This window comes from Phragmites australis, chromosome 24, assembly GCF_958298935.1.
Source record: "Phragmites australis chromosome 24, lpPhrAust1.1, whole genome shotgun sequence".
NCBI lineage: Eukaryota > Viridiplantae > Streptophyta > Magnoliopsida > Poales > Poaceae > Phragmites > Phragmites australis.
The window spans coordinates 7,485,686-7,556,086 of NC_084944.1; the positions used below are offsets into that span (position 1 = coordinate 7,485,686).

The following is a 70,401-nucleotide window of genomic DNA, read 5'->3' on the forward strand; positions in this document are numbered from 1 at the left end:
ACTACTTCAAGAATGAAGCTTTGTTCGACACTTGGAACCATGAGGCCTACAGTTTCAAGATTTATGGTTCTTTTACGAAGGAACCTGGGTCCAATTGTGTGTTCATCCCTGATACTGATAAGATGAAGTAGAAGAAGGGACGGTGTTGGACTACGAGGATCCATAATGACATGGATGAAGCAGAAGTTGGGCATCATGTGAAGTTGTGTAGCAAGTGCAACAGAACAGGACACACTTATAAGAAATGCATCATTGGTGTACCAAGTGTGAACCCCACGGAAACAGGTCCTTTCAGGTCTAGTGTAGATGTCAGACGTCCTCAGGGTCATCGATCGATAGCTTCGTTGGCTCATTTAGATCAATTAATGTTGTAATTCATGGTGTGATGAATATTCATGTGCACAACATTGTACTTTACTGTTTTATTATGTGCGAGGTTGTAACGTATTAGGTTGTGATTTTGTTCACATATTTATTAAGATTTGAACAATCTATTATACCATGTTATATGTTGGATATTTACTTGTTTAGTTCTCATAAATAAAAACCAGTTTAGACTAGGTCTAGAGTGGTCGACACTTCTTACTATGTGTTTATTTTGTATATACAAATGTAAATAACTTGTGAACATGCAGGTATGGTGCATTTGAAGCTGCTTGACCCTGAGGTCGACGTTAGGAACCATTCATACCGCACAGCGGTGCAGGCTAAGGAGCTCCTGGTACTATGACCTCGTGTGTCAGATAAGCTCATGAGGATTGATGAGAGCTGGATTTCGAGGTTTGTCCATTTTACATTTAATGTTCATACCGATTTTTATCATTATTCATCGCTAATTGTATTATGTTTGCAAGTTGCGTGCTGCTGGCCTACTTACGTTGTGCCAGCTGATGGAGGTGGACACGTTGGCGGGGGTCTCGAAGTGGCGACGCGTTCAGCTATGATGACGACGTGAAGGTGACAGATATATTCTTAAATGTGTGGTTCTATGCACGGGTCAATCCAGTACTGGAAACCACAATCATCCGTCTGAAAAAAAATATGAGATAAGTAAATGGTGTTGCGAAAATAGGAAAGAAGGTGAGTATTATTTTTTTCATAGTCTGAAAAGTGAGCAACGGAAGAATCGACGTCGTGCATCACTGAAATGCTCATAAACTTAGACTACATCATCATCTCCATGTCGACATGGCCGCCAAAACGAGTAAGGAAGAGTATTGTGGTTTTCGTAAAAATCTCTACCATTGACGTCTATATAGGGGTGTGGAGGTGGTGGATCGATTGAGCCATCGAGAGGATGAGGATACGCCATTCTCTATATTCAATTCAAGGTCAGGAGATGTGTGAGTAGAGAATTGATTGGGTTATGTTTATATACAAGACGTCCCGGTGGTATTGGACAAATGCAGCAACACATGTTCTTTCTTTACATTGTTTTGCAAAATAGATGCAATCAGATGTATACTCAACTTTTTGTAAATATCATTTATCATTGAGTAAAAAGGCATCGCCGTCAAAGTCTCCAAACAAGAACATGGTGCTTAGACATGAAGTGACCACACGTCTCATCTTTTAGCATGAAATGACAACACATTGCTGCAGCATAGCATCTCTGTCATGACTCACACTTTAGACACGAAGTGACCACACTACTCATCTTTAACTAAGAAATGACAACACATCTATCACGACTCAGGTTTTACACACGAAGTGACCACACAACAGAGCTTTAAACATCATATCCTATAACTTGGACACATCCTGACTACACGCAGTAAAATGATGAGGAAACACTCGTCCTTGACCTTATCCCTTCTTCTATAGTATCATGCATCTTTCTCTCTCTGTCGGTGGATGCTTTTGACATCCGCGCTAAAGGAATCCCTAAGATCCACCCTGGCATCACAATAACTCTCCCTCTAACACACTCAACAGTTCCTGGTAGTATACCCCTTTGTGTATATAAGGGTAATCCATCCATGGCTACTTCTTCTCCAATACAGTCCAACACAATCCCTTCTATGGCTTCCGAGTCCGACTCCGGGTCCGATAAGGGTAAGGACAAGACGGGCCCTTATGAGCTATGACGTGACATCCTTGACAAATGCAAGCATGAGGATGAAGAGCGAAGAAGAAATGAAGATCAAAAGCAGAAGAAGAGGGAGCTGGAGTTGGAGGCACACATGCCACGGTACGACTATGGTATAATAGCAAGCCTGAAATCATTCCCGCTTACCACGATTGCTTGGTTCTGTTGTGGGTTAAGTATGCATGACATCCTATTGTCCTATGAATTTTATCTAATTCATATGCTTCCCTCCAACAGTATGACAAGTCCAGGTGCAAGTACGAATGGTATGCGGACGAAGAAGAGTATGCGAACATCAACTACAGCTACGATGAGGCTGGAGCAATGAGGCACGCGGATGTTGAACGACCGAAGATGAGGCTACAGGAGCTCAATGAAGAGTGGTGGGATAAGTACCTCAATACATACGGTAACATGCAGGTTCCTTCACAATACGTATGCGGCATACCAACTGTGACAGGGCCTGTGGCACATGAAATGATACAAGGGTACATATGCAGCAAACCCTACCTCTATGGATGCAACTTCAAAGAGATCCATTGTGAATATCTGGATGAGAAGCCTCTATCTTTTCCACCTACCCAGTAGATATTTTTTTTGCACCTGACAATCTACCTTTCCATAAGGCATGCTTCATTTAGCGATGGAGTAGTACATGCTATTGTAACCTGTCATAGAATGTGTACAAGTCGATGCATATTGCCTTATGTACTGTACCCATAGACAGACAATGAATGCTTACGATGACCCTTATTTATGATGTACTTTACTTTCTTCGATAAAATGGCTAGGTTTTTATCATTGCACCAATATGTTTTTTTAAGCTCAATGCTTCATAGGATTCTCTGCCTTCCAAACAGAGGCAACAATAACTCCTTGCTGAACTTTTGAAGAAGATCACACTAAGCAACAAATTTCACAAGGAATCTCTGTCAAACATCAATGCCATGACTTCTTTAGCTTTAACAGCGAATCCTATGCTTCAACCCCCATGCAAGTCTATGCACTCAGCCCATGCACTAGCCCCCACCACTATAAATAACCCCACCCTCATCCATTGACACACCACTCATTCCTCAACTCTCTCAACTGCAATGTCTTCCTCAGCTCCACCAAGCCCACCCAAGAAATATTGGAGGATTTTCATCCCCTAGAGGGTCGAACTGCCGATGTGCTTCTATGGCGACCCTTATAGGCTTCGCGAGTCTCAGGACATCTCCTACACATATAGCCTACGCTTCTTCATGTGTGCCAACTACTAGTACGACAAGCCTCGACATGGACCGTACGAGTATCCATTGGTATAGCGATATAAATCACTCATCTGACACTTTCCATATGATTTCATGTATTGTTTTACTAATCTCCCATCTTCTTTTATTTGTCTAGTCTTCTCCACCTATCTCTAACTTTATGGAATGGCTCGACATAAAGCAAAATGAACACCAAGAGTGTTGGGTCAACATGAGCATACGATGGAAGAGGAAAGCGTACGAACGCCGGGAGTATGAGCAACAGCAGAAAAAACTACAACGAAAGTGTCAGAAGGAGTGACTTATGAGGAAGACAGTGAAAGAGCGTGCCGCAGTTGAAGCACGTGAATCAGAGAGGGAGAAGAAGCGGGAGAGAGCCCGTCGCGCTAAGGCACAGGGCCCCGAAACCCTACAAAAGGGCAAATATCCTAAATGCACTCAGTAGAGAGCATCTATTATAATTCGGTATTTTTTATTCCCTAAGGTATGTTAGTATTAGCAGCAACACACTATCATATTAGTCTTTAGGCGTACCATACACGCCAACGTTTGTTGTCATCATCTCTTTATAATTAGGGTCCTTTCGCACAACAACGATAAACCCCATGTCCCAATGTAATATTTTTCAGTGTATGTAACATTCGTGTCGGGTTCTACGCTAATAGTTCTTTATAACTACAATTGTTCAGAAAATAGATTTTGTATCCTCTCAATATCACTTCACTAAAAAAATAACTCATACAATTTTACATCAAATAAATAAACAAATGTCAATAAATTTATATCGAACCAAAATTTTCAAAACAATAACCACTATGACAACTATTTGCATAACTAATATTTCTCGCCGAATGAATGTGAACTATTTTTCAAATTACCGTATATAAAAGTTAAATTAAAAAAATAAAATTCTATATATGCACATATCGCCCGTTCAATGGACGAGTACAACATGTCGCCCACTGAACAAGCAACATGAAGGTCTCGCCCGTTCAATGGGTGAGAACTTGATCTTGCCCGTTCAACGGGCGAGATCTTCATCTCTCCGATTATTTAATTCGCTAATCATCCGGGTCCACAAGATCCCGTCCGTTGAACGAACGACGATAGGTTAGACCTACGATTTGTTAAAACGGCAGCCTATTTTTGAAAGTATTAAAGAAATAAAATATATATAAAAAAAATCCTCCAACGTCCTGTGCACAGCGCCCGAAACGAAACGCGAGCCGCAACATATAATAGCCACGTCTAGAAGTAGGATCATTCATACCCACACGAGTTCTAGCCGCATATATACTCCTACTCCTACTGTCCTACTAATAAGTGAACATGCATTACAACGAAAACATAAATATTAGACGTGATAACATCAATCATAAACTCGAAGGTACGAAGAAGTGGATGCATCATGAGAGCACCGTCTAACAAATACATCAGGAGCGACGTTGTAGTTTGATTTCAGATGAGATCCAAAAAACAGGAGATTATTTACTAATTTTCTTTCAAATTTTTTATTTATTTTTATTAGTAAAACGAGTCTCATATCCGTAACCGGTAACAGATGAGGAGACTAGAGGATAAAAGTGGATGAAAAAATAGATACATTATTTGAATTTTATGAGTTTTCATTAGATGGATGAAGAGTAATAAAATACATAATGTAAGAAACAACTCATATTTTATATAGTAAAAACTCGTAGCACAAGCTATCCCTAATCTATACCTATATTCCCGGCCAACTTCTCAGCCGGCAAGCCGGTACACGTCGCTCCGTTTCTCTTCGCCGTCGGATCGCTCCATCGTCCGGCTCTCGATGCCCGTCCCGCGCGGTTAGGTGCCCGCTTCGTTTTTCCTTCGCGCGAGCTCGGTGCGGGACAGATGGCACGCAGGCCTCCTAGTGCGCTACAGGTGTCTGCTCTTGGTTCGAAGCGAGCGAAAATATCGCCCCCACGACGCGTTCCTCTTCGTCCTCGCCTTCCCATCCTCTCGGCCTAAAAAAAAACATCGCGGTCTCTCCTCTCGTTCTACCCACCGTTGCGGCTCCTCCCGTGTTCCGCGCCGTCACCGGCTCCATCTGCTGCCACATCGGCCCGCCGCCTCCCCTCCACAAGATCCGGGCGTTGCTGCTAGGGAGGCGGCCGAACAGGGGTGGTGCCGGTGGCCACTACGGCGCAAGGGAGACGCGGAGAGCTGGAGGAGAAGGGCGCGCGACGTGCAGACTGGTGAGGAGAGGCTGCGGGGCAGGCCGGTCGGCCGGATCTGGTGGACGGGAGGCGACCTTCTTCTCCGCCGTTCACCACGCCCCCAGATGCCTCGCACCTCGATGCTGCTTCCGTCCCCTCCATTGGCTCGCCTCGACTCCCTCCAGCTGTGTGGGTTGCCTCCCTTCCCCCTCTCCTGACCCTGGTGCTGTGGTGGGCTGGTGGAGATAGGTGTTGCCGGTGAGAAAAGAGGAGGCGTGGGGAAGGAGGATGTAGTGGTGCGCGGATCCACTGCTGAAAGTTGCTTCACGGGGATGGCGATGGCTGCTGGTCCGGCGGTTCGGCATGTCCGGAAGAGACGCGAACGAAGAGGCCTGCAGGCACCGCGTCGGGTCGTCGTCGTACGGAGGCCATGGGCGTTCTCGCCGTTGACATCGCACCTCACCTCGAGCTTGTCCTCCAGCCGCTCCTCGGTCCACCGCCTGCTGCCGTGGTGCTGCTCCTCCCTCCGACAACGGATTTATCCGGTCATCCAGACGTGAGTTGATTTCTTCCTTTGTGTGGTGAGTAATCCTAGCATGTTCGAATGGATTGTTTTAGTGCTCTAATTTGTGTGCTCCTTGGTGCGACAATGATACCATCCATCCATGGTTTGATTAGGCTGTTGTTCAACGCACAAGAATGCATGATCAATCTACCCAAGGTGTGGGAACAGTTCAATTCCCAAGAGGTTTGGGGGTTCAGGTCCAACTGAACTCACTTGCCGCATGTTGGTTCAGCTCAAGAGACGCATGAGGAGGTGCTTGGGTATCATCGGCTTGCAGAATGTGGCAGCTACTTGAGTATGTGTAGTTATTTAGTTGGTTAACTTGAGACATCTGTCAATATGAGATGTAAGTTTTTCTTCCAAATTTCTAAACCAATTCTGGCCACTGTTATTGATGCAAATAGGGATGATTAACAAGGAAAAGGAGGACGACTGGTGACTATGCTGGGTTTGGATCTTAGGCCGGCTGGAGGTGGAGCACGCCCTGCTGCGCCCATGAACCATCTTTCTCTTTTCCTATAAGAGTAGTGTGCTAGTGTATTGTCTAAAAATCTGACATAGCAGCTTGCCAGTGTGTTAAGTTATCTGCACATTTTCATCTCAACAACGTGCTTTGAGAATTGGAATAATTCAGAAATTCCAGTTGATTACCATATTCTACTTGGTCTCTTAAATGTAATTACCAAATATCCCTATGTCGCCTTGGATTGGCAATTCATTGGAGCCATTGAAGGTGTTGACTTCGTCAGTGTGCATTTGGTAATGCAATTTAAGAAAGATTTTGTTTTGTTAAGGACGGTGGACCTAAATTTGTATGGCTAGCAGGGTAAAATTCTAAATGCACCTCTCTTTGTGCATTTTAAGCTTGTCAATCGCACATGCATATCTTTCTATATGCTGCTTCCTCTTGTTGTAAATCCATTCACAGTTTTAAATTTTCTGTTCCACTTCCTTCAGCGATCATTTTTGGCAAACATTGGTTGTACTAAAGATGTTCTTATGTAGCAGTTTCATGCAACCTTTTTTTTCTTAACTTTGTATGGCTCTTTTGAGGAAGGCGTATGATGGATGGCAGTGATGTAGATAGCAATAGCTCCAACATTGATGCTAGCTGTGACTCTAAATATGAAAGACTGAAGCCTCTTACGCAGGTAAGCTTTTTCGTTGATTCATTAAAGAGAAAACAAGATGACTTCTAGTGTATGATGCAAGCTGTGTACAAAAGAATGTAGGTGGTTTGTTAGAAACTATGCCTGGCAGTAGAATCTATAGCTTTTTATGCATGTTATTAGTCTGTATCCATCTGATATGTTCATTTCTTGTCAGCCGTAGAAAGAACAATACAAATTAATGTTTATTCTTGGTGTGAGTACAACTTTGGTTGCCCTGTACACAAATTACTCTGATGGAAGGTGATTTTTTCAGGTAGCTTCATAACGATGATAGGTTCCTGGCCTCTAGACCAGCAATTCGGTTATTTGCCTCCTCCATTTGGCAATTCAGGTGCTCTTCCCAGCTAGGTGCTTACTATAACGTCCAACTCAGATCGTAATTGCATCTCCTCCTGATTTTAGCAGTTTCCTTACCTTTTTTTACATGTAGATAAAGATTGGAAATAAATATTCACTAGGCATTGATGTTGTATACCATCTGCAAGGACCTCGCCTCCAATGTCCTTATTTTACAAGGTGGGAGCAGCAAGGGATGCTATGGTATGAAAAGGTGAGCATTCTTGTTGTGAAGCATCTGATCCTGCTATGCATCCGCGCCTATGCAAGAGCAGATATTCTTGAATTGTTAATAATGCTCTAGCTATTGGTTCAAATGCAGAAAAGATCTTTCATGTAGTGAACACACTTCAGTTCAATATGCAGTGCCGCCTCTGCATTGTTTCATGGGAAGGTTCTTAAGGAAGCCAAATTTGGCAAGGAGGTAACTTACATACTGTTGGTAGGCTATCCTGTACTACTAAAATGTTTACCATATACTACTAAATCACCTTAAGCTGTTGTTTCTTTGCGATTGAGCTGTGCCTTGTCGAATATGAGGTACTCAAGTTCTCAAAGTCTATATATGTTGGCTGCTGCTGACATATGCATTGCTTGTTGCACCATTAGTGGGTCCAGGATCTGGAACAGATGTTGTGAGCTACATACAGAATATTCTGAATAGCAGCTGATATAGTTTGCATCCTTAGTGTACACTGGATTGATAGACACTGTGTATGGGAACAACAGGGCTACATGACCTGTGCTCACATTGGGGTACCATTGCAATGGGTTTGATGCTCTTTTAGGGTACCATGAAATGTAATATAGGCCTTTGGAGAAATTCTAAGTTCCACTAATATGACAAGTAAGATGTGTTAGAATGTACTGATTTGCACATTCATTTATTGTTAAAGTGAAAAGTGATCTTATCCTGACATCCAATTTATATGCCCCGCTATTATATACCTGAGACTTTTAGTTCTAGGCTTACTGTAGCTAAAGTAGTTAAGTATTAGATTGATAGTTGGAAAATGTATTTTTTTGTATAAATCCAGGATGGACCTTTGCTACCTGCTTAGCCAGAAGACATTGTTTTCGGTAGCAACTGAAAAGTACGATGTTAATAAATGAATCAATAGTTCCGCACATGTATTGGAACTGCAGTTTTAGGACGTTGATAAAATGTTTTGGAAAATCCCGTATTAGTTCTAATAATTGCTCGAATATAATCAGTTTGGTTTTTATTAGAAGAGCCTTGTGATTAATCTATTTGGTAATTTCCTCTATTGTTGTTGGTTGTACTTGACTACTAAGCTCTCTTATGTATCAAATGCTACTGTTCTCCCAAATTTGTTTCATACTTCGAACTTTTTACATGATCCCTTCTAGCAAACGGCGCACGAGTATATGTCAATACAAGATATTTAGGCGATTTCGCTTCACTTCTATGTTTGCTTGCTGCCATTTTTTGTACTTTGATCTCTAATATAATTTCGTGCTATCTCACAATGTGGCGAAAAATTTCTTTGGTTAATTCCCGTCCTGAAACCAGGGAAGGTATGGCTCGATAGATTATCTATTTATTTCTGTTTATTTTTATTCAAAGTATGCAAGCTGTAGTAGATTCTAAATATGTGTTGTACTTATTCATTTTTCTTGGGTAAACAGGTCTATCCATGGTCGTACCAAGTTAATAATGTTGTTTGTTCTTATGCAAGGCAACCTTCCATCTGAATCATCATTAAGATTGTAATTTGATGCTGGATTTACTAACTGCAGTGGTTGGAAGGTTAAGAGTTTTGAATGTGGTTGGCCTTTGCATGGTTTCCAGAAACATACGAGGTCAACATTTGGTTATACTTCTCAAGCTAACCACTATGAAAAAAAATCGAACATGGTTATGCTACGAGGTGAGCTCATTTTCTATCTGAACATCTATTCAGACTTTATAGAATGTATGGATCCAAATCAAGTTCATGCGTGCCCCAATTCATGGCCTTTAATCGAGTGTTTGTGTATGTAATTATTTCACTACAATTCATCTAATCAATTTTCTAACAATGATTCTTACACTTCCAATGCAGCTGTGCATTTTTCTTGAACAACGATAAATGCTGCAGCTTTTTAGAGTTGTACTTCCCGACTCAGTTACGGTGAGTTCTCCGGTTATGAGCCAACAATTCTCTCATTTTTCTGGGAAATGGTTAACCTTGGTTCAGGTATGCTCTGTGAGCCATTTGATTTTTTGCACTCGTTCCATCCTACTTTATTCAATCTATAAATATGTAGATAGCTGAGTACAGTATGGAATGTAAAACTTGAGCTCAGTTTGTAATGATTAGTTGTGGGAGACCGTATGTATCTGAAACTATTTGAGGCTTTGAACTGATGGTGAGCAATGCTCACTGCTGCTAGCTTGCATAGTTTTTTTCCTCCGCAAAAATGTCTCTTACGATGATTTTGGTACATAATGTTGAATTTTGATGGAGTCAATTTGGAATTGCTGTCTTCTTTTTTCGTAGCATAAGAAGTGTCCTTGCACACTAATGCCACTTTTGTTTCGGTTGTGGAGTATCCCAGCAGAGCCATTTGCTGAGTACATTTGTTATGGAAATAAAGTGTTTATGCTTCACTCTGAACTTCGTGACAGAATTTGTTAGTGTGCCAACAAAACCTTTTATGATTATTGCCATCTCAAGAAGCCACTACCTAGATTGCCGATTTAGAATGCCATGCCTCTTTGCCTCCAAAGAGTTCATGATGTTCTGCCAAGGTGGATATTCAGCTCCTACTCTAAAATTCCGCTAGGCCTGTAGCTGTAGTTGGACGTATAAAATGACGTTTATATTTATAACTTTGCATCTTCCACGAGTGTTGAATTTCTTCATCATGTTTTCAATTGCAGCCATCCTTTTGGTTGATGCTCTTTTAATTGTAAAGCCTTTTAAATTGTAGCCATAATGTTATTTATATGTTTTCGGTTTTGTGGACAATATGATGGCCTATTTCCCTTACTGTGCACATGTAATAATTTTCTATGGGCATCTGAACATTGGTATCTTAAGAACGTGATAGTTCTTCTAAGTAGCAAAATTACGACTTGCTTGATTCTCTACTATTGAATCGCTTGGTTTTGTAATTATGTTCCTGAATAACCTTTTAGATTTCCTTTCATTGATCTACAAATTTCCTTCTCTTGCCTCCTGTTTTGCCATGATTATGTTCAAATTTCAGCATCCTCAGATGTGTTTTTTTATGAAATTAGTATTATCAAATGAGCTAAAAACATCCCTTTTTTCCTCTCTGATCTGTTGCAGAACGGCAAAAATTAGCTGACTGATGTTTTCTTTACACCCAATTCGGCAAGCCGCTGGTACTCAAAACATGAGAGAAGGTGCATCAAGATTGTCTAAAGAATATCCGAAGCATCGAGTTGGGTAAGTGCTTCTCCCTGCCGTTTGTGTTGTTATTCACTTTTGTCCCAATACAAAGTTATAGGATTTTTATGGGCGTCCTGGTAGGGAGTCAATGCAAATTTACAAGACATTGGAATGATAGTTTTTATCATTTATAGTATGAGTTTTTTCCCTGCTACTTACGTTTCTGTAGTTGTGTGTTACAATTTTTGATCCATAAATAATTATTATTCTATATGGGTATCATTTGGTTGCTAGACTCTTAAATCTAAGCTACACTTCATTTCTCAGTTCTTCCTTGGCCATGTGAAGTGGGTATTGTGAATGTACAATTTTTATGATTTCTTCAGGTTGTTGACTCCTTTGGTACTGGGGACTAAGAGCATATTGAAATGCAGGTAGGTCGTGTCTATTGAGAGTGATCTCAACGATGGTAACTAGGCTATTTGGCTTACCATGCTATGTCATAGTGCCACTGCTAGCATTGATGTAATATGTTTATCTCTCATATGTTCTTTGTATCAACGTGTATTAAATATTTGTGTTGTAGAACTCATTTAAGTTTCTGGCTTTTTTCAGCTGCTCCTTTTATTATTTAGGTGTTGCTGTAGGTTTAATTGGTAAGATACACATGCATTGCGTATATATTTTTAAAACTCCCTCTGCAGTCGGCGCGCGTTTCTGAAAGGTCACTCAAGTATCAAGAGCATCGGCGTACCCTGTCTCCCGGAGGGGGCACCATGCCCCTCCCCTGTCATGTCCCGGAAAACATTACAAATACCATAGACTCGACAACAACATCTAGCCGATCGGCCGATCGAACTTAACATATCATTCCTCTTCCTCCAGCATTTCTTAAACTGCAACAGTATCACTAACAACGATACTAATCCAGATCCCCTGGGCACAAAGCCGCTTCGACTGAAAGATTCCGGGACAGCTCATGTGCGTCTGAATCCAACGGATTGGTTCCTTCTCGCAAGTTGTTCGTCGCCAACTGCACTGCATGTGTCGTCAATGGGAGAAGTGGGTGTTGCTGCTGAAAGTTTCAATGCTGTGCTGCTAGTCTACTAGGCTATAAACATCTCTGATGCGCCAAAAAAGTGAACTGTGGTATCGACAGATCACTTTGACCGCTGCTTTTCTTGAATCTCTGAAAGTGATTGTTTTAGTCAGTGTGATAAATAACTGCTCAGTCGCAAATTTTGATTCAGTTGAGTTTTGACTAATTGCTGATAAGGGATTACATTATCTATATATCACGGGCCATGAGTCTGAGTCTGAACGGCAATTTTCTGAACATAAGTTTCAGTGCAAAAGAGCTGCAGGAACGCCAAAAGATCCAATAATCAAAGGAGCTAGGTAGGCTACCAGAAATTTATTGGCAGAAAGCTAGAATTTGTTGTCAGCAATAGCCAATAATACTGGCAGTACACTGATTGCTATTGCAACCCTTTTGTTTTATATCTGATTGTATTTAGTTTTCTAATTATTTTCACGCAAGGCAGCTGCCCTCCTGAGAATCTCACTGCCTCAATGAAAAGAACATCTCTTGACAGTCACAGCGACTAATCATTGTACGAGAAGTTGATGCCTGCAAGTTTCGTCGATAAACAAGTGGCTGCATTCACGTTCACATGCGAACCATGACATGTCGGTGTCTTAGTTTATGTGAAAATTCAAAAAAATAATAATGTTTTATCACGCATAGATTATTTCTCCCAACTTGTATATCTTAGTTAACACTCCTACAAAGCTGACTACAAAACACATAGGCTATATATGTTCTCGGGAGTTTGTGTGAGAGAGAAGGACAAGCTTTGGATGTCGCCGTATTACCGCAAATCTACATGGACGACACACAATGATTTTTTAATCTTCTCGAGCATAATTCTACGAGTCCTGCCACAAGCTTTTTATTCAAAGATGAATCTATTCCTACAGATCTGAGTACAAAATGCAATATATAATGATACGACATATTACCTGCAATCTTACACACTGTCATATGGATATCTATCGGATTAAGGAAGACAACAAGAGAGAAGTGAATAGTAGTCTCATCAAATTCTTGAATGTCCTATCTTAATCTTTCACTAAACACATCTCAAATCAAAAATAGAAGTAAGAAATCGAGAGAAACAAAAATACATCAGACACCTCTGAAAAGATTGTTTTGATTGTAGCTACAATGGATATATCCGAACCATAGGTTCCATATAAACCATTCCAAGTGAGAAAGCTGATAAAATCTTATAACTCGATGAGGAAACACTCAAATTCAAAGAACTAACCACCGGGGTGAGGAAACTCTCCAAATTAATGAATTTAGAGGTAAGGGATGGTTCACAAGCAACTTATAGATGATTCTTATCTCCCTAGAAAAAAAAAATAACTTCAACATAATACAAAATTTTAGTTCTCCAATAAAAAAGAAAAACACGACAAAACTAAAAAACTTGCAATTATGCAAGGGAGTCAAGAGAGGGAAACTAGAAGAAGATGGACACACGGTAAGATGCAACACAATATTCATTACTTGCAGAAGAACATCTTATTTTCAGCTAATTACAAAGTGGTTTTAGATACACAACGATCACCTAAACCATAACCTAAGCACTCATCTCTTTCTCTTCTAAAACCCTAGAATTTAACTCTCAAATGGATGCCTCAAGGAGTCTCTCACAGCGCTTCCCTTATATTTATAGGCCTTGGAAGCTTTTTTGCATCACATATTTCCTAGTTTTCTTGCATCTCATATTTCCTAGATCTCTTGTATCACAAGTTTCATATATTGCTTGCATCCCAAGTAACATTCATGATGATAACACATGTACTCTATCTTGTGACCTCAACCGCCAACAAGTCTCTCTCGCTCCCGATCCCTTGGGCCGCCATGTCACTTGCACTGGTATCCCTTTCATTTGACTTTCAACATGCTCTCTTCATCCACCTTCTCAAGTTTTACTTGTTCTCCACGTGTATAGCTAGGATCATCCTTGACTCTATCCGGCCTCCTTGATCATCCTGCGTCAAGCACCCCATTTAGCCCTAATCATCTCACCATCGAGCGCCAAGTTGCATCCACCATCTACACATCATAGGACAAGCACACACGTTTCTCTAATTCCATTTCTCTCCATCTTCGGTTAGTCATAATTATAGTCATGCATTGTAATATATAGATGTCACGTTCCGAAACCATAATCACGTAATTAAGTATAATCATGGTTCTAAGCATTATATTTGATTTGGAGTAATTTTGTTTTGGAGCATTAGAACACTTGGTTTTAAGTCCATTGGATGAGATAAAGAAATTCGGGATAGAAAAGAAATGAACTCGCAGTTAAAACGAGCTTCTTTCTCTAGCATATGGGGCCCACATGGGTGGTCAACCACTCCCTGTCTCCCTGGGCAGCAGCCCCACCTGCTCCCTCTCTCTCCCTCACTCCCACTCAAGCTCTCTCACCTCTCCAACTGGCCAAGCCAAAGGAGCCCCTCCTTCTCTCAAGCACTCTCTCCTTCTTCCCAAAATCTCACCTCAAGAGAAAGGAATTGAGGTATGCATATATTACTAATGTGATCCTTAGCTCCTAAACTCCTTATCCATCCAATTCATTTGCCTTTTCCCGAAGGATTCGAGCCGTTCTTGACTCATTTTGGTGTTCTTGGTTGAAGCACGAGAAGCACCAGCATTCTTCCCCTTTCTGAGCTTTTCCACCTTCCCTCGACAGTCACCAACCTCGGCAAAGCATCTTGGGTGAGTCTATTAGGCTCCCAAAGCAAGGATGCGTGTTTTAGTTGGATAAATTTCGAGTTTGGAGCTTTGATGACGAAGTTGCAATGCTTTTCGTGTTCTTGATGCTTAGGAGCGATTTTGAGGCTTTGGGTGAGTTTAAGTCATGTAATTGAGTCGCCATGTTGGTAGATAAAGTTTAAAGTCCATAAACTAGTGCAAAACCTTTTCTCTTTGAATCGAGGAAGCTTGCAAATTAAATCGGTCATTTCTCCCCCATGAAGAAATGCTCTCTGCAGCAACCTGGATAGTCCGGGTAGGACCCGAAGGTTCCGGGTAGCCTAGTGAAACCCCTGTTGAATTGTCCTCGAAAATTGTTGGGGTTTAAGGTGCATTTTGGATCTAGAAACCTTTGTATAGTGTATATCCATGTCTATGTAGGATACATTCAGCATGAGAGTCGAATCGGCCGTGGAAAACCATCAAGAAGTTCAAGTCTTCCCAACTCGGATATTTTGGGTTAAACCCGGAGGGTCCGGGTAATTCATGGGATTTTAATCGAGCAACCTCACTCGGAGCCCCATCTGGACATTCTGGCCTAACCCGGAGGTTCCAGCCTCCACCCAGACCTTCTGAGTTAATTCAAAAATGGCTAACCGAACCTCCGTCTGGAGTACAACCCAAATGTTCTGGAACTCGGATGTTCCGAGTTCAACCCAGAGTCTCTGACCTCCTGTTAGCTTTTCGAAGTCGTTTAGATCGCAAAGTTTGTTATTATTTCGCATGTCTTATACTTTTAGCTTGTTGTTATGCATATTGTAGCATATATTATTGCACTCCATTCACACTCATCATTGCACGCGTTCTTCTTTAGTTAACGAGGAACCGAAGCATGACACGGGTGTGTTTGAAGGTGACACCAAGCCACATGATTCTGTGTGGGTGTCATCAGATAGCCACCTGAGAAGCAAAGTAAGCATCTAAGCATATTTCTCTCATTAATTTGGATCATATATATCTAATATGATATCATATGCTTTATGTATGTTTGTATGTTATCGATTCGACGTCAGGCTTTGGTATGGGTAAAACATATATTGATGTATTACATTCCCTATCTTGAGATATAGATGATCCATATCCTTGTAACCGGGATTTAACTTGATGTTGTCTACTCAAAGGTTAACTGGATCGCTTAGCCATGCTTAGGTTCTTCAGTAGAAGTCGAGTGGTGAAATGAATTCATCATTCATAGGCTTTAATTACTATCACAATGATAACAATATTGGATTTATGATGTTGGTTGGATGAGTAGTGAGGATGAGGTGAGATATGAGCGGTGTTAGGGGTGTTTTCTCCTACCCTGATGTGGTGTTACCCGGGGTAGATCAGGAGAGGAACCCAGATGCTATAGGCTGCTTGCTTCGTTTAAGGATAGTTCATCGGTGTCGTTGGCTTTAGCACTTTCCGCGCTCACCACATGCCGATTTAATGATAAGATAAGCCGAATATCATACGTCGTGCTAAGGCTTGTCATGCATCCCTATGACGCATAAGAGAAAAAAAAATAGGAGAAGCAAAGTGGCGGGGAGCTGGAGGTGTCCGGGTCATGCTCGCGGTAACCCCGGTGCCATAGGTGTATGTGCAAGTGGATAGTTTCGGGTATGAGAAATGTTCACATGAGTACCCATTGGTGTGGACCTATGTGATCACATCAGCTGTATGGTCATCAAGTCTGTGACTAAAGGAGTATCTCCTGCAGGGTGTAAAATTAATTCGAATTATCGCACTCTCGGTCATGAGCTTGCTTTCATCCATCTGCATTGTTGGTAGAGTTTCAAATTTGGAATAATGTGATTGGTATGTAAAGATGGTTCTATTCACACCTATGTACATTATGGTTTCAATTGTATCTGTGTTTATGTTGGTGGTTATTGTTTAGAATGATACTTTTGGTATAGTATAGTTGCTCACATGTTTATGTCAAATTGCGCTTTGCATCAATTTACTTAACCATGTGATCGTATTCTTGCTAATGTCTAAATGCATACTTCTTAGAGTTGGATTAAAGTACCCATTATAGATTAAGTCTTGCGAGTACCTTCGTACCCACTTTGCTCTTTTAGGTGCTACCAGTGAGGAGGAGTTGGTCTTTGGCTACTTCACACTTGCCGAGGATGATGGCGGGTATGAGTAGACAACTACTCGGAGATTGTGCTTTTGCAATGGAGCCTAAGGGCATATGACTACATCCTTCTTTTTTTATAGCTTTAGCTTCCACTGTATAGTTTCTCTTTGTCTAGGAGTTAATTGGTTTTAGTATCCTCTTAACTCTTTTGCTGTAAATTATGAGAATTTGAAAATTCTTAAGAACTTATAATATAAGCTTAATTACTTGCTCTTTATTAAGTTGCGTTGTGATGTTAAATGTTGGTAAGGCATGCGTTACGATCTTAACCACAAAACACGTGCCGGGACTACCGGGATGATATTCTGGCTAATCGTTAAAGTCATGATTATGTAAATGATCGACTTGGTAATTAATTACAATATTATTTGGACAGTTCCTCACAGTGTGATATCAAAATTTGGTTTAATGAAGTAACCTAAAAATGCTTAGGATGTGAGTTAATGAAATATGTCAACTTCACTAAGATAACCCACTAAAACTTCTTTTTGTACCTCCTCTTGCTAATATATATGAACTTGCTATACTATATCCCTAAGTGTAAGGTATCGTTGGTTGCTACACTTGAATTGTTGTTCTGCATCGTGTTGTGCTTTTCATGATATCATTTATGAATCATGTTGCATCAATGCATTCCGATAGCGGTAAATATCGGAGGCTCAACCAGTGCGAGATAGGGGCTTGGTGTGTCCTATACAATGATGGTACGGGAAGTGAATACATTAGCAATAATATATCAATATCCATCATACGATGGTAGTTATGGTCGTCTACCCATGTGGCGAATACATAGGGTGTTCCGTAAGGTGATGGTACAGGAAGTGAATATGTTGGCAACAATGTATTGTGCAACGTGATGCACAAGCACCGTTCGAGTGAGTGTGCACGAAGGATAATGAATGTGATTGTGATGCTTTTTGGGAAGGGAGACACTACAGAAAGAAATATGTAGATAAGATTTGAGCATACTTTCATTTTCTGATTCTAATTTTGTACCATACCTTTGAACATGTATTTTCCTTGATGTATGATGCCTTAGTGTGCATCACTTATTTAGATCCAACTGATGCTATTTTTTCTATATCGGAATTTGACCTTTCCCCTCTCTTTCATCTTATCGTCACAATAGGATGAGGACCTATGACAGTTTGGGAGATCTTCCTAAGGGTTCTAATGAGAACAACCCTCTACCACTTTCACCATCGAGTATGGCAGATGTCCTTATGCAAATTGAGCAAAACCATCAAGCTTAGACGATGCTCCTCGAAGCTCTCTTGCGCAACACAACCCCTCATGGAGGAGGTAGGGCCGAACGCCATGATGACTTCGCAGATTTTCTTCGGACTCAGCCACCCACCTTCACGTGGGCTGAGGATCTCTCGATGCCGACCATTGGCTTTGCAACATCGAGCAAAAGCCCGCTCTCCTTCGATGCAAAGACCACGAGAATGCTTGTTTGCCACGCATTAACTCCAAGATGTGGTTGGTGCATGGTGGACCAACTATCTTTCCATGAACGCTACCAATCATCATGTATCTTGGGCGGAGTTCTGCCAAGCCTTCCGTGATTATCATCTTTCCAAGGGGATCATAGAGATCAAAAGGCGGGAATTCTTAGACCTCTTGCAGAGGGGCAAGTCTGTAATAGAGTACGTGCAACTGTTCAACCACCTGGCACAATACGTGCCAGAAGAGGTCAACACCGATGAGAAGAAACAATACCGTTTTGTCAGCGGCCTCACCTCCAAGCTGCAAGACCGGCTATCGGCTCATGAATTTGCCAATTTCAACAAGTTAGTGAGCACCTCCCTCACAATTGAATTCAAGATGCAGAACCACCAGGAGGAGAAGAAACGTAAGAGGGTCTTGTTGCCTTATATGGGCTGGAGCTCTCAATATCCGCGTACGGAGAGTCAACCCCCTTCATCTCACATGACGACTTTGGCTGCTCCACGGCCCGTGTGGGTGGTGCGACGTCCATCTTTCTCCTCTTCACAAGGATAGTCTCCATGACCCGTAGGATCTCAAGCAAATGTGATAGGTGGCCCTAGCGACCCTTGTTACAATTGTGGACGTGTCGAGTATTTCGCACGGGAATGCCCCTTCCTGAAGTCTGAAGCCGTGGTGACTGCTCTAAGGCCACAAATCCCCACGCAATCATCTCATCAATGCTCTCCTTGTAGGGAGTAAGTGCAAAGATAGCGTCTCTCAGGAACTGGCCTACTGATCACTTTAGAATCGCTTATAGGGGCTTTCCACTTAATCTTAGGAGCTCTCCTAGGTTATGTTTGTGGAAGCTCTCTATATAGGTTGTGGCATGTGATTTTTCTTTTCTAGCACAAGTTGTGTGGCATTGATCTTAGATTTTTCAGTCTCAAGGGTATTAGATGTTGTGAACACAGTCTTGCCAAGCTTGTTGCAGGCCACTATGTCAAAACCCAAACCTAGAGCTAATCATGTCTTATCCGCACACATCTTGGTCAAGGCCAAAATCAAATCCATCTTGCCCTTGCTTTCTAAGTACTTCTCCACAAGAAAATGAGGTACTAATTTTCAGCCATGCGCTTCTAAACTTGCTCTCTTACCCAGCTGAATCTGTCCTTAAAAATGATGCTAGTGGAACAATTCAGCTGCACATCCTTAGAACACCCAATATTCTCCAATTTAGACTCTAACTCCATAATATACTTGACTTTTATTTCAACATCCTTTGTGAGTAAAGGACAATTTTTACAAACATCTAAAATAGTGGATCTAGACTCTTCCTCACATAGGTTCTTCTTAGCAATGTCAAGCCGATTGACAACTTGAGCATACAAAATTTGAAGTTCGGTAAGCTTAGTCATGATTACGACACAACTTTCACACTCTTCTTCCTCATCCTTAGCCCTAGACCTAAACAACTCAAACTTAGACACCAAACACTCTAGCTTATACTTGACTTCCTTAACCTCTCTAGCCGCACTACGAACCAACCTATCTTAACTAATAAGCGCACTAGTTAAACGATCAACCTTAATAGAAAGTTGATCATAAGATTGTTGTACCTCATGTGAATCAGGATCGAGGTCGTTGTTCTCACCTCGCAACCATGACATCTAAAAACTCTCCGGGATCTTGCACAAACATCTGATACTCCTGATTGTAAGTACTCTGACGCCTAGTCTTAATCTGGTTTGTGCCCTCATAAAAAACACTAGCCTTAATCTTTCTAGCAGTGCGAAGGTGTTGAACTCTGTCAAAAGTCGCTACGACTCAGACTAGTTAACAAGATATTTCTAGCCTTGTTGTTGACCTCATATTGATCAGTCTAGGCCAAAAAACGTACGAGCAGTAGGGATTTTATAGCTAAAGTCAACAATATCTCATATTGCACTTCCTTGCCTTAAGAGATAAGCCTCCATGCACACCTTCCAATATGAATAGTCACGATCCTCAAAGAATGGTATTTTTCCATTTCTCTCCACTGTTACATACGGATCAAAAAGCCAATAAAGATCAACTAGTGATCAAACTCAACTCTGATACCAATTGTATGACCGAGTAAAGTGACTAGAGAAGGGGTGAATAGGAGCATTACCAAATTCTTGGATATCCTATCCTAATCTTTCACCCAACGAGCCTCAAATAAAAAGCGGAAGTAAAAAACCGAAAGAAACAAAAATACACTGGACATCTCTGAAAAGATTATTTTTATTGTAGCTCCAATAGATGGATCTGAATCATAGGTTCCATATAAACCATTTCAAGTGACATAGCTGACAAAATATTGTAACTTGATGAGAAAATACTCAAATCCAAAGAACTAATCACTATAGTGAAGAAACTCTTCAAGTTAATGAATCTAGAGGTAAGAGATGGTTCATGACTAACTTATAGATAATTTTTTATCCCTATAGCAACAAGAAGAATAATTTTAACATAATGCAAAAATTCAGCTCTCCAACAAAAACAAAAAGCATAGCAAAACCGAAAAACTTGCAATTATGCAAGGGAGCCAAGAGAGGAAAACTAAACGGAGATGAACACACAGATAATATGCAACACTATATTCATTACTTACATAAGAATGCGCTATTTTCGGTTGATTACAAAGTGGTTTTATATACACAGCCATCACCTAAACCATAGGCTAAGCATTCTTCTCTTTCTCTTTTAAAACTATAGAACTCAACTCTTTCGTCATATTTATAGGCCTTGGGAGCTTTCTTGCATCCAAGTAACCTAGATTTCTTGCATCCTAAGTAATCTTCCTGATGATAACATGTGTACTCTGCCTTGCAATTTTGACCGCCGGTAAGTCTCTCCCGCTCTCGATCCCTTGGACCACCTTGTCACTTGCCCCGACATCCCTTTCACTTGACTTTGTTAACACACTGTCTCTATCCAACTTCTCAAGTTTTGCTTCCTCTCCACATGTACAGCTAGGATCACCTTTGACTCCGTCCGACCTCCTTGATCGTCCGACACCAAACACGCTGCTTAGCCCTAATCATCATGCCATCGAACGCCAAGTTACATTCATCACCTACACATCATAAGATAAGCACATAAGTTTCTCCAACTCTATTTCTCTCCATCTTCGACCAGTCATAATCATAATCATGTATTATAATACATAGACATGCTCATGCAAACCAAATTCAACTCAACTTAATCTTTGTTAATGACTCTCTCTCTCTCACACACACACATATCCACTTGGTTTCTCACTATCCTATATCCCAATGTCCATCGGAATAATATATATACAGATCTACAACATCCTAGAATGGTGAATAGCCAATTTGGTCCAATGGGTTTCCCAGATGCTTGCGTTCAACCCTTGTTTTATGCCTGGTGAAGTGTTCAGTCAAATTTGATTTTTTGTAGATGAGTCATCTAATCTACAAGGGAAGGAAGTAGAACTAAGAGAACGGTAATTGTTTTTAGGAGCTACGAGAAAATTGAAACAAAGGCCATCAATTAAGTAAGTTATGATTGTTTCTCTTTATTTTCTTTCCCGTCAATTTGTCTCGTTGCACAACTAATTTTTTTTAAAATTTGTATGGTTTATATTGGACAAGTCTATAGAGCGTGTGCCAAAATGAATAAAACATTTCAATAAACCAGTGATATTCCACCAACATGACATAATTCTTCTTCCTTGGTCCACTATATGTGGTGGAACTTGCCCTTACTCTCTCCACTTCCTCACCCCCCTCGCTAGAAACACCCATCAAAGCCTCCCTTTGGATTGGTGGCACCTAGTCGCAACTACTAAGATGATGAGGTGATTGTTATATTTCAGCCGATTGGACTATCATCCAGTGCTCCAATCCAAGCGAACCCCACTAAAACCCACTCAACAATGAGAACGAGGTAGTCAATCGACCCTTTCTAATTGCACCAATTGTGGAGTCTTTAGTGACCACGGGGTGCACGATGGAAACCAAAAGGGGCGCGATAAGGAATTAAGCATGGAAGGAGCATGGACAACGCTGATATACAAGTCGTGTATAGCTACTTTTGGTTCCAAGTAAGGTTTAACTATCTACATTTTCACCTCAACCTTGGATTTTCATCATGTTTTAGAATAGAGACTTATTGTTAATGATTGTTCAATATTGAAGCACAGTTGTAAAAGGCATTTTGCGAGGTGTCACCTAGCATCTAGGCCATTGCCTAAGTGGTCGAAGGTCCTGGGGAAAAGAAAGTGGAGGGCCAAAGAAGAACAAGTAGGAGAAGACAAAGGAGGTGCGAGAGGATAAGAGAAGGAAGACTATCTGGACCTTGGGACATATAGTAGACTTGACACACTCAGCCTATGATTAACAAATTGAAGAAAACCCTCTTCCTTTGTCTGGCCATAGCCGCCACTCCTCCATCGCTGATGTCGCTACCTTTTGCCTCTATTCATTGCCCCCACATAGGCATAGGTCTCATTGTTGTCGATGTTGTCCAACGAATCAAAGTTGATAGCCAATGTAAAGATTAACCCTATTGTCTCGGTGGCAGTAAAGGCTAACTCAGACTTGCACGGGTCACCTAACAAGCTTCCTATCCGGCTAGTGAGGCGTCTAGTCACTTACTTCACTAGTTTAGGCATGTTTAAAATGCACAATTTCTATAAGATTCCTAATATTTGTAGTTAACATGAAATTCATGGATTCCAAACAACCCCTTAGCCAAAATCAGTGGCTGATGCAGAATAACCAGGTAGGGGCTCATTCGGATCACGATCCTCTGACTTCACCCTTTTGAAATCACTGTGACTTTGCTTCAAACCGGAGAATATTACATAACTAACCGGAAAATTTGAACTAGTTACGAAACCGAAAAATATTGCATAACTAACTGAAAAATATTAAACTTAAGTGAAGTTGAGATTCAATAGTAGACATTGATCATTGTGTGACTTCAAAGATGTGAAGGATTCTGATCCAGGCTCATTTACCTCCATCTTCCTCTCCCTCTTATTCTCCCTCACTCTTCTTTTTTTCTCTCCCTTATCCATAAACAAAAAGTTAGGAGATTAGAGGCTCCATTAGCTGCCTAGCGGGAAGGGTTTTCAGCCCCCTGGATCCTGTAACTTCACATCTTTGTTTTAGTCCGCTAAGTTTGTTGCTCCGTCGCTAACCTCAATTCATTGTCTCCCCTCCCTCGTCCCACATGACCTCTTCCTCTCCATCTTTAACTCCTGTACCCATCGCTTGTCCACAATTCTTTGTCGCAGTATTTAAACCAAAGCAAGTACTGTAAGAACCAACCAAACAGAAAGAGACGGGGGAGGAGGAACCCAAGAAGCTGAAGCCGAGGCAGCAGGTAGTGGACGAGCGGAAACCAATCAACCCTCCTCTCCATTGACCTGTTAGCCCGTCCCTCCCTACCCAACCCCATCCTTCTTGATTTCTTCTCGGGGCAGATTCCGATCTCGCGGCGAGCAACCGCGTCTTCCACATGCGGAGGCGCAGCTAGGCCCATCCCATGCCACCTGGTGAGCGATCGAAACTTGTTTTTTTCTTCTTGCGTGTGTGTGTTCTTGGGTGGGAACCGGGGACGGGATTCGTTCGTCGGGTTGGGTGCGAAAAAAAATGATTTGGGTGGGGTGGGATCGGATAACGCCATTGACAACGATGCGTGGATGTTGAAGGTTGGTTGGTTGAGAGGTTTGGGAGGGGGGAAAGCTTTGAAATGTTTGCCAGGGCGTGCCGTGGGTGGTTTCTTGTCGCCCTGTCCTGCCATTCTCGTTCGTAAGATTTGGTGAGTGCTGCTTTGAATTTGATTGGTAATCGGTTTCGTTTTTGTTTGGAAAGGGTTAATCTTTTGTTTGTTTCGAAAACTTAGCTTTCGGCCAATCAAGAACTTAGCTTTTCTTTTGCCAAAATGGAGAGGTCTAGCCTTGTTCTTTTGATCCACTTTTGGGCTTCTTTTAGGATTATTTCCCTTTTTTTTGGTGTCGATGGTTCATCTTTCGTTCTTCGCCTTGCGATTGCGTAATGAGTAGAAAAGTTGCAACTTTTGCCTTGTGTTAGCAATTTCTGATTCGGATTTTTTTCAGAGTTCTTGCTTGGTGCCATTGGCTCATTGCTATCATTCGAACAGAGTGAAAGATCGGCGTCTTAATATTTGTCACCATGATGCTGTTGCAGAGCAGGGGCGACGTCTCCGGGGAGCAGAAGCGCCATGCCGTGCTTTCGGTTCGCGAGCTGGGAGCGGGAACGGGAGCGGGAGCGAGAAGAACGGCGTGGGACGGCGACGGCGCGGTCCCTGTCCGCGCGGTCCACAAGCAGCACGACGTCCACGGACCGCGAGGTGCGGCGGTCGGGGTCCGAGTGCTCCCTCAACGCGTCGGAGCTCAGCAGCGCCGGGTCGTTCAGCCGGTGCCGGCAGCTGTCGCTGTCGCAGCGGCCGACCAACAGCCTCCGCATCTTCACCTTCCAGGAGCTCAAGAGCGCCACCCGCGGGTTCAGCCGCGCGCTCATGCTCGGCGAGGGCGGCTTCGGCTGCGTCTACCGCGGCATCATCCGGAGCGCGCTCGACCCGCGCAGGAGCCTCGACGTCGCCATCAAGCAGCTCGGCCGCAAGGGGCTGCAGGGGCACAAGGAGTGGATGACCGAGGTGAACGTGCTCGGGGTAGTGGATCACGCGAACCTGGTGAAGCTCATCGGCTACTGCGCCGAGGACGACGAGAGGGGGATGCAGCTGCTGCTCGTGTACGAGTTCATGCCCAACGGGAGCCTGGCGGACCATCTGTCGGCGAGATCGTCGCGGCCGGCCTCGTGGGCGATGAGGCTGAGGGTGGCGCTTGATACCGCTCGAGGGTTGAAGTATCTCCATGAAGAATCTGAATTCAAGGTACGCTTCGTTCACCTCTTCAAATGGTCTTCGATGTCAAGTATTCTTGATTGCTAGATTTCTCCAGACTCTCAGAGGCTGCTTAGAGGCTGATTGGTTAGCCGTACATGTGAATCTTAGCTTGCGGATGCATATAATTTTAAGAAAAAGCTTTTTTTTTTCTCACATGCACTGTTTCGATCTATGCAAGGATGTATTTGGTCTTTCGAATGATGTTTTATATAGCTGCATCGTATAGTCTGACTACTGAGCGAAAATAAGTTAAGCGCGGAGTCATTTGTTGAGAAGAAGAATGTTTGATTAGTTGTATTTAGATAGGCTGAGCTGAGTATCTATTTAATTAACTGAATCTAAAGCCGTATGAATAGATACAAGAGTTGAGATTATGATTATTTGCTCGCATGAAAATAATTTTATAACACTGACAACTTGCATCATTGTAATGCTCTTTTCAGATCATATTTCGTGATCTGAAGCCTTCGAACATTCTTCTCGACCAGAACTGGAACGCGAAACTGTCAGACTTTGGCTTGGCGAGATTGGGACCGCAAGAAGGAAGCCATGTTTCCACAGCGGTATGCAACAAACAATTAACCAAGAGCTTTACCTTCTTTGTACAATGTACATAATTTGATGCTGGCAATGTTCTTAGTTTCTTGCTGCAAAATGTTGGCACATTCATTGATCTCAAAGGCAGCTTCCCATGTTCCTCCAGTACCTGGAAACCAAGTAGCAAACCCAGGAGCGGTTAGAACAAAGAATCATTCAACCATTCTGATCTGGTCAAGGAACTGCCTTCACATGCTCGAAAACTTAGCAGCAACTACTTTTCAAATATTGGTGGCCTTGCTAAAACTAGGAGCTGACCATATCATATCTTCTATGCAACCAAAAAAAGGAGAAAACGTAACACAAATGTAGGCAGCCAGGCACTTTCGGTTAGTCTGCACGCTAGTGCCGAAGGACCGGTCAGGAAAGTCACCTAACCTTTCTGGTCAGTTAAAATCAGCTGGCTTTTCTGGGTGCTTCCAGTTCCAATATGTTACAACATGTGATTCCAAAATTCTGCAACCCCTAGGGTATCTATACTCATAGATACTGACATCTTTGAAAGCTTCTAATCATCAACATTATTCTTGTTTTGTATGACAACCAAAACAGGTGGTGGGGACTATAGGATATGCAGCTCCTGAATATATCCACACAGGACGCCTCAGCACCAAGAATGACATATGGAGCTATGGCGTGGTGCTTTATGAGCTCCTTACAGGCCGGCGACCTCTGGACCGGAACAGGCCACGAGGCGAGCATAATCTTGTGGACTGGGTGAAGCCCTACTCTTCCGATGTTAAGAAGCTTGAGACTGTAATCGATCCGAGGCTTGAAGGGAATTACTGCATAAAGTCAGCAGCCAAGCTTGCATCAGTGGCAAACAAGTGCCTGGTTCGCCATGCCAGGTACCGACCGAAGATGAGTGAGGTACTGGAGATGGTGCAGAAGATCGTTGAGAGCAGTGAGCTTGGAACACTGGAGCATCCCCTGATCAGCAATTCAAAAGAATTAGTAAGTGATGAAAAGAAAAGAAAATGCCTCGACTTGAAGAGAAGAGTTGCAGATATTAAAGCTGGGGAAGGGAGATGGTTTGCATGGCAAAGGTGGACGCCCAAGCTTCTGAGAACACAATGATTCACAGTATCAACAGATGAGGTGTTTCGTGCATGATTTGACTTGCATATAGTTTAGCAAAAGCAGCAACTGAAATGTCACCTGAAGTTGTCATTTACCATATAAGTCAGAGAGCATGACAATTGTAAACAAACTGTTTGGTGCAGCCCAGTGCGGCCACCACTAAATAATGGATAGGTTTACATTTTCTGGGATCACACATAGGCAGTCTTCTCCACCACTTGAGGTTCCATGTTTTTTTATCATAGCTTAATCAAAGATCAAGTAGTCCTTTTTTAGAGTAGAAGTCTTATTATACAGTTTAAGTTGGTTTCGTGGAGTGACTTTTGAGTTGTATTAAGTGTCAAATAAGAGCATTCAGGTAGTGCCTGTAGCTCATTGCTTCCTGAGTTTGCCGGTGTTGTGCTTTGTGCGCACTGCGCATGTACCTGTAGAATTTCTGTTTCTCTATAATTGGCACAGCTGATATGCATGAAAAGAATGATCAAGAATCTGTACCGAAGCTATGTAGAGCAGAATTTGCATATGCACTTCCATATAAATTGCTTGAACATGCTCCTGGGCTCCTGGCACATGGCAAAATTGCTCCATACACAGTTTCGACACATGCATGTGACTGATGAAACACTGTGATATGGTTTTCACCTTATTGTTAAATCTTCCATATAAGTAGAAGCTCCAGGTGAAGCAATTCTGTAGAAAGCTTATCCGGACATTTCATACTGTCTGCCTGCTATTTGAGTGATGCGCATGCAGTAATCACGGTCTGTCATCAATTTCTCTCTTCTGTTTTACTGAATTCTCAAAGCAGCTCAGCCAATCTCAAGACCACTTCTGCACTCCATCTTTCTACAGCTCTTCTTTCAGTGGAGAATTTGTAACAAATGTGTTGCTTCTTATCTGCAAATAGCTGTCTCTTGATGGATCTGCTCACAACTAGGTTGTACCTGGCAGCTTGAATTCCACTTAGCCTAAATGATACTTTGAATAGTGCTTCAGTGGTCAGAAGTCAGAGCTGAGAGCGACAAATACTATGTCCAGATTCACTCCGGAAGTATGATCAAACTGCTTCATGGAAATTGTTTTTTGACAGATCCACAGGTGCAACCATCTTCCTAGCAGTGTGCACAGAGGTAATCTGGAATAGTAGCATCATCCTTCATTTTCATCTCCATTGCTATTAGATTCAGCAAGGCATAAATCTCTGTCGATCCCGGATGAGTCTTATCCTGGGCAATGAACCTGCATAGCCCTCCACCAACATCAATCTCACTAAATCCAGGTACCTTCTTTACACCCCTCTCCTCCATCACCTTTCTCACTTTCTTTGCCTCTTGCCACCGCCTAGCAACAGCGTAGATATTGGACAAGCCAATGTACCTGCCATCATGGTCTGGCTGCAATTGGACAAGCTGCCTGCCGACTACCTTCCCCAGCTCCACCCATCCGTGCAAATGGCAGGCGTTCAGGAGAGCACCAAGCACAGAAACACTGGGTTTCATTGGCATACCTCTAATAACACCGTATGCTTCCTCCAAGCGGCCTGCTCGACCAAGCACATCTATCAGGCAGGCGTAATGCTCGACATGCGGTCTGAGCCCTTGCGCTTCAAGCGAGCGAAAGAACCTCCAAGCCTCATCCACCAGACCACCGTGCACACAAGCGCTCAACAAACAAAGGTAAGTGATCTCGTCCGGTGCAACTCCAGCACGCTGCATCTCCCCGAACATCTCCACGGACTCCCAGCCCATGCCATGCACTGCCAGCCCGCCGATCACAGCGTTCCATATCAGAACATCGGTGCTCTCTGCTGGCACAGCCCAGAACACCCCGAGCGCCTCGCCAATCGCCCCGCACTTGGCGTACATGTCGACGAGCGAGGTCGCGAGCTTGAGGTTGAGTGGGAAGCCGCGCTCCCTCAGGCACCGGTGCACCCACCTCCCCCGCTCGAGGTCCCCCAGGTGCGCGCACGCGCCGAGCACACTGACCATCGTGACGTCGTTCGCCCTCACCCCGCCGCCGTCCTCCGCCGTCGCGGCATTCTCCATCATCTCGAACACGGCAAGCGCCGCGCGGTGCTCCCCGCACTTGACGCACCCGTCGATCATGGCGCTCCAGGAGATGACGTCCCGCCGCGGCATCCGCGCGAACACCTGCTGCGCGGCGGGGAGGTCGCGGCACTTGGCGTACCCGTCGAGGAGCGCGTTCCAGGAGACGAGGTTGGGGCGCGATATTTCGTCGAACACGCGGCGGGCGTGGTTGGGGAGGGCGCAGGCGGCGTACATGTGAACGAGGGAGTTGGCGACATGGAGGTCGGCGGGGAGGATCCCGAGGCGGAGCGGGTGAGCGTGGAGGGCGGCCGCGAGGGAGGGGGCGGACAGGCGCGCGGCGGCGCGGGCGAGGAAGGGAAAGGTGAGGTGGGACGGGCGGAGCGCGGCGCGGAGGAGGAGGAGGAAGAGGGAGAAGGAGAGGGAGGGGGTGGCGGAGGAGGAGGTGGACCGGATGAGGGGGTCGAGGAGCAGGGTGGTGAGCGCGCGGCCGTGAAGGTGGCGCAGGAGGTGCGCCGGCAGCGGGAGGGAGGGAGGAGGCATGCGAGAGGGGAGGGGAAGGCAAGGGCGGGAATCCGAAATTGTTCGCGGCCGCGGCTCGGCGACAAATCACAGAGACAACCCGTGGTCCAAGGAATTGAGGAATTAGAATCCTCATCAGTTTCTTACTCTATTTTAAGAACCTGTGAAATAATATGTATATTTTGACTAACAAGTAGTCAAAGTATATGTTCAGTATATAAAGATTGTACAACTATATTTATATTTCAAAATCTTTTTACATTATATTAATTTTGCAGTATAAATAATATATTTTACAAGTAAACAATAGTTAAAGTCTAGTTTTAAAGACTGAGTCACAATAAAATACAGCTTATATTCTTAGACGGAGAGTTTGTATTCGTGGACTCCAAGATGGAGAGTTTGCATTCGTAGACGGAGAGTTTGTATTATTAGACAGAAAACACCAGTCCCGTTGACCAAGAACTTCAATAGCTATTAGCGAGTTTTCAATTTTTAGCTCAAATTTAGCTTAAAAGCCAAATGAGAAAACACTGATCCCGTTGGCAAGAGCTTGCTATTAGCGAGTTTTCAAATTTTAGCTCGAACTTATACCAAGTCCTATCCTAGGTGCTAAAAGCACTTTCCAACAGGCAATTCAGATCCTCTACAAATCCACAGTGCTAAGTAAATGGTGTGTTTCTTTTCAAAATTACAAAAACAGATAAGAAATCTCCTTGCATCACAACAAAAGCATCGTGATTCATGAATGAAGCATAAATAATGCATGGAAAGTGTTAAACATCGTTGAGAAAATGTCATCGGATAAGAGTGACAGGGCCACAGCCTAAGCCGAGTGCGTATAATCTCAGCAGCATCCAAATGTACCGAAAATAAATATCATTGCAGGACATCCCGTGAATATGATTAGTTCAACAGATGACTGGCGAAACCAATATCGAACACAACCCAGCAACAACACAGAAACCTAACTGTATAAGTCGTCATCATCGGCGGCTGCACCAGCAGACACGAAGGGATCGGCGGCAGCTCCAGCACCGGCAGTTGTAGACTGCTCCGAGAAGCGGAACTCGCTGCCGAACCCGCGGGACTGCTGCAAGGTCTGGGCAAACGCCTGGTACTTGCGGATGTCTGCGTCGCTGACACTCCGGCGGGCGTACTTCATCGACTCCTCGAAGTGAGCTGCCTTGATCTCCGCAATCTCATCCACCTCGTCTTCCTCCATGGCTTCAGGGTTGTCCTTTCTCCGTCTCTCCCTCTCAATGTCCTGAAAAACCATTACTATCCAGATTAGCAGTTGCAAGGGACATTTACGCATACCCTTCAACTAGCTTTAGATTTAGTCAGATGAAAATGTTAGGCCAACTACATATGTCAAAGCATCCCCAACTCTTCTACAACTTGCCAAGAAAAGTCATACTATCGTCCATAAAACACAAGCATTTTAAGATGAGAAACTTCAAGACGTTATGCAGCAAAAATCCTAAAACTTAAAACTGATATTTGATTGGTAGATCATAGTGTAGTAGGAAGTAGGAACATCAGAAGACAAGGTATCATTTAAATAGCTACCGTACAAACATTGATAGATAAATCAGGCTAAGATTTCTTAGTAACCAGTTCATGATTAGATGAGTTTTATGGGGCATAACTGACATTATATTCAGAGTATGAATTACTACGATATTGTATTCAGAGTACCAATTCATATGGATAGATGGCGTTACCTTCTCAATGTTCTCTCTGATAGCATATTTGCATGAACGCTGGCAAATTTCAGTAATATCTGCACCACTGAACCCTTGGGTGTATTTAGCAAGAGCATTCAAGTCCACATCCTTCGCCACAGGTGACTTCCTAAGGCAGGCTTTGAAGATTTGGAGCCTAGACTGCTCATCAGGCAGTGGAATATAAATCAGCTGATCAAGACGCCCTGGCCTAAGCAAAGCTGGGTCTATGATGTCAGGCCTGTTTGTAGCCCCAATAATGAACACAGTTTTCTTGGCATTCATGCCATCCATCTCTGTCAGCAACTGATTCAGCACTCTATCAGCGGCACCTCCAGCATCACCTACGCTGCTTCCTCTCTGTAACAGGGCATGACAAAGTGTCAAGTCATAGAAACATGGCACCATACATGAGCAAGAGCTAAGGTGGGAGGGGTGAATGGACCTGAGTAGCAATGGAGTCAAGCTCATCAAAAAAGAGGACACAAGGTGCAGACTGGCGGGCCTTGTCAAAAATCTCACGAACGTTGGCTTCACTCTCACCAAACCACATGGTAAGCAGTTCCGGACCTTTGACACTGATGAAGTTAGCCTGGCACTCGTTCGCAATTGCCTTGGCCAACAAAGTTTTACCACAACCAGGTGGGCCATAGAACAGAACTCCTTTGGATGGGGACATACCGAACTTCTCAAATTTCTCCGGGTGTTCTACCGGATATTGAACGGTCTACAGGAATTTTGCAGTGCATTAGCAAATTGACTGGACGAAAACAATAATCACTAGCACATTATAAGATCAATGAGCATCTAATTACCTCCTGGAGCTCCCTCTTGACATTCTCCAACCCACCAATATCCTCCCAAGAGACATTTGGAACTTCAACAACCTGTATCCAGAACGAAACTTTAGCATCTCTTAAAAAGAGCAGGTCAAAGAGAGAACTAAAGACAGGAAACTCACAGTTTCACGAAGTGCAGATGGGTTGCTTGTCCCAAGTGCAGTTTTGAAGTGGTCATTTGTAACAGCCATTGAGTTTAATATCTCAGCATCTATAGTCTCATCCTCGAGATCTATGATATCCATCTTCTCACGAATGCATTGGAGAGCAGCCTCAGTGCAAAGGGCAGCAAGATCAGCACCAACATATCCATGGGTGTCCTTGGCAATGAGTTCCAAATTAACCTGGACATTTCAGAAAATGGATGTCAAGCAATGCTACAAAAGAAAAAGGAAATCATATAACAACCAATAACATAATCAAAGGATCATGAATGAGTGAAGATCACTTACATCTTCAGCAAGTTTCATGTTCTTTGTGTGAATGCGGAGAACCTCAAGCCGCCCAACTTCATCAGGAACCCCAATGTCAATTTCCCGGTCAAACCTTCCAAACCTACGAAGAGCAGGATCAATGCTGTTCGGTCGGTTCGTAGCACCCATAACAATAACATGGGAACGAGCTTTGAGTCCATCCATAAGGGTCAAAAGCTGTGAAACAATACGGCGCTCCACTTCTCCATTGGTCTTCTCTCTCTTAGGAGCAATGGAATCAATTTCATCAATAAAAATGATAGATGGAGCATTCTTTTCTGCTTCTTCAAATGCCTTTCTGAGATTGCTCTCACTCTCTCCTGCAAGCTTTGACATAATCTCTGGGCCATTAATCAGAAAGAAAAAGGCTCCTGTCTCATTTGCAACTGCACGAGCAATAAGGGTCTTTCCAGACCCAGGTGGTCCATACAGCAATATGCCCTTTGGTGGCTTCACACCAATGGATTTGAAAAGCTGAGGATGGCGCAAAGGAAGTTCGACAAGCTCCCTGATTTGGGCCATTTGCTTTCTAACTCCACCAACGTCATCATAACCAACTTCGTCGAGCCGTTCCTCATCCTCCCTCTTAATAGGCTCCCCATCACAAAATATTTCTGTATCCGGTGCAACAATGCAATACTCAGTAGGATCGGTCTCTATCACTTTGAACTCCACACTTCTCATCCCACCTCTAACAAGGAAAAGGTCTCCTTTCCTCAGGGGCCGGTATGCTTCTAGGAAATATGCTGCACATTTACATAAGAGGGGAAATCATTAGAAAAGGAGAATGACAATCAGGTTCAGCATCACATGGCAAAAACTAGATGTATTTTTCTAGGTAGTCTAAATGACAGACTTTCCCCTGTTCAGAACTCATGAAGCCCTTGACAACAGGAAATGTAAGAGACTGAGTACTTCAGTAAAGATAAAGGAAAATTGAGTATCATGAACATGCACAAGAAAGAGTATGTAAATAAATTTAAGCAACTGAGAACAATGTTCACATGATCAAGAACTCACGTTTCAAGAAGGCATCAAACAGATTCCCTGTAATGCCCTCAACTGTATCATCAATTGGAAGGATGTGTACACGCTTCCCATATTTCACATCCTGGCACTGGTGGACGGAAACCACATCACCAAGTCGCACCCTCAGGTTCTGCCGGACAACCTTGTTCATCCGAACCTTTGGCTCCTCACACGTTTCATCCGCAAGGACAATGCAAATAGTGTCTTTCCTCTTCTTACCCTATAATGCAGAGTACAAGGTCAGACCTTGAATGGACTAACGGTTGCAATGTAGTTCACTAATTGTAAGTAAATTTTGTAATCAGCCAAAACAGACGAACTAGCCTGGCAACAGAAAAGAACTTACAAAAAGATGGGCCACTATATGTCGAATTGCTCAACACTCCGTACATAAGGAAATTACTAGCATTGTATGCACATCTATATGTTGTGCTAGAGATCATGAAAGAACTGTACATGCTACATTGTTTATAATCTCCACACAACAGAACAATTAACACCAACTGGAATAACATCAAATTGTGTGCGTTCTTTTGTTTAACAAGGAATAATGAAATATTCATGCAAAAAGTGGTCACTTTTAGATTCAGAAGTGAGAACAACAGCGTTTGAGGTTAAAGAGAACATATTAGCACATAGGAAACTTCTTCATACTGTAAAATACATCAGACTGAAGCAGAAAAAAAGAACTTCCGTAAACTAAAGAAACAGAGTACGCACTGCAAATTGACGAAAATCTTGTAGTCTAAACACTACCAGATTAATATACAGCAGACCAAACACCACCAACCCACTAAATTCCTCCAAATTCCCAGCAAAACAATTAATTCCATCATCCTACCCCCCCCCCCCCCTTCAGCAAGAAGTTACCGTGATGAAGCTAAGGGTTTTCCAACAGATCTGCAATCCTAACCCAACTAATTGCAGTCGCTAACTCGACATCCACAGATAAGTTCCGTGACACCACAATCGGCTAATCCGCTCAACATCCAACAAAAGGAGAATAACAGCTCAGGCTAGCCCGCATCCCACCTTGAGGAGCACGGTGTCGCCGCGGAAGAGCTGCAGCCTCTCCATGGTGTCCGGGTGCAGCGCGACGACGGAGTTGTCGTCGTTGGTGGCCTCATCGACGACCAGCCGGTTCGGCGACTTCTTCCGCTCCAGGATCGCCGTCGAGTAGTCCTTTTTCCCCTTCCTGCGCGCACCACCGAAAAAAACCCTATCACCAAGGCGATCCCCCACGACAAATCGCAACCGAAACCGGCCAGATCGGGGCCGGGAACCCCAAACCCTAGGGCTCCATCAGATCGGATCGGGCGAGGTCGGAGGGAGGGAGTGTGAGATCTTACGGATCGGAAGCGGAGGCCGATGGCTCCCCTTGGCTCGCCATGGCGGCAACGGCGACGCGCTCGGGGCCGCGGTGGATGTCCGTCTCGGGTCGTTGGCTGGCGGTGGCGTTAACTGCAGCGGCGAGGATGCGAGACGGGGAGGAGCCGAGTAGAGGGATTAGCCTTCCTTTAATAGCTTCTTTCTTGCAGCGGGGGTTTGGGACCCGGCGCACGGCGCGCGTCACCAGATACGTCACTGACGCGCGGGGCCTGGGCGTGTGGGCCCGGACTGGCAGGGAAGGTTCCGGACTGTGCCAGAGGTGGGGCTCCGAGTCGGAGCTGTCAGCCGTCGCGGAGGGAAGGCCCCCGTGCCGACGTGGGGGGCGAGGGCTGGTGGGGACCACGTGGAAGTGACGCGGTGGTAGGCGGGTGGGCAGGGCGGGGAGAGTAAAGGTTCCTGCAGCTTGTGCTCGCGTGCGGGGTTGGACAAGGAGAAGGACAGGTTGAGAAGTTTGGTATCGTCTGGATCTTGTAGCTGAAGGAGCAGGTAATGCGAATATGGTATAGTCTAACGCGTTAAAAAATACTTATTGGACAGCTATAACCTAAAACAAAGAGAAAAATTATACTGTGGACAACAGTATAATAAGTCACTGGCCATAAGAATGTCCAAGGTGGAGATAAAAAATACAAATTTTATCAAGTAACTAAAAAATATAAACCATATCAAGTAACCTAAATATAACTATTGTACTTGTGCAAGATACAGAAAGTTAAAGTGACTATACAAAGACACTATGCCATAGTGCTAGTAACTACAAAATATCGCTTCTTAGTTGTTCCATAAGATGATTACTGTAAAGAGACACCAACTAAAACTATCCAAATTATAGACACGATTTAAACAATATAATATATTAAAAAATTACACCACACATCATTTATAACTTGTCCACGTGTACTTAGATAAAACAAAATCAACTATACTGCAATAAATCAAGATATCATAACTCTTTCTTCATGTACAAGATGAAGGTATTCTGTGACACCTGCTGCTTGTCCACGCTCCATCATTATAACACCTCAAGAGAGTTTCATGAATCACAGTTGTCAATATTAGGTGCTGCCTCCTCAATATCTTCCATCTCATTCTCTTTAGACTTACAATTCATCTGAAATAACAAGTATCAGTGGCAATAGACAATCTAGATTCTACTACGTTTACAATGGCTAAATAATATGTTCTGAATATATGTTAGAAGATTTATTGTTTCTTCCATTTCAGACAACATCGGCAAGAGAATGTCATTAGACATATTGTTGTTTTCCATATCTGCATGAGAATGAAATATTATATCCGTATTTCTTTTCTACCTCTCACTTCCAATGGGGGGCTTGCACAACAATTTCAAACATTTGAGCTGATATTTGAATATTACTATTTGTCAAAACAAGATCACATGTTAGTGTTCCAAATTTGGAGTTGTAAACTTAAAGTAAATTGCAGAGCACCAATGTGCAAAAAGATCAAAAAAAAGGGACAAAATTCATATCATTTTGAAATTCTGCATATGTCCATTCAAGACTAACACAATATAAAAGAAGTCAGCACAAAGTAGAAGATTCAGTGAATAAATCAGAACGTGACATGCTATTAGCAAAATCTGGATTTAACATATGGAGCTTCTATCCGCAAATTTAAAGTTATAGGTGCCCTTGCATATGACACAGATTGAATATTGAATTGCCATATTTACCTAACATACGAAGCAACATCTATTAGAGATGGGTGATGAGTGATATCTAGTTGGAAGCAAGGAGGTCGAGGTTGTTGAGGAAGGCAGAAAGCCTTGGTCAGCGGGGAGGTCGTCTCCTCTTGTTCGTCTAACTGTGGGTTCGACTATAGGTGAATCCACCTTCCTTGGTCAGCGGTTTGATCCATCAAAATTACTGTTCATGGCTACAACACAAATGATTGCCCACATAAACAATCACAACATAGCGTAGAAAGAAGAATTAAGTACAAGTTCCTTGCACAATGGGTACTTTGTTAGAACGGCCATAATGGAGCCCATAAGATTAGTTTCATGCAATGTTGTGCCCACCCGATAAGTAAAATATTTTGCGAGAAAATTTTTCTATGTATCTTCACCAGTTCAATTTTTTTTTTCAAAGAGTTTAGAGATGGGTTTGAGTAAATAGATCAAGTGGATGTTCGGTACCTTTATGATGGAGTCTGCAGAGGTATAAATATATCTCTTTTTGGAGAATTGAGTTGTTGCGATAAGAAGGGGTGACAATTCCTTGAGGAACTACCAAATGAAGTTTCCATCTAAAGTGGCAACATTTAGCTTATTCTTGATTTGCTTCTGATCGCAGATGATACAAGTATGATTTTGGACACAATGGCAAGAAGACAAGGGGCATGCTAGTTTTTTTTTTCTCACCTAGTAATAGTGATATTTGTACCAAGAATCTCTGTTCTCTTTTACTTGTTGTTTAGAACATTAATATAGTCTTCAATAAGCATGTTTGACCATTACTTTTGACAACTACCTCTTGGTAAAAGTTAATAAAAATTAGATGATGTCAAACTATTTTTCATAATAAATTCACTATTATCATTTTCATATGCTAAATCCCATAATTTTTTGTATATTAGTAGTCAAAGTTTCTAAAATTTAACTATACGTATTTAGGACGATGTCTATACGAGAACGAAGCTAATACTACTTTTAGCTTGTGGTAGGGAAATTCACTGTTGCCTCCTTCGGGTATGAAGAAATGGAAAGATACATTATGTGGATCACTGCCAAACAAAGGAAAAGGAAAAGGTAGGTTGGTGACACATGGTTCAGTCATCAGTTTAGTTGGTGTAACAAATATAGGAGTAAGACTATCCAACAGCACACAGAAATTTGAAATAAACATGCAGAAAAGACTTGTCGGTAAATTTCTTCTATTTTAACTAATAAGATTTTATATAGTTAAAGCTGATTGTAATCAGAATAAATTTCTCATAATTTAATTAATGAAATATACACAAAACATAACCTTGAGCTAGACAGAGTGTAATTTGTCAGCACAGCAAGAGTACGAAGATCCAGACACCCTCCTAGCGTCCACCCACACCTCAGTGTCGGTGTATGACACATCCCTATCTGTGATCTTCCCGGACCTGGGGCGCGCTTTGGCAGACCTGAGGTGGCCGCGGTAGGAGGCAACAATGGAGGCCGCACGGTAGTGGAGTGGGAGGACAAGACTGGGGTTCCAGGCGTGGAGGCAGAGCGCGAAGCCAAGGTCGAGCATGGGGAGCGGCAACGGGTTGATGCAGAAGCGTGCGATGCGAGGGTCAGCGATGCGGGTGGCGGGGGCGGACGGGTAGAAAATGAAGGCGAGGCCCCGAGGAGCGTGAGGAGCATGAGGGTTCGGTGGAGCAACAGCGGAGGCAGGGGCGCGACGCGGGTGTAGGCGCCGGAGGCGGAGGAGCACGGGGGAGCAGAGGGTTGGAATGAAGACGAGCGACGAGGGAGGCGACGACGACATGGCGTAGGAGGCGGCAAGGTAGGCGCAATAGGGCTGCTGTGCAGGTTGGGGCAGCGTGAGGAGCGGGTGGGCAAGGTGCACGTGAGCCAGGAGCGAGGGCAGAACGTGGATGGCTTGCGAAACATGGGGTGGTCCCACAGGGTAGAACACAGGGGGTGTAGGAAGGCTTCAGAAACCAGTAAGTATTTTTTAAGTAGTAAAGATAAAATAAAAAGAAACTTAGAGACATTAAAGTTCAAGAGAAATATAGAACACATAATTCAGATAAAAATTTATGTTACTTAAGCAATGTAGTTCAGTTATTTCATGAAGTTCTATAGTCCTTTTCGAAAAACACGTATTCCAGAATTTGAGGGAAGGCTTTAACATTCATATTCTTGTCAAGAGGAACTTATATCAATTAGATATAAATTAATGTACCTACTCTTCTTTTCACCAAAGTAACCATCTTTACAAGCAAAGGCATAATTTCCTCTTGAATTGTACTAATTTTGAGGTGGTAGAAACTAATCTTGTGAATATGAAACAAATTTTCTAGAACAATGGGAATAATGCTAAAGGAAGTAACGTGCTGTAGCGCATACCTGAGATCTGCACAAAATAACACGTAAGAACCAATGCAGAGACCCATCATGCACTTTATGGTATAACCTAAGTTAATTATCTATGAGCCTAACCTCCACCCTGCTGCAATTTGTGTCTCGCAATACCTTAAAGCTCATCTCCAGTATTCCCTGCAGCTCATCTCCAGTACTCAGCACCTTCCTTCTGTGAAACACTACAGAACTTTTTTTGAACAAACTGCAGAATAGGGGAGGATAAAATTGCAAAGATCAAAACAAATGGTTAGAAATGTAGGATATGAAATGAAACGGTCATGAATTTAAAATGTAAACTGACAGAGAGAAGAGTAGTGCTGCCAAAAAGTTCATAGGACATCATCACGAGGGGATTACCTCTAGCATGAACATCGTCAAGGTGGTTCGCAATATGCAGCCATACTGCAGCAGCCCATCAGATAGGAATTTAACATTTAGAATGAAAATTTCCACTGTACGGTCCCCTGCTAATCAAATTCAGAAATAAAACCTTGGCACCTTGCAGCAGTTTAACAGAAATAATTTGGTTCAAAGAATATACAAATTCACCAATCACCATGAATCTATTTGTTTTGCTTCACAAAAATAATGTTCATTTTTAAACATTATCCAATTGGACCAACGCATAATTTAACTACTTAAATAGTTATAGCCAATGTCAATTGGACGATTAGTATCCATAATTGCTTACTTGTGTTTCCAAAATTAGATCCCTTCGAAATTTGTCTTCCGCTACTTCCTCATGATTAATTAACCAAAAGTGACTAAATGCTAAATACCCTAACGGAGTAACAGGGATGCTCAAACACCTAACAAACGCCGAAGTGGTATCAGAGGAAGTGTGCAGATACCTGTGAGGCTGCAATAGCTAGTCACACAAGCATGCCTGAACATCTAATTTGATCTTGATTACTGCATCTTGGATACATGGTAGCAGGGACTTTGCGTGACCCATTTGAAAAAAAAAGAAAACAAATATTCTTCACAAATCAGACCTGCATGAATCCTTCTCACACCAGATAGATCGAGCAGGAGACGGTTGAACACCTAACCTGAATGTTGGTGCCGATGCCTGGCTACAAGCCGCGCTGTCACCAAGACCTTAGAGATCCACTCATGGCCGCTGGTAAGACCTTCAGAGATCCATCGCCACTGCCAAGCCACGAGCCGCCGTCGTGGCCGTCAAACCCTTCCGCGAGCTTTCGTCGCTGGTGCCTAACCCTTATGTGAGCAGCTGCTACCAGAGCTCGCAAGGAGGTATCGCCAATCCGTAGCCTTGCCCGAGGCTGGCCTGCCTGTTAACCCTAATTCTCAGGATCTCCTATACCTCCTGTATCAGTTCCTGGATCAAAACTTATACTCATAGTATAATATTTGTAGTATCACAATCAAACTTCGAACATAAATATTAAGGTTCAGGGCACAAAAGATTTACAAACAATACAGTGCATTACAGACTTGACCTAACGGCCAATAAAAGCACAGCGGGAAACAACAACCAAAAGCCACAAGCAGCTAAGGTGCGAACGTGATGTCTACGTCTACTCTTCATCCCTGCCTTCGCCTTCGGCTGTACGACGCCATTTTGCTATATATTTTCAACGGCGTCTATACATATACATGAAAAGGAAAGAAAGAAAAAAGAAAAAAAAAAGCTAGGTGGGTCCATTTCTTTTAGGCCAGCCCGGGTTCTCTCCTCCCCCTTCTCTTTTGCCAGCCCGAGCCGGCCCAGCCCTCTTTCCCTTCTCTTCTCCCTGCAGCGTGGCCCATCCCAGCTGGCCGACCTCCTTCTCCCTCGCTGAACTGGCCTAGCTCAATCGCCCCATCTCCTCCTTATCACGTCACCGAGCTGCCCTGGCGGGGGGGGGGGGGGGGGCAGCTCCTATTTCTCTTCGTTCTCGCATGCACCGCCTTGCCCATGGCCTATGCCGAGTCACGCTGCCCTTTCTCGGACCCAAGCCGTCTGGCCGTGTGTGCTCCTCTCCCCATCTCCTCTGGCTAGTGGACCGCTACCGCCGCATGCTTTGCTCAACCAATTCATCCCCATGCTTATCTTTTCCCATCCCTATCTCTTCCCCAAAACCTGAGCGCCTTCGATCTGATTCCTCCGCGAGGGAAGACCCCTAGCCGCTGCTATAAGAGGCTGGGAGGGGGTGCCTGCGGATGTGGAGGAGGCAACATAGAGAGGGGGTTGGATCCGAGAGAATAGAGATAGAGAGAGAGAGCCACCGCTGCTTCAATCCACCACATTGTCGTCGCCGTTCTTCCTTGCCGGAGCGCCATGGCCGCCATCTCTCTCGCTGGTGGGTCTCCACAGTAGACGCCCCCTTCTCCTCCTTCTTTCTGCTACAGGAGCGCCGATTGGCCTTTGTGCCATGGCCATGCGCAAGCAGGTGTCTACACCAGTCGGCCTTGCTCCACGCCATGCGAGCAGGTAGTTCTTTTGTCTGTGATGGTGTCCGGCCAGCTCTTATTGCCACATCCGTAGAAGAGGTGCTGTGTGTTGGCCAGATGTTCTTTTGCTTGGTGATGGAGTCTGACCGGTGCTTGTGCCGCGTCCGTGGAGGTTATGCTGTGTGCTTTGGCCGGTGGTTCTTTGCTTTGTGGTGGTGATCCGGTCGGCCTTCGTTGCTGTGATTGTGTGATGCAGGTGTGTTCCGGCCGGCCTTCGTACTGTGGCCGTCGAGTTGAGTTCTGGTCAGTGCTCGCACCATGGCCGTGGAGCGCGGGGCCGCTGCTTTGTGAGCCATTGTTGGGTCCTTTCTGATTTGTGTGGGTCTCTAGCCATGTATGCCCCGTGCTGCACGAGTGCGTTGAGTTTTGCTTTGGCCCGACTGGCTTCATGCTGTGACCGTTGAATTTGGTTTTGTCTCTAGCCATGCGTGTCTCTGTGCCATGCAAGCGTGTCGAGTTTGATTTTAGTCCGATTGGAATGCATGTGTGCCTCGCCGTTGCGATGATCTGTATGGCCTTTGTCGTGTGTACGCACTATCGGCAGGGTGGGCTATGCCGCTGGTTAGGTGGGCCATGCCGCCGCACGTGTGTGCCTCGTGAGTTTTTGGTTGTGCCGTTGAGTTGGCCTCCATGCGTGTGCTCCGGCCGGCCTAGTGAAGATGTATTCTACCGTGTTGAGATGCTTTGGCCAGGTCTGTGTTTGCTGCCGTCAGGATACTTGCGGGCGTGTGTTTGTGCTGGTGTTCTGATGATCTTTGCAGCACTCTGGTTGCTGTATGCTGGCCGCACTGTTGAGATGTCCATGCTAAGCATTAATGCGTTGGCGTGTTTGGGACATCAGGATAATGCTTTGGCATTTCCTTCTATGTCAACGGATTTTGGGCACTATTGTTGTATTTGGTTGCCTATTCTCAGGTGGCTGATGGTGTTAGCCCTTTGCTGTCCAGTTATTAATCATCTGTTACTGTCTTAATGGAAATTGTTGTCTGTTACCTGCGGCTGTCCCGTTATGATAGCTCGGTTTAGTTGCCCATTCCTTTAGTAATGAAGGGGTTTGAACTATGGTTGCTGGCGGTTTGATGAGGGACTTGGTGGCTGTGGGTTTGGCCTCTTGCTATCGTCAGTCTTGTTGAGCTGTTACTAGTAATGCTCATTTCTCTGATGATTGATGGCAATAAAGTTGAGGTTGTAGCTCTTGCTTTCTCTGAGGGATTGATGGTTATAGCACTGATAAGCTTCTTTTTGTGAAGCTGGTAATAGATTTGTTGGTTTGACTTGCGGTTGTCTGTTGCCTTTGAGTTAACCAATGATGGCAGTGAGGCTAACGGGGGAATGTTGCCTATGTTGCCGAGACCTATGATGCTAGGGCTGAGGTCGAGGGAGGGTTTAGTGTGGCTAAGCCGATCGTTGGGCTCTTGGGTAATGCCGGTTGTAGCTATACGAGAGACCATGCCCATAACCTTTCTCTTCGGTCTTATATATGTCACCTGAGGACGAGACCGATGATGAGGGACTATACAAATTCTGAGGCTATTCAGCTAATGATGGTCTGGGATATATAAACAATCCATAAAGCTCATGCTAGACTATTTGTCTTGCCTTTTCCTTTTATTTATTGTCTAACACTCACTCTACTTTGTCTTTGATGCGTGTGTCTACAGCCTTACAGACTCAGAGATGACCTAACAATGATCAGCAACAGCTTAATCAGAGGTTGTCCGAGAAACCAGCCGTAATTAACCAGAGGTCTTGCGAGACCATGGGAACCAGAATCAACAACCGCTAGAAGAAAAATAGTCGGTAGCACACGCGTATTGTGTATGTGTGAGATATTGTATCTATGAAACTGTACTTTATGATTTCAATAATGAATGAATAAAGTTACATGTTTCAATTATATTTTGTCTCCTATTCTTTTGTAGATGTTGGCATACTGGCATGCCCGTGATACATATATAGTTATACAATACATCAGTTCAAATACATAAATTAGCATGTTTGGAATGAGTGAAACACCAGCATTGGCAGCATTTGTTTTCTCATCTGAATGATAGCAAGAGTGAGTATGGAAGGTACTCAGCAAGTCCTATACTACTTCAATGTGTTGATAGATGCATAAAGGATAATTCAATGTTAAGGCTTTACGATTTAGTTTTAAGCGTAAAGCAATTTTATGCAGGTATTCAAGTGTACTCTCTACTGTTAACCTTTAAAATATTTTGAGCAATAAAACCAAGTAACAGGTATTTCTAGGGTTTTTCGATCCTGGGAGGGGCTACACCTCACTATGTAGTCCCTATCATCACATCTGGTGTACCTCTAGTACCGCATAGTTTCTGTGGGACTAAGCCAGCAACCTCATCACACGAACATCTAGTTCATACACTCACTCATCAAGATATGCGCACCCTGAGTCTAGTAAAAAAGGTTCTACCTTCGCATGTCCATGACCATGGATATAGCTATTCGAATAGGTTTATACTTTACAGAGATTGTACACTGTACCTACACAATACGTTCAGCCTCCAACTGTTATAAGCAGAGGAACGAATCATACTGAGACTCTTCAAACACTTATCCTGTCAGGTTTTTCTACGAGACCCGCCAAGTACTAGAGGTCTTGTACTAAATGGCAGGGTCCATTTTTAAGCACTCGTCGGTCCCTGCACATTCAAACAGATGACCAAATAGTCACTTGACTGCTCACTGCTCACTGCTCTCAGCCTCCTAGTATCATGCCTAACCCAGTTCGGTGAAAGAAAAGTGAAGTCATGCCCATGTAGGATGAATGGTTGCACTAGGGTGGCTTAAGCATGGTGGCAAAACGACTCGGTCCTTAAGCAACCAGGGAAGACATCTTCTGGCAATGAATACCACATAGGTAACTCATGCCCACAAGAGTATCCTCGACCTAAGTACTTGAAAGTGCATCTAGGCCTCCTATATAGGTTTTGATGATTAACGATAAGATCATGGGACTAATATGTGCAATGAGTATTTGAATAGGTAAAAGTCACAATGATGAAAGCTAAAAAATGTTGGCAATCCCCAAAAATGAAGAAAGAAGATGACAGTTGAATATTCCTAAGATTATAACATTTTATTTTAATTGAATATAGGAATGTCGTACTATTAAGAGTGATGAAATGTTGAAAGCTTTGACATGAACTTAGTACTCAAAGTTTATCTTAAGAATGAGAGACACAATTCACAACACGGACACTTGGGTTGAAAATGTTCTGAGTTGATCGGAAGTTACAATCGATTTAATCAGAAGTTTCGATACCAGTTGGAATGTTCAGTGTGTTAGATGTTTTAGGCTATCGGGTTTTTGGTTTCGATTTAATCAGATGTTTCGATTTTTTGGATCGGAAGTTCTGATGTGGATCGAAATGTCTGAAGTTCCTCAAATCCTAGGGTCTTGGGTTGGTTTTTAGTTCGCTAATTGGAAGTTTTGATGTTGATATCGAAAGTTCCGATGTCAGTCGGACAGTCCGATATCCTCATATTCCCAGGCTCTTTGTTTGGCTCAAGTTGTTAATTGAAACTTCTGATATGTTAGGTCAGAAGTTTCGATATGTGCTTTATTCTAGTTTTTGGTTTGGGTGGAGTAGATCATGACTGTTACTTTGCACTGATCAGAAGTTCTGATGTGGGCTGTTGCTGCTTGCTTGAGCAAGAAAAACCTCTCTAGGGTCCCAAAGAGTACCTCTCCTCTTCCTTGCTTTGTGCTTCATCTTGAGAAAGGGATTTGAGTGAGAGATCTGGTGAAAGTAAATTTGAGTTCATCTTTGAGCACTAGGATTCATCTCCAAGCATTCTTCATGCGCATTTGTTACTCTTAGACATTGAGGCCTCCTAGACGGCTAGGAGTCACCCACGAGCCCCAATCTAATGTGGTGTGCCATGATGAGTTTGTGAAGGCCGGATTCCGCCTTCAAAACAGAAGGAATACCAAGTGGAGATGAGTGCTTTGTGCAACTTCACAAGGAAAAGGGTTGAAAGAGACCCGGCTCAAGTGCGACCGAGCTCCTCAATGGAGACGTAGGATCCCCTCAAATATCCAAACTTCGGGGAAAAAATCCTTTGAGTCTCCCCTCTTTGGTCATTTCTCTCATCTTATGTGTTTTCGAGCAATTCGGTTATTATCTTGAGTTAGACTTTGTGCTTGCTAATTCTACTTCAAAATGAATAGCATCATCTCCTGCTGCATCTTGCATTTTGTAGTTTAACTCATTCTTGCTCAGAGATCTAGCTAGATTCAAATATCAGGCATATCAGAAGTTCTGATTGTCAATATCGAAACTTTTGGTGTAAGTCGGAACATTCGATATTTCATATCGGAACATTTGATCTATTTCCGATGTGCTATTTTAATATTTTGCAAAAGCGCCTATTCACACCCCCTTATGCTGCTATCTCGACCCTTTAATTGGTATCAGAGCCTAATCTCTTAGGCTTAACCGCTTGGAGAATTCAACATGACGGAGAAAGGTGATGGATCTGAAGTGATAGAAAAGGGGCGGAGCTAGAATTCCATACGAGTATTCAAATGCATCTTCATATATTTCAAGTCCTTTCGGTAGAGCACCTTACTTTAATGGTACATATTATGCCGCATGGAAGCATAAGATAAAAATGCATTTGAAATCTATTAATTCTTCTATTTGGCGCATATGATACCCATGAAGGCACTTCAAGCATCCGAGAGTCAAAGACTGAGTTATTGAAGAGCAAGTTGGATCGTTTCACCATGAGCAATGATGAAGACGCCAAGTGATATGTACAACCATCTAAGCCTACTCGTGAATGAGATCAAAGGGCTTGAATGCAAGGACATGATCAACAACTTCATTGTCAAGAGGATGCTTCGTGCTATCACTCCAAGAAATATCACATTGGTGACACTCATCCGTGAGTGACAAGACTTCAATGTTCTCACACCTCATGATTTCCTTGGAAGAATTTTAGCATATGATTTGATGCAACAAGAGTCCAAGGAAGTTTATGATCTTAACACTCAAAGCTTAAGCTCAAAGAAACAAGATCTAGCTTTGAAAGCAAGAAAATAAATCGAATCAAGCATAAGTGAAGATGAGAGTGAAGATCTCCAAGAGAAGGAAGACATGCCATTCTTTGTCAAGAGATTTAACAAGTTTCTGAAGAAGAGTGACTACAACAAGGATGGTAGAAGCAAGACCTCCGGCAAGTCAAAGAGAAGGCATTCATTAAGAAGATGCTATGAGTGTGGTGAATCGAGTCACTTCATAGCAAATTGTCAAAACAAGAAAGATAATGAGAAGAAAGAGAAGTGCAACAAGAAAGGGAAGAGCAAGTATCACAAGAAGAACTACAAAGGCTAAGCTCACATTGGTCAAGAGTGAGACTCAAACGACTCTGACACCAACTCTGATGAGGATGAAGGTGTTGCCACTATAGCTTTTGCAACCACCCCACCGACCAAGTCGCCCTTTGATCATTCCAGCAACGACGAATCACCCATTTGTCTTATGACAAAAGGGTGCAAGGTATCATCTACTATCAAATCCCATAATATTGATGTTACTAGTGAGCATGTAGCAGTAGCGATAGTGATGATTACTTGCTAGATGATTTGAGCAAAATATCTTTACCTAGCATGTATGAATTGCTTGAGACAATAGAAGGTCAAGAGAAAACTCTCAAGAAGCAAGAAGAATTGCTCATCTTTGAAAAAGAGAGAAACCTTGAACTCGAGAATGTTCTTTGTAGAAAAAATGACACTATTAGACTATGATTGTGATTTTGGTGATTAATGATAACATAGTCATTGGACTAACATGTTTGTTAAGAATGTTTGTTAGTAGGTCTCATGGATGCAATACATCAAGAAGCCATCGCACCTGGGACAAAATTTGATTGAATTGGAAAAGTTCCAGAAAAATTTGCTCCACCAGAAGATCCAGTACAGAGGGGTTGAACTCACCGGAGCATTGTATCCAGAGGCCAAGTGAAGGCTGATGACTTCACCGAAAGGTCCGGTGCTCTGTGTTGAACTCACCGGAGTATTTCTGACAAAGAGGTAGAAGGTTGAGGACCTCACCAGATAGTCTGGTGATCTGCACTGGGTAACACTGGAGTATTTCTTGCAGAAAAGAATACAAGTGTAGAAGACTGAAGATCAACCCACTGGAAGGTCCGGTGCTTGATTTGTGCACACCGGAGTATGGCACCGGAGCATTTCTTGCACAACCGACTGCAAGTGCTGAAGAATGAAGATCAACTCACCAGATAGTCCGGTGATCACAGAGATAGTTGCATCAGAGCATTTTCAGGGAAAAGAAGAGAATATTCAACTCACCGGATGGTCCGGTGTGAATGGAATGAACACCAGATGGATGCACAAGAGCATTTTACACAGAGAGGCTGTAAAGGTTCGGATGGCTCAAGATAACTAACTGGAAGTTCCGGTGATGGATTTAAAGGCACCCCGGAGTGTCCAGTGTTCATAGAGGCTGTGAGTAGAGTCCCAACAGCTAGTTTCTGAGTTTGTACTCACCTGATGATCCGATGTTAGTACTACTATTATCACCGGACCATTCGGTGTTATCAGTTTTTCTGGGCTATTAGGAAAACGACTAGTTGGCAGGTTTGAGACTATAAATATCCCTCCACTCAGTTATTTGAAGGTGTGGTATGCTGCTAGAGTCTAGGAAGCTCATATACACTTGATAAGACATCCAAGCCCCCAAAGTTCTTAAAGTTCTTAAAGTGATCATCCAAGGCGATTAAGCACAAGATTAGAAAGTGTTTAGTGCTTATAGAGCTAGAGTGAGTTGTAGCTAAGTGTTGCAGTTTAAAGAAGGGATCAAAGAGTGATTCTAGTTTGTATCGAGTGGTACATCGACACCTTAGAGTCTTGGTGACTCACCGACATTCTGGACCTTGGTGGCTCAAGCTTGTTGACCCTTTGACTTGGTGTGAAGCGGTGATAAGACACGTGTACGGGGACGCGGAGACCCTTGCTTTGGTGACTCAAGCTCTGAAGTGATCACGACGGCAAATGATCAGAAAAGAGGCTAGTGGTGAGACCTTGCCTTGGTGACTTATCATGCTTAAGACCTTATCTTGGTGACTTGGTAGCTCAAGAGCCGTGACCGAAAGAGAATAATCGACCAGAAGCATATCCTTTGTGGAGCTCTAACGTGGATTAGAGGTGGCATTCATACCATCGATACCACAGGATAAAAATCCCTTGTACCGAGTTTGTCTCTCTACCTTATTTATGTTTCCATATTTACATACTTGTAATTTACCTTGCTAGAGTAGTTTGCAGTCCTCTTAAGCGGTAGAGTGGACACACTAGATAAACCAAAAGCATATTTAGATAGAAATTGAGATAGGTTTATCTTGTGAAGTTTTCTTATAGCAAATTTGTTTTAGGTTTCTAAGTGTCCTAATTCACCCCTCCCTCTTAGGATGTCACTGTTCCTCACACCCTTGCTAAAGAGAAGGAGAAAATGAAAATTTGGCTAAAATACTCGAGTTAGCCAAAGCTTCAAATGTTGCAAAAGTTACTCTTTGAGTTGATGAGAAAAATGAAACATGTCCAAGAAATGCCACTTCTTGAAGCCAAAACTCACACTTGCTGGATTTGGCGTAGAGCTGATGTGCTCTTAGCCTTTCCCTAACCACTCTTAGATATTGTTCATGCTCTTCAACACTCTTTGAGTAGATGAGAATATCATCAATTAACACTATCACAAACTTGTCTAGTTCTTCCATGAACACCATATTCATCATATTCATGAAGTAAGTCAGGGAATTTGTCAGTCCAAATGACATGACTGTGAACTCATACAATCCATATCTTGTTACTAAGACGGTCTTCTGGATATCACTCTTCCTGATCTTTAACTGCTAGTATCATGACCTCAAATCTATCTTTGAGAAATATTTTGCTCCTCTTAGCTGATAGAACAGATCATCGATCTTGGGTAGCGGGTACTTGTTCTTGATGATCATTTTATTCAAGGAACGGTAATCAACACACATATTTTGGCTCCTATCTTTCTTCTCTACAAATAGAACTGGTGATCCCCATGGTGAAGAACTAGGTCTAATGAAACCACTTACTTGCAATTCTCTAATCTGCTCCTTCAATAACTCTAGTTCATTGACTGTCATTCTATAGGGTCTCTTGGCAATCAGGGTTGTTTTGGGTAAGAGATCAATAATGAACTCTATGTCATCGTCTGATGGCATACCAGGTAATTCCTTTGGGAATACATTTAGGTACTCACATATCACTATCACATCTTCTATTGACTAGGCAAATAAGTTGCATACCATTGGACCAGATTTTGGTCCTTTAGGCTCAAACTCTACCATGATTCTTTTGTGATTGAGTAGGGTAACTGTCCTACAATCACAAGCTATATTGCCTCTGCGCTTTGTTAATCAATCCATTCCCAGGATGACATCTATTCCATTGGAATTCAGAATAACTAGGTTTGCTAGAAACTCTACCACACTTAAACAGAGTTTAACCTGGGGGCATCCTAGGCAACACCAGATATTTTCGGAAGGGGATTGAATAAGCTTAGGGTTCTTAAGAACCACATATGGTAACTTATGAAGTGCAACAAACTTTATAGAAACAAATGAATGTGAAGCTCTAGAATTAACAAGACGACTGCAAGGGTTGAGTTGATAGGGAACTCACTAAGTATGACTTCCGGTGCTTCCTGGGCTTCCTGCGCATCAATGTGGTTTAGGCGGTCTCGTCCATAGTTCCGTGATTGTTCGGCTGACTGGTTCCCTCCTCGTCTTGCTCCTGCTACTGGGGCTCTAGGGGCTGAACGGGCTAGAGCATTGCTCCGATTGTTATTGGGGCAGTCTTTCATGTAGTGGCTTGGCTGATGACAGATGTAGCATGTTCTCTGCGTATTTGCTAGAGTTGGGGTGATGCTCTGTTGGGACTGCCCTGCGTTGGAATTGCGGGGATCTAATGCTAGTGTGTGGGATGTGGATCCCGAAGTCTAATATTGCATAGCCCATTGTTGCTGATGGTGGGACTTCTGGCACTGGTTTTGTCTTGGCCCTTGGAACCTACTACGTTGTTGTCTCTGGTTAGAAAACTTTCTCTTCCGTTCTGCCTCCATGGGTTCACAAGCCTCTTTTAAAAGGATGGTCCTATTTATCAGGGTATTGAAGTCAGGGTAGATGACATGTACAATTTGGAAATACAAGTTGCATTGTAGTCCTTTCTTAAAGCGATGCTGCTTCTTTTTGTCGGTTGATATGTCTTTTGGTGCATAACGGGACAAATGGATGAACTTTCTAATGTATTAGTTTACTTTCATTGATCCTTGCTTCAAGCTATGTAATTCATCAGTCTTCATTTCCATAGTCCCTTTCGGTACATGGTATTTCCGGAACTGCTTGCAGAATTCCTCCAAAGTGATGGCATCAGCATTCACTGATGCTTCGGAGTAGTTATCCCACCATTCTGCTGCTGCTCTGGTGAGTTGATGGGCGACGAGATTCACCCTGTCTTGGCCCTCACAGTTGATGACTTTGAGCTTTCTGGTGATGGCCCTAAGCCACTCATCAGCCTCTAAGGGGTCTTCGGTACTATCGAAGGTTGGAGGTTTGATCCTCATGAACTCTAACATCTTATTCTGAGGTCCATAACCTCGGCTGTTGTTTCCTCCTTGTGCTATGGCCTCTAGTAGATGGGTTTGATCGGCCATCACTGCCACTAGGTCATTAGCTGGTGGTGGGGGTAGTGGGGTCCTTTGACTGTTGTGGTGGCTTTGCGGGACTTTCTATTCACTTGGTTCCCGGCTAGGTTGGGAGTTGACAGCCCTGCCTTTGTCTCTACCTTGGTGTAGCTAAAATGACTGTATTATGTCACGATTATGATTTTGGTGATTAATGACAATATAGTCATTGGGACTAACATATTTGTCAAAAATGTATGTTAGTAGGTCTTATGAAAGCAATACATCAAGAAGCCACCGCAACCGGAACAAAGTTTGATTGAATTGGAGAAGTCCTAGGAGAACTGACCTCACTGGATAGTCCGGTGCAATAGAGTTTACACTCGCTGGAGCATTATGCATAGAGACTGATAGGGTCACACCCGGTTTTAACGGACAAAATCAGATGCGGCTTATGTGTGCCCAGGATGTTCAACACACATAAGGACGTCACAGGTGAAGTAACAAAAGCAATACTTTTATTAAATAAAAGTTAAACTCTTACAGCAATTGACATATATTGTCTTCTATGAAGATATCTGCAGTGGAACAGAATCACTGGTGCCCAACAACACCGCAAGCAACTGACCGGGACACACGCGCCTAGAACGTCACAACCTCGTCTTGATAGTCTTCAACATATTCACTCACTGAGCAGCAGCATACATGTCGCATGGTATAGGGAAAATAGCAAGTGTGAGTACATGACGCGCTCAGCAAGTGGGGGAAAGTAATGATATGCAGGCTTATACCAAGAATAGGCTAACATATGGTATATTTGCGTAAATGCGAGTAATGAAAATATATTTGGACTCAAAAGTATTAAGCAATTATTAAGTGAATGTAACCCATACAATCCAACACGTAACACACAAGGCTCCCCACCTTGCATACAATAACATTCTAGTACTTCCTGTACAATAACCAAAACCATCTAGTACTCCATGTACCAGAACCATAACCAAAACCATCTAGTACTCCCTGTACCAGAACCAGAACCACAACCATCTAGTACTCCCTGTAGCAGAACCATAACCACAACCCACTAATCATGCGAGGATCCAAGTCTCTCATAACCATGAGCACGGCTGTTATAACAGTTTTACATTCTGCAGAGGTTGTCCAGCTTTCCCCACGAGTTAGTGAATTCCATGTTGCCATGTTCGCGAAACACTTAACACACGTCAGTGGTGTACCGCCAAGAATCATTGTATAACATTTTCTACTAACCAGAGACTAATCCAGTATGTGTCTGCCCACTAGGTTTCACCGTCAAGCTTTACGCAAGCTAAACTCCTACCCAGAAACCCCCTTTTGTGCTGACCCAACACACACTGGACAGACTCTAATCAGTATGTCACGTCTTACCCATATCAGTCTCGTGGTTGGTACGTTATTTCTTGAGTTGTCGCTCCACGAACCGGTCCTTACTTAGGTTACTTGAGCAAACACTAAACCAACATCATAACCACGACAACCATCAAAACTACTTTGCTCAAGGCCCAAGGTTCCATATTGCTAGATCATTAAAAAATTAACCATCAATGTTGTATATGTTCATTAGTCAAGATTTTGACACTTCTCAACACCCAAACGCATGGCTAAGCAATCTACCCACAAAGACACCTAACCATAAACCATCTAGGATCCAAGGGATGATAAGGGAAAATCTAGTGAAAATCCTAACATAGGTGACTACCCATCATATTGACAGATATTGCATGCAATTTTGTAAAACAAAATATTTAAAAACATAGGTTCAATATGATCAAGGACACTTGCCTTTTGCCCAATACTGCTTAGTGTTGTCGAAATCTTGGTTTTGAAGTCACTCGAATTGCTCCGGAACATTATCGACTAATCGCAAGAACAACCGACAAACAACACAAAGGAAACACTAAGAACAACATATCAAACATCAGCAAAACACTTTAAAAACACTATGGTTGGATATGGATGATTTTAGAAACCTTTAGACACAAGAATCGGCTAAATCGGAGTTAAGATGAAAAGAGAACAGCTTTCGGGAGATAAATTAGACTGAAAAGGAAATGCTGATTTACCGGAACTATCTATCACTGTGTCAGGCTTGACAACATCCTTACGCAAGATTCAAGAAGTGTAGGGCAGATTAGACTTCGCTGACTAGGCTAAGAAGAATGATGTGCATTAACTTGGCAGGCTATGCAAGTAATATCTTGGATTAAAGAAGGGATACGCTGTGATCTAGTATCGACCACCTATGATGGATCAAAAAGGCCGAAGGTTACGCTTCTAGGTTAAGGATACTGCTGGTGACTCTATGTAGCGGTGGTGGTTCGGGTTTCGTCGGAGATGGCGATCGGGCACGTGGCCACAGACATTGATGTCAGCTTCAGTGGTGTTTCAGTGAAACGAGGGGAGCATGGCGTAGAACGCGGAAAGACTAACTTAGCGGTATAGTTGGTTTTGGAAGGGGTCATCCGAGGTAGCAGCAAAACAGCGATGACCGCTTCTAGGTTTGGTGGTGACCACGAACAAATGCAAAAACAAAGATGCTCGCGTTCCAGGAAATTGGCTATGAAATTTGAGAAACCGTTTGAACAAAGATGTTCATATAAGCCGGAAACACAATGCTATGCATAGTTTTGAGTAGATCATCCACTGAGAGGAAGAATGATAAGCATAGATGAGATGAGTGATGGTTGTGATGTGCTGTGGTTGGCAATGGTGTCCTGGTCGTGTCACTGCACAAACGGGGATGGGCTCCTAGGGTAATGTAGAAGACTCAATGGGACACGCCGTGATGCAGTTGGTGCATCCATACGGCTTTCGGATTGACGGAGAACGCGAATGCAAATCTGGTGCGCGCGCAGAACGCGTTAAAAAACTGGACAGCCGGTATGTCGACCTTAATTTTGATAGTTTGGCTAATCTATTGGCCGACATGGTTGGTGAGGACGTGGGGAACATCATGGGACATGAACCGGTGAAAGGGCTTGGTTATTTGACCTCTGATCGGTCAGGAACATTGGTGCCAATCGGCTACAGCGCGGCTGTCCGCGACGGCGACGACCGTGGCGGCGTAGATCGGGCTTTGGCTAGGGCTAGGGCTTGGCTAGGGACTTAGTATGATTCTAAAATAGTAGTAAGGGAGGAGAAGAAGAGGTCCTCACCTTGCTTTGATGGTGGAAGAATGAGGATTCACGGAGAAGACGACGTAGCACATCACGGGTGGCGGCGGCGGTGGCTCCGGCGAACGGCGGCGCTCCGGCAACGCATGGGCAGGGCAGCAGCGACTTCTAGGGCTTGGGGGCATGGAATAGAGGTAGGATAGGGCGTGCAACTCATATTTATAGGGCTAGGAGCGGCTGGATGAGGTGGAGTCCAAAGCGAACACGAATCGGATTCGAGTTCGAGTCGGTTACGATGTCCTTTTTTGCAGCTCTTTATTCCGAGGATAATATCTCTATCGTCTGGACTCCAAATTAGACGTTTCTTGATTCTAAATTGTATTACTAGAAAAGATCTACAACTTTGGTAGTCATTGGAACTTCTGAAAATATCATCTTGATTTCCAAAAATGCTCCACAAGATAAACTGTTTGAACTCGGACTTCTCTGCGTAGCACTGATTCCGGGGGCCATAACTCCTATCTCCATTATCCAAAAGGTGACTTCCATAGGTTCAAATCGAAGCTCTCGAAGAGACATACAACTTTGATATTTTCAATATTTGCATTTGAGGCCGTTTTGAGGTCCGAAATGTTATGCGAAGATGAGGCTGTCCAGGACTCCGCGAAAATTTGCAGATTTCGTGGATCCTTTGTTGGGCCATCTAAAAGACTTAGCTAAGGGTTTGGACTTGAGCAAGATTGAGCCCAAAGACACTTTAGGTATATCTAGGGTTTAGAAAAGAAACTTTTGCAGAAAAATTTGAATAGGATTTGAATTTGAATTGAGTTTGGAGTGAATTTGAGAGAAACGAAAAATGAGGTTGAACAAGAATAGGAGTAGATAAGGAATTTGAATTTAGATTTTGGGTAGAATTTGAGAAAAAAGAGATTGGCTGTAAACAAGGATTTTTAGAAGATTTGAATTGACCTGGAGAAGGATCAGGTATGATCAAAGATTGAATAGATGATGAATTTAAAGACTTTGAATTCCAACCATTAAGATCCTTAACTTATTCACTATTGAGTTTTGTAAAAACCTTTTCAAAATCTTTTTCACTCAAAACACCAAAGATAAAGAAAAGAAAAAGAACTCTAATGCATTTACTTGGCTCCTAACAAAACTCAGCATGCAATACACATAAAATAATAACATATATTGATTGATTGATTAAGAAAATAGGTTTGAAACCTATTCTACTGGTGAAGCTATTCAATAATCTTGGAAAATTTTAGAAATTTGAGAAATCTGAAAATCAGGGTGTTACAGATAGCCTCTCCGGATAGTCTGGTGCTCTTTGTGTTGAAATCACCGGAGCATTTCTTACAAAGAGAGAGAATGCTGAGGACCTCACTATATAGTCCAGTGATCTGCACTCGGTAACACTGGAGCATTTCTTGCAGAGAAGGACACAATTGCAGAAGACTGAAGATCAACCTACCGAAAGGTCCGATGCTTGGTTTGTGAACACCGTAGTATAGCACAGGAGCATTTCTTGCAGAGGCAACTGCAAGTGTTGAAGAATGAGGAACAACCCACTGGAAGGTCCGTTGCTCTGAAGATCAATGCACCAGAGCATTTCTTGCAGAGAAGAAGTGGCGTGATCTGGCTCAAGTGAACTCATCTGAAGGTCCGATGATAGATTTTAAAGCACACTGGAATGTCCGGTGTTCACAAAGGCTTTGAGTTGAGTTACAACGGCTAGTTTATGAGTTTGTACTTACCGGACGATCCGGTATTAGTACTACTATTCTCACCGGATCATCCGGTGTTAACAGCTTTTCTGAACCGTTGGGAAACGACTAGTTTGCGTGTTTGAGGCTATAAAGACCCATTCACTCAGTCATTTGAAGGTGTGGTATGCTGCTGGAGTCTAGAGGAAGCTCATACACACTTAAGAAGACATCTAAGCCACCAAAGTGCTTAAAGTGATCATCCAAGGAGACTAAGCACAAGATTAGAGAGTGTTTAGTGCTTATAGGCCTATAGTGAGTTGTAGCTAGGTGTTGCAGCTTGAAGAAGGAATCAATGAGTGATCCTAACTTGTACCGAGTGGTACGTCGGCACATTGGAGTCTTGGTGAATCACCGACATCTTGGGCCTTGGTGGCTCAAGCTTGTTGACCCTCCAACTTGGTGTGGAGCAACGGTAAGATACGTGTACGGGGATGCAGAGACCCTTGTCTTGTTGGCTCAAGCTCTGAAGTGATCATGGCGGCAAGTGACCAAAAGAGAGGCTAGTAGTGAGATCTTGCCTTGGTGGCTTGGTGGCTCATCGTGCTTGAGACATTGTCTTAATGACTTGGTAGCTCAAGAGCCATGATCGGAAAAGTCATGCCGACCAAGAGCATATCATTTGTAGAGCTTCAACATTGATTAGAGGTGGCATTCATACCATCGATACCATTGGATAAGTATTCCTTGTGCCAAGTTTATCTCTCTACCTTATTTACATTTCCGCATTTACATACTTACAATTTACCTTGCTAAAGTAGGTTGCAATCCTCTTGAATGGTAAAGTAGACACACTAGATAAACCTAAAGCATATTTAGATAGAATTTGATATAGGTTTATCTTGTGAAGTTTTTAGAGCCAATTTAGTTTAGGTTTCTAAGTGTCCTAACTCACTCCCTCTCTTAGGACTTCACCATTTCTCGCACTTGGTCCGTAGCAGCCCTCCCTCTGGATCCCATTACGCTTCCTATTTTAGATCCACTCTCGAGAGCTATGACGATGAGGGCCTTCTGGCGTTTTTGCTAAAGGTGAGATGACTACCTAGATGACTCTGTCTATTCTCTAAAGTTTAGAGAGGAAGCAAGAGCTAAGATAGGGCTACAAGCTTAGGGGCAAGCAAGATAGAAGCAAGAGTAATCCTTGCCAATCATGCAATCAAGAGACAACAAAAAGCAACACCATACACAAGCACATGCAACATGTATTAAACAAACCTAGGACTATCTCCACTAGGCCACTAATACCAAAGTTTTCAGTCTAGTAAATGACAAAAGCATGCTTGTAGAGCATCAGACCACATGGTTATTTACAACAAAAGCTACTAAAGGACCTACTCTTATTACTAACTAGCCACAATGCGTTGTCTCAAGCGTCGCATGTGGACCTATCAGCATTTGACTCAACAGGTGAGGGGGTTCCTGCTGGTGTCTGGGTAGAAGCGGGGTCGGAGACCCTGTCGGTGCTGTTGTCGTAGTCGTGGTCACTAATAAGCTCACGCTTACTAGGGTCCTCCTCCTCGAAGTTGTTAGCTGACAGCTCCATGTCTCCATCCTCAATCAGCTCGGTGGGCACCGAACCTCCTCTGGCAGCTGGAACTGGTGAGGGGCCAATCCTGCCATTTACTATGGCTACCACAATATGCGCTGGTATATGTCAGGACCCGTCCAAATTAAATTCGAATTAATCACCAGGATGATCATTTAACAAGATGAGAACTAGCACACATATGTCTTTCGACGTGCCGCGTGCTAACCCTCATCTCACCACAATAATCGTAGCCACTGATGATTAAAGTGAATCTAATTCTAGCAGTTGTGGTATATGTGCGTTGGTAACTCCTAGTAAAGCTATTACCCACGTATACCTCAACAACATGAATATCACAACATGATGAAGAAATAGGATTACAAAAAAAATAAGTTGATACAAAAAGACAAACTACAAGGCTCATCTAGCATTAACTTACAATAAATATCACAAGCAAAAACAAAACTAAAGAAACAAAATCGGTGGCGCCATTTTCCCACAAGGCAACCAGTCAAGGGCTAGAGTAGCCGACACCTAACTCCACCTAAAAAAAAATAAGCAGCATGACTACGAAGGTACTCGCAGGACTTAACCCATAGTGGGTACATATAAATTACCCGACTCCATGGATTATGCATTTGGTTGTTAGCAAGGAAAGGACCACAAGGTTAAGTAAATTCATTATGTGAAAACAAAATTTGACGCAACTGTGTGAGCATCTACACTAGAACACTAATATCAATCTATCCTGTAGATATCCACTTGAAACATAAACGTAACTGGAACCAAAATAAACATAAGTTTAAAAGGAACCATCGTATCTCACCATAACCAACATACATTACCATCCATTCCAAACATCCCATATTCGTGACTATACGACCAATGTAAATGGACAGAAGCGTGCTCAATAACCAAGAGCGCGACAATTCAAATTGATTTTACACCCTGAAGGAGGTACTCCTGTACCCACACGACTAGATGACCATTCTGCTTTCACGTCCCGCTAAAGTCCATGCATGGGGTACTCGTGTCACCCTTTCCCAATCAGCCATAACTATTTGATCATATGCCGATAGGTGCGGGGGTTATCCAGAACTACTCTTGAAGCAAACTAAATACCCAACCGACCTCTCATGCCTGACACCATCAACTCACACGCCAAAAAGCCATAGCTATAAAGGTATTCGGCTCACCCGTCCCATATCCGGGTACGTGGTAAGTACGAAAAAGTGCCAAAGCTAACTGCACCGACGGACAACGCTTAAACAATGCAAGCGGTCTACGGCATCTGGGTTCCTCTCCCAATCTACCTCGGGGAACTCCATATCGGGGCAGAAGACACCCCTAATACCGCCCATATCTCATCCAACCAACATCATCAACCCAATATTGTGATCATTGTGAAAGTAATTAACGCCTATGCTCGCAAACGATGAAACACTTCACCGCTTGACTTCTACCTGTAACATATGCATTGCTAAGCATCACAAGCAACTTTTAAGTTAGACAATGTTATATTAAACCCAGGGTACAAGAGTACATATAATCAACAATTCAAGGCGAGGGAAATAATGCATCAATATAAGCTCTACCCATGGAACTCGACATCGACTCACTAACATGCAAACATATATAAAGCATAATTTATGAATTGAGATGACACATGATCCAAAATAATATGTGTAGCATGCTTAGATGCTTGTCTTACTGCTTTTCTTCAATTCAGGATCAAATATGAAACCCCTTTTTCAAAAAACTGCCACACTCCGAATCGACAACCACTAAAAGAAAATGCACTGCAATAAGCATGATGATATACTACAGAAGAATTTATATGATGCATGCTTATGAAAACACTAGTAAAATAATGCTCAGACAATTATCTAGAAAAGGTTCCAAATATCGGCCAAGACGACCTAAGGTGTCAAGGTTCTGTGAAGCTGGCGGTTAGACCGGGGAATAAGTGGAGGTTAGACCGAGGAAGGGCTGGCGAACAAACCAGTAGGTTTTCTACACGGTCGAGCAGTTAGACCGCTGGGTTGTAGAGAGGTTTGGCGCTTGGCGGTCAGATCGAACCCTAGGGCGGTCAGACTAGCCCAATGGCGGTCTAACACCTGATTGTGGATCTTAACGTGAATCAAATTGGCTAAGTTTCATCCTGGCGGTCAGACCAGCCAAGATGGCGGTCAGATCGCTGGGGCCTACCGGCAGCGCCTTGGCGAGGCCACCGACGAAGGCTCCATCGACGCCTTTGACTAGAAGGGTACCAAAACATCCTATGAGACTAGTAGAGTACTTCTAGGATAATTTGGATAACATCCACCGGGTTGATTTGGAAAATTACATGGATAGGATCCAAGCTAGGGTTAATTTCGAGCCTAAATGGGATGATGGCCGATTCGAGCCCGAAAATGACGGGAAAAGGGTAGAGAATATCTCACCTCAGCCTAAGAGAAGTTCCTAGCAGAATAATCCACTCTGAAAAAGCTCTGACTTGGAGATCGGGCTCCGGGGTGGCATGTGGACTCGAGGGCGATGAACGCTCCTCCAGCGAATGATGAATGGGATGAGCTCGGGGAAGTCCTAGGGAAGCTTGGGGAAGTCATCTTCGGATATCTTAGTGGTCGAGGTGGAGCTCTCCTCTCTCCCTGGCTTGGGGCTTGCTCCGGCAACGAAGAAGTTTGGGGACGACATAGGGGACTTGTGGACGACCTCCTGCTTTGATCTCTGGCCTCCAATGAGCTCAAGGTGGGAGGGGGAATCTCCTCTCTTCTCCTCTTCTCTCTCTCTTCTCTCTCTCTTTCATGGTGAGGAAGAACGGATAGGGGTGGTTGAGCGGATAAGACTTTGGCGATGGCTTTAAGTGGTGGTTCTGAGCACTGGCGGTCAGACCGCGAGCTCGGGCGGTTAGACCGCCCCGGGATAGAGGCTCTGGGGGTTCTGCATACCTCTAGCAGTCAGACTGTGGGCCACCCTAGTCAGATCGCGGGGTACCCCAGCCAGACCACGAGGGAACTCTTTTTACTGAATTTTTTTTCTAAGTTCCCATCTATACTTTCTTCTTTCCCACCAAGCAATTTGGGTTTTCCTAAAGAGTTTCAGAGATGATTAGGAAACCTTAAACACATACATGATGAAAAACGCGCATAAACTAAAGACATCCATTTTCATTTTTTTTTAAATAATCAAAAGATGCCATAATGCTAATGCATGCTTAATGCCTAAATTTGGATCTTTGGACCATGATAGTAGGAGATGGACACTTGCTAGGACAATGTGGTGGTTCTAACTTGCGGGTAACCTGAAGGTGCTCTTCCTCGCAGTTCATCTGACTCGGGAGCCATCCATGGCATTCTGTCCATTCAGATCCCTGAGATGCACCCCTACCACCCTCTATCATCCTTGGTGGTTCCTCACCGCATTATCCTCAGCAAATGTGGCCTGAACTCTGGTCTGATACATCATAACACGAAGAGCTCTCTCCCATGTCTCTGACTCCTCTGCCCTCTGGCGAGTAGTCTAGAACAGCTGGTAGCTCACGTCTTGCATGCGCTCTAAGGCATGGAGGTACTATACCATGAAGGCTACAGTGGTGTAATCCTCCCCTTCCTCCTGTCCTGCATCCTCCATGGCGGTTAGGCGTTCATGCCAAGCAGCTCACTGGCCAACGACAACTGGAAAGTGCCTCATGGGAGTGTGTGCCACTTCCTTGATGTGTCTCCCACACAAGTATTGTAGTGCCTCGTAGGCCGCCAGCTGATACGTGTCAAGGTACTGTACTCCGGTGGTGTTAACATGCCACGGCTACCAGCTTGGGTTCCTAGGGTAGTTAAAGACCTGTAGAAATACTTGGCACTTATGGGAGCCATCCTCGTTGTACTCATGCCCAGTGTACTCTAGGCGTCGGGTGTACCCCAGGAGGCAATAAGCTTCCAATAGTAACTTGGGAAATCCCTTCACTTACAGACAGTGCATTGTGTTCTATTCCTTGTCTTCAATCTACCGGGGGAGAGGAGACTACTTAGAACCAACATAAAAGAGGTTTCAAAAGCGAAAAGATAGAAGGTAAGCACAGAAGAAGTTTTGACAACATAGTTTTTTAGAACTAAGCAACAACAAACACGTATATCCTAAGGTCATGTTCTACAGCTAAGCATGGCTTTGATACCACTCCAGTAAGACCCTAATTCCCGGGATCTCCTATGGTTCCTATATCAGTCACTGGATCAAGTAGCTGATACACGTAGTATAACAGTTGTAGTATCACAGTCAAACTTCAAACATAAGTATTAAGGTTCAAAGCATAAAAGTTTTACAAACCATACAGTAGATTACAGACTTGAACTAACGACCAATAAAAGCACAACGGAAAACAATAACCCAAAGCCACAAGTAGCTAGGGTGCAAACATGGCGTCTACATCTACTCTTCATCCTCGCCTTCGCCTCTGGCATTGGTTGCATCTGCTTTCTCATCTGAATGATAGTAAGAGTGAGTACGGAAGGTACTAAATAAGTTTTAAAGAATACACAATACATAACATATGCGATAATATGTCCAGTTTTAGTTAATCTTGTATATTATTTGAAAACATAGGTTCAATATGATCAAGGAGATAAGACTTTTCTTCTTTGAAGCTCTCCTCTGAGCATTGGTCATAATCAGGATCCTTCGGGCTCATGACGCTTTTTGTGCAACATTCACAGAACTCTGATGGTTCTGCAATTACGACTATGATCAATAACAAACTATACCGGAGAAGAAACAAATAACACCAAATGGAAAGCAAAATGAGCCCTAATGGATACCACACTGTTATAGATAGGTAGATCTCAAATTAGATAAATTTTGGCGAAAGAATCACCAAAATCAGAGCTAGAACAGAGAAGTTATGATTCTTGGAAGATTTAATAAAAAATTAAATCAAGAAGATATAAAATTGCACTATTCATAGGAGGGACCCACTGAACATTGTCAGGTTGGGCTGAGATGGGCTTGATTTGGGCCTAGACTTGGGCCGAGCCGCATAGTGTTGGGCTGCACAGGAGTCAGTCACTCGGATTGGGTCGGCTAGTGTTGCAGGTTGTGGAAGCTAGGCTGGCTCACTGGAGCACGACCCAAGCGGCTGGTCTGCTTAGCATACCGGTGGCACATGCGCTGAGCCACAGCCCACTCGGCTAGGCCTACGCGATGCATGGGTGGTGACCCAACAACGCGCGCGTGTGTGAGCGAGCAGAGCAGAGCGGCGAAGGGAATCGGGCCGGCAACTAGAAATCGCGGTGGAACGATTCTGGAGCCTCACCAGAATCACGTTACCGCTGGGGTCCCATGACGAGATGCTAATGTCGGCCACCTACGCACTACGGGGAACTCGTCTAGAACCTTGTTGACGGCAGGGGGTGCTCAGAGTGGCGTCAGACGACGACCAGAGGGGATGGCGGCGGAGCGAAGAAATTGGGAAGCACCTCCCCTACCCTATGCGTGGTCTACCTGCAAGGAAAAGGAGCCTAGCTCTCCTGGGCTACATGACATGATGACCGGACCACACATGGAGGGGATATGCACATGCCGGCGATGACCATGGCATGACGGCGAAAGAAGAACATGCGGCTACATGTGGCCAAGCGATGGGAAGGCACGGGGATAGTGACAAGCTAGCTAGGAGGTTGCACGAGGAGACGGGGATGCTCACCGAGCTTGAGAACAGCAATGGATAGACAGCAGCTAGTGATGCGTTGAAGAAGTGGCGGTGGTGCTGCTTAGTCTCTAGCTCGGGCGGGCTCCTATCGAGGTCCTAGGCAATGGAGGGTAGCACAAGGACGGCGGCAACCTCCTAGTACTCCTTGGTTGCTTGCGAGGGGAGAAACGACTACAACAGAGCTATAGCGGTGAGTAATGGCAACTGCGGTGGTGCTATGGTGGTGGCAAGGCGGGGAAATAGAGAAGGGGAGATTGGGCTACTCTATTTATAGAGGGAGGGAGATGAGCAGAGAGGCGGTGCAGTGCGTCGTGCTGTCCTTGGTGTGCAGGACGAAGGCGGCGGCGATATTTCGCGAGGGATGGCGACTTTGTGCCAGCCACGCACATGCGACAGGCGTCGAAGTCAAGCAGGGTTAGATGGCATGGGCGGTGCATGTGAGAGAGCAGAGAGGGGAGAGAGAGAGAGAGAGAGCGAGAGTGTGGGGCAAGTTGCCGACACATTGAATGCGGGAAGGCAGTGGCCGTCGCGGTGGCGAACAGCGCGACGCATCACGCTGGAGGAAGGAGATGGCTCGGGCGAGGGCATTCCAGTAGAGAGGGCGCATGCCCGATGGTCGACACGTGGACGGTTGGGCTCTCACCCGGACGTGGGCACGGGCGAGTGCGAGCGGGTTGGCGCGCACGGGGAGAGCTAGGCCAATGGAGCGTGTTGTGTCGAGCAGGGGAGCGGAGGGAGCAAACGGAGTCGAGCCAGCTAGGCCGCTCAAAAGGGAGTGGAGGGGTATTGAGCCCGGGGAAGAAAAGAAAAAGGGGAAAGGGTTTGGGTTGAATTCAATTGGAGTTTTTGAATTTGAATTTGACTTTGGACTTAACGTCCTTGTGATTTGAGAGAGTATTTGAATTTAATTTGGTGATAAGGAATTGGACCTTGTGATTTGAGAGAGGATTTGAATTTAAAGAATTTGAATTTATTTGATTTTAGCTGAAGGGAAACTAAAAGTAGATTCAAATTTGAGAGACATTCAAATTTAAACCTCCACATAAAGAATCATAAGAATAATAAATCGAAGCATATGAACAATTCAACACATATAGAAGTTTCGAAATTAAGTTAGTGCATTTTGGAATACTTAGCCAAGTAATACATTTGAATGTACACACACATATATATGGAAACTAGTCTGTACTCCCAGGAGTACATACTCCCTACTATGATATACTATATATAAATGAACTGGATATACTATTTTATCACTATGAGTATACTTATATACTCATCTTAAGATACTCCAATGTGAATTACATGAAAAAATTGAAAAGAAGCCTATCAATTTTAATAGATTTTGATAATACCTTCATATTTGTACATAAAATGTAATATACTCAAAAAGTATGTACAAACCACCTAATAAAGTATACATACCACTTGAATGTAGTAGTTATGAGAGTTTTTATCTGTTCTGCTCAGAGCCTTTAGATTATCAATATTGAAACTACACCAAATCAACATATCATATTACCTCTGGAAAAATTGAACCATACTTTCATCAACTATCTAGTAGATCGAGTCTAAGTATAACACCCATCGGTGAATATTTAGGGGGTGGGAGGGGCTCAAGCCTTCCCTATAGCCTTTCAAGCTCTCCTCTATATTTTTTACAAGAGAATAAAAAGAAAAAAGATATTAGGTGGAGGAGGAGAAAGAAGATGGCTATCCTCGTAGCTTCACTGCATCTGTCACTGATAACACCTGATAACACTATCAGCGTAGGAGATTGCAACCCCTCACTGGCGTTGTCATTGCATATTGTCCGCTTCGGTTAGTTGTGACGCACCATCAACTTCACCCCCCAGTTCGGACTCTAGAAGCTGCCACGAAATATGAGTTCCATCTCAACGTGAAGGTGGTCTCCCTGTCTTTTATCATGTTACACGCTTTCAGGACGCATTTGCTAAAAATAAGGTACGACAGGGAAATTGATATTAGAATGACTAGTTCAATCAGAGGAATTTGCAAATTTTTTATGAAATAGTTTTTTGAGTCTGTTGGAGCGAAAGAAGATTTAGAGAGTAAATTTTATTGGGAAGACTCCCTATATAATAATATTGAAGTGGATTTTTGAACATCTTTTAGAGATGCTTTTTACATATCTGATCATACAATTTGAGCTGTTTGTTATTTCACCACCAGGTAGCGGTTATCCCTCGGTTACGAGAGATGATTTTGTTCCCCAATATTCTCACATCTGGTCTATTCAGATTGTTTGAAACACAATCTCAAAGGAATACACAAGAATTTCAAAAGGCACTCAAATTCACCTAGATAATTCTGGCATTTCAACGGACCATATATATGGCGTTTGTAGCAATCCTTGGACTAGCACTGCTCGCCTTGCGCTGCATAGTCGGCCAGAACAGAAGTCCTCCGAAAGCTGCAGTGGATGCGAAGAGACCGGAGACCCATCTCGCACGAAATTCTCCGCTGCAGCATCGCCTGTCCACTAGACGGCAAAACACTCGTGCGGTCTACGCTAGGCAAACGAAAACAAATGATGCCGGGCTCGCGTCGGACCACCGCGATATTTGATACGGTGCCATCCCGCTCCGGCCGCCCACTCGATCTCCATCCACAACCATCCAAAACACCGTGGTCGTCGCTGCCAACGTCGTCGTCGACGAAAAACACTCGCGGCAGCGCGCTTCAAGCTCCATCCAGTTCTACGTCAATGCTTCGGTACCTTTTCGCGATGTCCCCATTTTAATTTAACTCAATTAACTAACTAGTTATTCTAATTAACTAATTAATTAAGTTGTACTAACATAGATTTATAAATAGTTATCGGTGCTTCACGCCCATTCTTAGCTCACCATATTTTAAATTGAGGTGACTGAGGTATTTGCAAGATCTCATGTGATTAAGGACCTGTTTGTTTGAGTTTCTATTTTTAGTTTTTCTGAAAAACTGTGCTTTTGACTTTTCTAAAAATCTGCTTTTGGAAATAGGTTGTTGGCTTCTACAATAAATTTTTGACTTCTCAGTATTTAACTTCTCAGAAAAGCCACTCTCAGCGAGCTTCTCAGCATCTAGTTCATTTTCCTCAGAAGCAGCTTCTGGCTTCTCCAGAAACCATTTCTCAACAAACCTGTTTGTTCTGACTTCTGGTTTCTGGGCTTCTAACAGAAGCAGAAGCCAGAAACAGCTGGAAACAAACAGGCCCTAAGATCTAGTAAATTTGGGCAAACGTAGCTTGTCGCAGAGCCTCACAGCAAAACAGACCGGCCATCACGCCTAACAGGAATTAACGCACGACTGATTTAGCTGATTATTAAGGGGTCGATGATGCGATGACGACACTTACCACAGTGTATCATATGTTATGGGCAATTAATCCATAAAAGGATTGTTGAGGGCATTGTTAATACCACGTCCACATGGTACATAATGGTATGGTTTTGCTCCTATGAATATACTGTATTCGCTTTGCCTCAAGAACAGTGGAGGATGGGATGTAAAAAGAGTGGGTTGTCTATAGCCCATTCTAGTGTTTTTAGATCTAAAACACTCAAATTTTGGTCTAACAATCCACACATTTCTTCCTTATCTAAACACTCGAATTTTAGATCCGATTCATCTTTTGATCTAACAATCACACATTTCTTCCTTCTCTATACTGAGAATCTCTACCACCATTCCCACCAGATCTACTACCGCCATACGAATCCATCTCATTCCGATGCCCCTGCCCCAATCCTGTCACCACCACCAAGTCGCCCTGCCGCTACGGCTTCTCTCTAAGCTCGTCTACCTCTGATAAACCCCTAATTCCAAAATATAAAATATCGTCAGTAAAACTCAACCCCAAACCTAAAATCCTCGCCAGAGAGATGACGAAGAAGAAAGGGCCTGCAACAAACACGAATAGTTGAGCAGATCGAGCAAATAAAAAATTGAGTATTCATCCACCTAGAAAGACACAATTGAGATAAAGGATTCCCCAAAAAAATGTATCGTCGAGGATTTTTTTTAAGGTAGCTAACAAGCCGTGCCGTGTGACCACCCACGCGCGTCCTAGTCGGTCTTCTTCCCCCCAACCATTCGTCGTTGCAGCACTTGCCCCCCCTAACCCAATCACAGCTTCAGAGTTCAGACGTCGCACCCCTACGCCTTCATAATCGTTGCTTGCCGGCGTCTCTCGTGCCCACCAATGCGCCTTTCTGCCACAACTTTTCTACTTTTTGTTTATCGGTGCCTGCATAACCTGTTGCCTAACCTAATTTACAGTCTCGTCTCCTCTGCGCCATCTGCTACCACGATATGTAGCCCAACCTAACTATAGATATTACTACGTTGTACGAGAGGGAAGACCCACGGTGCTTCCCGTGCTAGATTCCACACCGTCAGATGCACCGGTCTGTCGCTGGTCTGTCGATGACGATCCCCTCTCCAATCATCGCGGAGAGAGACGCTGACACGTACGTACTGTGCATGCAATCATTCAACCCTCGCGCCCCTGTATATCGGCCCGCCGCTCAGATCTGCAGGCAGCGGCTGCGCTTGCATTCTCCACACAGCTCACACACACCAGATAGAGAGAAAGAGCTAGCGTAATACATGGGGCGAGAGGCCGTGGCAACGAACGGCGCTGGCAGCCGCGCCAGGCCGCACGCCGTGGTGATCCCGTTCCCGCTGCAGGGGCACGTCATCCCGGCGGTGCACCTGGCGCTGCGGCTGGCCGAGCGCGGCTTCGCGGTCACGTTCGTCAACACAGAGTCCGTGCACCACCAGACGACGCGCGCCCTCGGCGTCCACCCCGTCGGGTACGACATCTTCGCCGGCGCGCTCGCGTCGTCGTCGTCATCCTCCGAGGACCAAGAGCTGGACGTGCGGTACGAGCTGATAAGCGACGGCTTCCCGCTGGGCTTCGACCGGTCGCTGAACCACGACCAGTACATGGAGGGCGTCCTGCACGTGCTCCCGGCACACGTCGAAGAGCTGCTCCGCCGCGTCGTCGCCGACCCGGCCACGACGTGCCTCGTCGTCGACACCTTCTTCGTGTGGCCCGCGACGCTGGCGCGGAAGCTCGGCGTCCCGTACGTGTCGTTCTGGACGGAGCCTGCGCTCATCTTCTCCCTGTACTACCACATGGACCTGCTCACCAAGCACGGCCACTTCAAATGCGAAGGTAAATTAAATAGTAGCAGCACTATCACCTCGTCGATCTCTCCTTCTCTGCCGTACATATCTTAAATTAACTTCATAATTTTGGTAGTCAGTATTGTGTTGCTGTCATAACTTCAGCTTACATAATTAACTTTTTAGCTTTCAGCCCACTTGTCATAGGAGCAATTTTTTTTTAAAAAGTTTAACTAAAATTAGTTGGCTAATTTTCTTAGCTCAGGATAATTTTAGTCAAAGTTTTGTGGCCATTTAATCTAGTTACCAACCCAAAGGGCCCTCCATATATGATATTATCTTACGAAAACCCTCTTCTTTATGATGATATATATTTATACTTTCTTCTCTTTAACATAACTATTAAATCACAAAATAAATAAAAATATTACAAACATCGTTCTAAACGAGTTCTATAAAATTTGCTTAAATAAACCTCACGCCGCACTCAGCCGAAACGCACGACGAAAGCGGCTCCCAGGCCGCCAATGAGCGGGAGACACGAGACTCCCGTTTTCACCATGGCTTTCCAAATGGGCCGTCGCTTTCTCCGGTGGACAGGATCGCAGGGAGCCGTGCAGCAGGAGGCCCACGACTGGTGCAGATGCGCCTGCTGTCATCTCACTGTCGGTCCGTCCTTACCCGGTACGAGACTGAAACGTTGACTTGGCCAGTCATTGGAGATTAGATGGTTGTTTGGGGAACTTCAGCTTAAGTTTAAAGAATCTAGAATGCAAAAATGTGTTTGAGAAGGTGCTTAGAAGAGGCAATGATAAGTTATTTAGCGTTCATTGGTCATTCCAACTCTGCTATGCAAGTACTCCTGAAGTAGTTTGGGGTTGCCTGATCTTCGGTCGACTAAGATTCACTTAAACCTCCATGTTGCTATTCCTGACCGTTGGATCGCTTGCTTCAGCCAATTCATAGCCACTTCTTTCCTTCTGGTAAGGGCAGCTTCAACAGTTGCCACGTCAGCTATCTATAGCGATCCACATCAATTTTTCGGGCAAGTGGAGGAAAGAGGGAGAGGAAGCAGGCGAGGTACTAGCGCTCCTGCAAGCAGTAATTTATAGTAGAGGTCGCGGGACCCACCACATCCTATCCCGTCTCCTTTCCTCCTCTCCCTACCTCTCTTTTCCTCGCGCATGGTCACAGACTCAGTCACGGTGTCATTAGCGAACTGATTGCTGCTCAGTTTATCCACTACACGGACCACCTGATCAGAGAGGCTCAGGAATCAGTGAGCTAAAAGTAGCTAGACATGGTGCAAGAGGCCGGCGGCGTAGCAACGGGCCGCGGCGGCGGCGGTGGCGGCAAGCCGCACGCGGTGGTGGTGGCGTACCCGCTGCAGGGCCACATCATCCCGGTGGTGCACCTGGCGCTTCGGCTCGCGGCGCGGGGCTTCGCCGTCACCTTCGTCAGCACGGAGGACGTGCACGACCAGACGGCGCGCGCGCTGGGCGTCGACCCGGACGGGTACGACGTCTTTGCGTCCGCACGCGCCGCGTCGGCGGCCGGGGAGCTGGACGACGTGGCGTACGAGCTGGTGAGCGACGGGCTCCCTGTGGGGTTCGACCGGTCGCTGCGCCACGACGAGTTTATGGGCGCTCTGCTCCACGAGATGTCGGCGCACGTGGAGCAGCTGCTCCGCCGCGTCGTCGTGGACCCGGACACGACGCTCCTCGTCGCCGACACGTTCTTCGTGTGGGCCGCGACGCTGGCCAGGAAGCTCGGCATCGCGTGCGTGTCGTTCTGGACGGAGCCCGCGCTCATCTTCAACCTGTACTACCACGTCGACCTGCTCGCCCAGAACGGCCACTTTAGATGCAACGGTAATTCAGCATGCGTGTTACCGTGCCGT

The 70,401-nt window shown here is 44.0% G+C and overlaps 5 protein-coding genes and 1 long non-coding RNA gene across 17 annotated transcripts in view; 3 read left to right on the forward strand and 3 right to left on the reverse strand.

Moving 5' to 3' along the window:
- The first annotated feature begins 5,261 nt into the window (after nt 1-5,261).
- LOC133907532 (uncharacterized) lies at nt 5,262-11,668 on the forward strand. 8 transcript variants are annotated; one of them, XR_009907973.1, is made up of 11 exons: nt 5,266-6,106; nt 6,204-6,385; nt 6,495-6,562; nt 7,148-7,241; nt 7,516-7,610; nt 7,693-7,812; nt 7,921-8,022; nt 9,360-9,490; nt 9,665-9,799; nt 10,898-11,017; nt 11,347-11,659. It is a non-coding gene; the product is annotated as an uncharacterized LOC133907532 (long non-coding RNA). The 8 variants fall into 8 exon arrangements; XR_009907975.1 differs by having other exon boundaries at nt 5,262-6,106; nt 7,921-8,040; nt 9,665-11,017; nt 11,347-11,668; XR_009907971.1 differs by having other exon boundaries at nt 5,262-6,106; nt 9,665-11,017; nt 11,347-11,668.
- An 11,764-nt stretch (nt 11,669-23,432) lies between these two features.
- On the forward strand, nt 23,433-27,424 carry LOC133907417 (serine/threonine-protein kinase PCRK1-like). Of its 3 annotated transcripts, none has more exons than XM_062349459.1 (4): nt 23,433-23,896; nt 24,557-25,257; nt 25,713-25,832; nt 26,419-27,424. In XM_062349459.1, exons 1-4 carry the CDS (start codon nt 23,887-23,889, stop codon nt 26,941-26,943), a joined length of 1,356 nt encoding a protein of 451 aa, XP_062205443.1. In that variant the 5' UTR covers nt 23,433-23,886; the 3' UTR covers nt 26,944-27,424. The 3 variants fall into 3 exon arrangements, with proteins under 3 accessions (XP_062205443.1, XP_062205444.1, XP_062205445.1); XM_062349460.1 differs by having other exon boundaries at nt 23,434-23,896; nt 24,552-25,257; XM_062349461.1 differs by lacking the exon at nt 23,433-23,896 and adding an exon at nt 24,025-24,162 and having other exon boundaries at nt 24,552-25,257.
- Nucleotides 26,230-29,617, reverse strand: LOC133907416 (pentatricopeptide repeat-containing protein At5g08305). Its single transcript, XM_062349458.1, has 2 exons — nt 27,442-29,617; nt 26,230-26,796 (listed from the first exon to the last, which is right to left on the reverse strand). The coding sequence occupies exon 1, from the start codon at nt 29,532-29,534 to the stop codon at nt 28,059-28,061; it is 1,476 nt and encodes a 491-aa protein (XP_062205442.1). The 5' UTR covers nt 29,535-29,617; the 3' UTR covers nt 26,230-26,796; nt 27,442-28,058.
- Nucleotides 29,618-30,254: 637 nt separating this feature from the next.
- On the reverse strand, nt 30,255-35,093 carry LOC133906960 (cell division control protein 48 homolog E-like). The gene is made up of 9 exons (XM_062348927.1): nt 34,931-35,093; nt 34,614-34,776; nt 33,573-33,801; nt 32,532-33,298; nt 32,202-32,423; nt 32,056-32,127; nt 31,686-31,967; nt 31,241-31,600; nt 30,255-30,780 (listed from the first exon to the last, which is right to left on the reverse strand). The coding sequence occupies exons 1-9, from the start codon at nt 34,969-34,971 to the stop codon at nt 30,481-30,483; spliced, it is 2,436 nt and encodes an 811-aa protein (XP_062204911.1). The 5' UTR covers nt 34,972-35,093; the 3' UTR covers nt 30,255-30,480.
- A 2,876-nt stretch (nt 35,094-37,969) lies between these two features.
- On the reverse strand, nt 37,970-57,679 carry LOC133907147 (uncharacterized). Its single transcript, XM_062349187.1, has 6 exons — nt 57,522-57,679; nt 39,166-39,256; nt 39,024-39,046; nt 38,458-38,621; nt 38,375-38,410; nt 37,970-38,301 (listed from the first exon to the last, which is right to left on the reverse strand). Exons 1-6 carry the CDS (start codon nt 57,677-57,679, stop codon nt 37,970-37,972), a joined length of 804 nt encoding a protein of 267 aa, XP_062205171.1.
- A 10,231-nt stretch (nt 57,680-67,910) lies between these two features.
- Nucleotides 67,911-70,401, forward strand: part of LOC133906968 (UDP-glycosyltransferase 86A1-like) — a 3,839-nt gene continuing 1,348 nt past the window's right edge. The window contains exon 1 of one of the 3 annotated variants that reach the window (XM_062348937.1): nt 67,911-68,550. In XM_062348937.1, the coding sequence (XP_062204921.1) occupies nt 67,980-68,550 (571 nt within the window). In that variant the 5' untranslated portion in view covers nt 67,911-67,979. Of the gene's footprint in view, nt 68,551-69,030 lie in introns of those variants that run through there. The other 2 variants (XM_062348934.1, XM_062348936.1) reach the window with 2 other exon arrangements.

Bases quoted from the DNA above. Each gene is read 5' to 3' on its own strand.
- LOC133907417 (XM_062349459.1), top strand. The intron at 25,258-25,712 runs GTACGCTTCGTT...TGCTCTTTTCAG, and splicing joins ATGAAGAATCTGAATTCAAG to ATCATATTTCGTGATCTGAA. The intron at 25,833-26,418 runs GTATGCAACAAA...CAACCAAAACAG, and splicing joins GAAGCCATGTTTCCACAGCG to GTGGTGGGGACTATAGGATA.
- LOC133907416 (XM_062349458.1), bottom strand. From the start codon at position 29,534: ATGCCTCCTCCCTCCCTCCCGCTGCCGGCGCACCTCCTGCGCCACCTT.
- LOC133906960 (XM_062348927.1), bottom strand. From the start codon at position 34,971: ATGGCGAGCCAAGGGGAGCCATCGGCCTCCGCTTCCGATCC. The intron at 32,424-32,531 runs GTAAGTGATCTT...TGAAATGTCCAG, and splicing joins ACATGAAACTTGCTGAAGAT to GTTAATTTGGAACTCATTGC. The intron at 31,968-32,055 runs GTAATTAGATGC...AAATTCCTGTAG, and splicing joins TCAAGAGGGAGCTCCAGGAG to ACCGTTCAATATCCGGTAGA.
- LOC133907147 (XM_062349187.1), bottom strand. From the start codon at position 57,679: ATGGAGCTGTCAGCTAACAACTTCGAGGAGGAGGACCCTAGTAAGCGT. The intron at 39,257-57,521 runs GTCCACATGCGA...CCTATTCTGCAG, and splicing joins GTTGAGTCAAATGCTGATAG to TTTGTTCAAAAAAAGTTCTG. The intron at 38,302-38,374 runs CCGCGTCGCGCC...GGGGCCTCGCCT, and splicing joins TCCGCCTCCGGCGCCTACAC to TCATTTTCTACCCGTCCGCC.